The 63,837-nt window shown below is 32.5% G+C and overlaps 2 protein-coding genes across 2 annotated transcripts; one reads left to right on the top strand and one right to left on the bottom strand.

Annotated features, from left to right (window-relative positions):
- Positions 1 to 15,735: 15,735 nt before the first annotated feature.
- On the bottom strand, positions 15,736 to 35,627 carry LOC133195873 (isoleucine--tRNA ligase, cytoplasmic-like). Its single transcript, XM_061331842.1, has 29 exons — positions 35,514 to 35,627; positions 31,009 to 31,145; positions 30,604 to 30,760; positions 30,266 to 30,385; positions 29,935 to 30,154; positions 29,424 to 29,552; positions 28,993 to 29,080; positions 28,676 to 28,736; positions 28,224 to 28,322; positions 27,653 to 27,775; positions 27,322 to 27,413; positions 26,980 to 27,078; positions 26,624 to 26,750; positions 26,252 to 26,325; positions 25,752 to 25,946; positions 25,320 to 25,406; positions 25,081 to 25,164; positions 23,208 to 23,352; positions 22,767 to 22,887; positions 22,352 to 22,443; positions 21,166 to 21,243; positions 19,655 to 19,776; positions 19,039 to 19,327; positions 18,601 to 18,789; positions 18,086 to 18,181; positions 17,712 to 17,879; positions 17,130 to 17,366; positions 16,527 to 16,808; positions 15,736 to 16,111 (listed from the first exon to the last, which is right to left on the bottom strand). The coding sequence occupies exons 2-29, from the start codon at positions 31,128 to 31,130 to the stop codon at positions 15,977 to 15,979; spliced, it is 3,831 nt and encodes a 1,276-aa protein (XP_061187826.1). The 5' UTR covers positions 31,131 to 31,145; positions 35,514 to 35,627; the 3' UTR covers positions 15,736 to 15,976.
- Positions 35,628 to 42,048: 6,421 nt separating this feature from the next.
- Positions 42,049 to 45,915, top strand: LOC133194778 (protein kish-B-like). The gene is made up of 3 exons (XM_061330688.1): positions 42,049 to 42,159; positions 42,349 to 42,480; positions 44,007 to 45,915. Exons 1-3 carry the CDS (start codon positions 42,150 to 42,152, stop codon positions 44,087 to 44,089), a joined length of 225 nt encoding a protein of 74 aa, XP_061186672.1. The 5' UTR covers positions 42,049 to 42,149; the 3' UTR covers positions 44,090 to 45,915.
- The last annotated feature ends 17,922 nt before the right edge of the window (positions 45,916 to 63,837 follow it).

The raw sequence follows: 63,837 nt of genomic DNA, 5'->3' as shown, positions 1-63,837 counted from the left end.
TCTTTAAAAACAAAACAAAACAAACAAACAAACTAACTAACTTGTCCTTCTAGAAATCTGAAAATTCCACATAGTGCATAACAATCTTTTTTTTTTTTTTTTTTTTTTTTTTTTTTTTTTTTTTTTTTTTTTTTGTCTTGACACTTCAATACTTAGAACCAATGTAGCTTTGTTGGTAAAGATGTTGGAATAAATATACAGTGTCTTTGCGTTGGCGGTTCGAATATAACTATGTGAAGTAAAAACAACTAAAAATAATTAAGAGTGTTTAAATCAAAGACCCTGTGACATATATTGTTAAATTTAACTCATTATGTGATTTTTCTACAAAGCTGTAAAAGGACAGGAGTCAAAATTGTCTATAGAAATTATAATAAGTGCTAATTTTTATAAGATGTATATATATATATATATATATATATATATATATAGAAAGCACATTTTACAACAACTCTTAAACTAACATAACTGTCCTAAGTGAAGAAATATTAATATAGAAAGCACAAAGAAATTCACTTTTATAAGGATACACACTTTCGCCCCAGCCCGGGGTTGAACTCTCGACCTACGGAATCTGTCTCCTAGCAGTACAGGAACAGCGCGCTAGACCGCTCGGCTATCTAGGCAAGTCAAAAAACTTGCTTTCGATGCCGATGGAATTCTCGCGGCGCTGCTCTATACTACACGGTCATTGAGAATGGAAGTGAGATACAGTTATTTCGACATTAGTTTTATTAGAGGATCGTTACCAATACACGTTGTAATGAAATTAATTTTTATTTATAAAGCACATTTTACAACAACTCTTAAACTAACATAACTGCCCTAAGTGAAGAAATATTAATATAATATGCCCATGCCGGCCGCTAACCCCTCCCCCCCCCCCCTTTGTTTCCTTGTCAAACTCAAACTTTGTAGGCATATCTGGACTAAAGGGATTAGATACGGTTCAATATACACAGTTTTTACCTGTGCACGTGTGAAGACAATACTTGATCGAAATTTTCAATGTTTTAGAGTAAATAACGAAAGTGTAGAAAGACGTCCGTCTAGGAGACTATGGCAAGAAATGTACAGTGTTTCTTTAAAAAAAAAACTTGGATGAACACGCATGCACGGACTAAGCATTTTTTTTAAGATTAAACTGGGCTTTGTGTGTATATTCCAGATAACATATTTTACCTACAGGTTTCAGTGAATAAAGCAAATGAAATGGGAAAATGCTTTAAATAAAAATTAATTCTGACATATATGATTTGTTTTTTGATTACGTGTATTAAACTGAAAATTCCATGCGAAAATGTGGCGATCAAACTTTTTGACAGTATGTTATATTGGCGATAACATCTTGAGTTGGTCAGAAGAGTGTAAACCAACACACATTATTTAATATATATATCGTCTTTATTTATTTTTTTTCTAGTGGTCGAGAGGCGTTTACATTTTAACATGTCCGCTTTCAAATTGACAATTTAGTTCGTAATTTTTTTTTTTTGAAATTTTGTTATTGTTGTTGTTGCTAAGTCTGTAATCATTTCTCCCTAAAATTATTACTTACATGAATAAAAAATGATTTTAAGGGCTTGGTTTCTGAAAATAGCACAGAATCCGTATGCATTTTTCAATGTTTCTTTGTTTCCAAGAACGTTCATAGAGACAAGAATAGGGTAGATAAAAGCTATAGAAATAAACGATAGGGTATTCAATTCACTTTTATTTATTATAAATTGTACACGAAAATATTACGATGCTGTATTTAATATGAAAAAAAAAATGTTAGTCAAGCACAACCCGATCATGCATAGCGAATAAGGAATCGCATCACACTCTGTCGAGTTGTTTTGAAGTCGTAACTAGTTTTGAGTAGTTTCCTTATATTAACAGATGTAAGTCCAGATGCATGGTACTTAATAATAATATTTTGAATCTCTATGGGTTATTTTCCGTCCTTCTTTAACAGGCGCTGTGTCGAAAGAAACAGAAGAAAACTACTTACTGTATTGGTCATTGCAAGATTCGGAATGCTTTCTGGGCGTGGCTTGCATAATTATTTCAAAAATTATTCATGAACGGTACGGTTCGCTTTCTGCACGGTACGGTTCGCTTCTTGCACGGAACGGTTCGTTTTGTGTACGGTATGGTTCGCTTTGTGCCACGGTACGGTACGCTTCTTGCACGGTACGGTACGCTTCTTGCACGGAACGGTACGGTTCGTTTCTGAGGTGTAGTAGCACGTTTTAGGGTCTGTATATATATATATATATATATATATATATATATATATATATATATATATATATATATAAGCACTAAAAACCAACAACACTGTATATCCTAAGTGTCGGATCTACTAAGTAGATACAAGGTCACGGATGGAAATTTATATAAAGCACTAAAAATGACCAACGACACGAACAATAATAATTGTCAAATTTTCGGGACAACCTGTCCCTTCCTCAGGACAAAGAAAAAAGTTAAGAAGTCATAAAAACAAAGGAAATAGAGAAGCAAAAACAACTAGCACTACTACTAAACTACCAAACACTAAATATTTACAGTGTTACATGTTTAATTTGGAGTTTATAAACAGTTGTGAACAAAGAAATCCGGAGCGCTATGAATTGCGTCCGGTCTATCGGGTGTACTCTGGTGAAGTGTGATTTACATAATTGAACGAATTAATTATCGCTAATTAATTACGGCCAACAGTAAATCGTACATTGTCTTATTCTCTCAAAATAGCGTAACTCTACATGATAAAAAGAAGTTAAAGAAAGATAATATGGAAGGACAATTTTGAAATATGAATTTGGATATATTATAAATTTGGAAATCGGAAAAAAGAAATAAACAAAAATGTGAGCTGTAAATATTTGGGTAGGTTGTTCCAGGATTACTAATACGAATTAACGGTAAAGTTTACACTATATAGAGAGAATGAACTTGTTTGTTACAATTCGGGATTGGGTCTAGTTCACGTTCATCCTGGTGAAGTCATTAAGTTTGTTAATACCATTAGGGCGGAATGACTTCAGCCTGTGCATCCAGTATATGAGTAATAATACGTAAATAGAAATCAACATGTGTTTGAATTGTATTAATTATTAAGAAAAAAGTAACAATATTAGAAAGCATAAGCGTTTCGATACTTACAGCTTGGCTTCCTTTTCCAGTGCAAGTTCATAGACTTCAGTTATTGGGATAAAAGTGTTCTGATTAGAATATTAATTGAGCAAGTATAAAAAAAAATACATTCATGTTAAGTGAACTCGAAATTTTAAATCAACTGCATTCCTATCGTCTTGCAACCTTTCTCTACTGGGCTACCATTTATAATCCAAGGATACGGAGGATTGATTTTACGGTCTGACAAAAAGCCTACGTCGTGGTTTTATATGTGCCTTTTCGGTACATTTGGCTGTAATTAAATTCAAATAAACTTGATGCCTTGCAACTCATTTTCTTATCCCTTTTCAACACAACACTCCACTTTTTTATGTTTTTAAATATATTTAATAATAATAAACTTTAATGTCTCATATATTACCTAGATGCTCTTTAACCTTTTGAACAAAACAACCGAGGTTTTATGTTGTTTCTTGTAATTTCAACAGAAAGAAGAACAAATTTAATGCTTGAATTTGATTACTTATATTAAAACGCTGATATGGAAATTTAACAATTCAACAATAGAGTGAGACAGGGACAAAATGAATAAGAAATCAAATCTTACAAATATTTATTCCATAAATGTGAAATAACAATGTGCTACAGCAGGTCTGCCAAAGAATTTACTGTGAAAAGAACTGAAGTAAAAAAAAAGAATTTTGTAAAGTAGAGAAAAACATTACGATTACCTTTAACGTTTTTGATGTAAAAAATAATGTATTTGACATTACAGATCAATTAAACAAACTTGTTGTAATAGGTAATTTTAACATGTACATTCAAGGGTCTGTAGCCGGACACAAAAACATGCTGATTGGAAGTTTATGTTGACAATATGAACTTGAGTTTTTGCTTAGATTATAGACCTGGATTCCATGCATCAAAGCCAGCTTATAACTTACTCCAACAACACTCACGTTAGATGCACAATGGACGAAATGAATAAAAAAGGTTAAATTAAAGAACAGTTTCAGTGTATCGATCAGAAAAAAATAACAAATTAAAAAGAATTAGCATCCCCTGACGACTGATCACACCTTCCGTAAGTCCTATGTATTGATCAGGAAGACGGAACATTCCGTTTTGATAGATATATTTGCTGATAAGATCATAATAAGGACCATAGAATTTACGAAATGCTGACTTTAAACGAGGTTACTGAAATCCCTGTAACATCAACTTATCTGTCAGAAACCTGCCTCTCATTAAAACTTGATCAAACTCAGAGCATGCTCTTGAGTATCGAATACATGTACTTTGGGAGACGTAAACACAAGATGCAGGTGCTTTCGTAATATTACTCACAACTTCAGAGTACCTGTCTGTGGAATCAGAATGCTTTTAACATATTAATTTTGTTGATGACCAATCACAAGATATGAATATTTCCGAGTTCCATTTTAATTGAGGAAGCTGTTGTCTATGGTATCAATTGCTCGTAAGGAATGGCTTACACGTATATAGTTTAGAAAAGTCGTTCGTTTTGATGTTACTGACTTTTGAAAAGTTTGGTGATTTTAAATTTTCTAAACGTTCTTCGATTTTTTTGAGAATCCACATCTGACTTAAACTGATCGGTATATGTATCTGATGAATGGCTAATTAAATTACCGTTTTTATACATTCAACTTTAGGTTAACATAATTTTGAAAATTCATAATTTTCAAAATTATGTACACTATCCCTTAATAAAAATATACGTAAATCCAGAAGCACTAGTTAAATAAACTTTATAGGCTATTGCAGGTAAGTCGACATTTTTAATGGTTTGACTATCGTTATTTTCAGTAGCACATGACTATGATTATTTTTTTTACAATGGCAAGATTAAATGAGACCAAAACGAACTGAATAAGACTTCAAATCATACAATTTATGTGACCTAGCAATTTGTCGAGTCAATCTGGCATATAAAATCATACGTGCAAAAGAACAGCTTTATAAAAAATGCACTTTATTTAGAGCATGAAATTAACGAATTTGAGATGATTTTATTTGGGTTACAGAGAATAAACTCTTTAAATGTGAAATAAAAAAAGTAAGAAGAATAAAAAGAAATTCAAAAAGTAAAATCGTTATTTATTAGAATAAATATGATTACAATTCAGAATTATGATTAAAATAAAATATCTATAGTTGGTTTATTCTTTAACTTTCTGAAACTTTAATGGGATTGTGCACATTACACATGGTTGCGAAAGCTATCGAAATGATAGGAGCCTTTATGCTTCAAGCCGAATTGACTTTTTAAGCGTCTTTATGCCCTCCATTTATCTTATGCCAGGTCACTGACGCATTTTCTATAAAATACAGGCTGATACCAGTTCCATCTTGGATCCGCGGCAATTAAATTTCACATTGAACACGTGGAAGTAACTTGGTTTTATCCTGTTATTTGATGGACTTTTTTTCAAATGATAATCCTCTACCTTCCCCATTATACACGCACGGTCCTAATTTTCTTTTATTTAATTACCATTACCTTTTGCGAAATTTTGTAAATGCCATCTCCAAATTTTGAACTGTATTAGATTTTGTGCGAATTTTTTTTTATATGCCATCTTAATTTTTACACCGTTTGGGTTTTCGTATCACCCTTGCCTTTGTTGTTGCATATATCTTAACTAGTGATCTCTCATCTTTTAGATGATTTAATAGATACATAAATCTTCTGTAATCTTACAAGGTGTTTTACCAAACATGTCCCGACTTTGCGGTTTCAATAAAAATTTAGACAGTATTAATGTACGGATTTTTTTGCAAAAATGTAAAGTACATGACCAAATAATTTTATCAATATGAAAGTTAAGTATTGCTGAATATTTTATTTCTAAGACAGCATTTTTTTTAGTTTAGACATCAGCAGCAGTTTTCAATTTAATGTCATGAAAAATCTGTTTCTTAGAAAGATGGTTCTCATATGAGTACTATTTTTTCAAAAAATGCACTTATATTGGTGATTTGGTTGTTTTCTGTTTGCATGGTTTAGTTCAAAAAAGTCTACAGAGATCCATTTATGGAGAAAAAAAAGGACCGGGCTTTTAACTTCAATGAAAAAAAAAATAATGACGTTATTTCATATTGTTTATATCACAATTATATTGGCAGAATATGTACTTTTAAATAATTATAATTTTTTAAATATTTTAATATTGTGCAAAAATATAGACATCTGAAGTTGGGACATTGAAACACCTTGCATCTTACTTAAGCAGGGAGATAAAATGCTACATGTACCTGAGTGATATTATAGTAGATGCTCATTAGGTCTAATTTTGTTTGTCTGAGATCTCCCGTATTTTCATTTGTTTATTTTTTTTTATCTTCATCATTTATTTCTTTAGTTAAGAAGAGGTTTCTGACCTCCTCAAATTTAATCCGATTTATTAAACTCAAATTAATTTAAAATAACCATTATTGGAAAATATCAACCGATATGTAATATTTCTTGCATTTCTTTTTTTAACTTTGATTATTTGAGAAGATGGTCAGCTTTTAAAACCATTAATGGAACGTTTTTCATAAGTAATCACATGGAGAATGTTTCTGAAAAATCACTACAGCTGCTGAAAAACATTCAGGCGTTCCTTTCATTAAAGGGAAAAGCAAAAAGGACAATGACTTTATAAGCTCTTTAAATCCACGTAGATGAAAGAGTGGAACGGTCACTGAAGAAAAAATAACTTAACCTCTTTAGTAAGAGCTTTTCATTTATATACCAATAAGGAGACGGGCGAACAAGGTGTGCAAAATGCCAATGGTTTTAAATTACTATGTTTATTAAAGTCATATTCTGCATTGTATTTAAAGTTCTTATCATTGAGAGGTATGAAATTATGACCAAAAAAAAATTTTTTCTGTAGAAAATCTTTCGGCAAAAATCATTATGTGGTTTTTAAAAAAAAGTGGTACATGTATTCTTGGGGTTCGAACCTGAGCAATCATTTTTCCCCTCGGGACTAATACGCTAGTCACTAAGCTATAGGTGCGCCATACCGGTAATAGGAAATAACGGCATTTAAATCATGTTTGTGATATGAAACTTGTGACGGTATTTATTGCCGTTCTGTACATGTATATTGTCGTCGGCGACAATATGTCCCTACCCTCACTGCACGCTAATCACTAAGCTATAGGTGGGCCATAGGAAATCGGCATTCAAATCATGTTTGTGATATGAGCTTTAGATAAAAGATACTACAAAGTCTGACACATCTGTTTCATATTTGGATATTTTACTTGAAAAAGACGTTAATGGTAATCTAACCAACCAAGCTTTATGATAAACGTAATTACTTTAACTTTTCAATCGTCAACTTTACTTATGCAGCAATATACCTTTATCACCTGCATACGGGTTTTATATCTCTCAGTTGATTCGATACGCAAGAGCATACTCTACGTATGCACAATTTCTAAAAAGAAGTAAATTATTGACAAACAAGTTGATGAAACAAGAATATCAGCAGTCTCGTTTAAAGTCATCAGTTCGTAAGTTATATGGTCGATACAATGTCCTTGTCGGCAAATACAATTTATCATTGAGTCAAATGCTGGCTGACGTTTTTCATACTAATTGTTAGGCTATTATTTACACACTGAATTGTCGACGGATTTTTCCGTTATTTCCCGATCATGACAAGGAGCACACGGCGGGTGTGACCGGTCGGCAGGGGATGCTCACTCCTCCATGGCAGCTGATCCCACCTCTGATGTTTGGGGGTCCGTGTTTGCTCTGCACCTATTTTGTAATGTTTAATGGAATTTTGAGCTTGATTACTGTTCGTTATCTCCATATATTTCATGATCTTTGTGACGGTACATATTGTCGTCCGTCGGTACATATTGTCGCCGCCGACAATTTGTACCGAGACGAGCCTTTTTTCCTCCTGCATAATGGACGACAAAATGAATAGTCGCGCATAGGCTACAGTATATACTGTTAGTACATGTACATACTGTTGTCGATATATTGTGTTGAGAAATATTTACTAAGGTCATGAGGAGAGAGAGAGAGAGAGATTGACACACACATACGGAGAGAGAGACAGACAAAAAGGATAGACAAAGTGTATGGCAGATAAATAAGTAAACAATTAAGTTGTATTTATTTAGCATTACTCGCAATTCTTGAGGGAGAAAAGGTTTTAGTCAGAGAGTTGTGTTCAGGATTGATGTACACCACTATTATATGCCAAGATACCACGATAATTCTTGATACTGAGTATATCTGATAAATTAGCATATTCTTTTATTCTCGTAATATAATCTGAAATTGAATGTTATTTTTTTTTTTTTTTTTGTTCAGTAGTAATGATTATCAGGAAAGTATTTTTGCGTTATTCTTATACAGTATACAAAATAAATGGAGTTGGGGTCAACATTTTTAGCTCACCTGAGCTGAAAGCTCAAATAAGCTTTTCTGATCACATTTTGTCTGTCGTCCGTCTGACCGTCCGTCTGTAAATTTTTCACATTTTCAGCTTCTTCTCAAGAACTACTGGCCAATTTCAACAAAACTTGCCATAGACCATCCGTACATAAATGGGATTCATTTTTTTTTCAAATAAAGGGTCAAGAGAAAGTAATGAAGAATTAGTAAAAATGAAGTGACATTTTTTTAAAAATCTTCCCAAGAACCACTATGCCAGAAAAGTTGAAACTTATGTGAAAGCTTCATTATAAACTGTAGATTTTATTTTATTCAGACTGACCCCCGGGGGAAGGGTGGGACTACAATAGATGATCAAAGGTTTACATGGGAATATATAGGAAAAAATCTTTCAAAATCTTTCTTCTTCTCAAGAACTACTGGGCCAGAATAGTTGATACTCATGTGAAGGCTCATTACATAGTGTACATTCAAGTTTGTTCAAATCATGACCCCTGGGGTAGGGTGGGGTTACAATGGGGGATCAAAGTTTTACATAGGAATAAATAGGAAATATCTTTAAAAATCTTCTTATCAAGAACAAAAAGCCAGGACTAGTCATTGATATTGAATCATCCTCAGGTAGTGTAGATTCAAGTGTCTTCAAATCATGACTCCGGGTCTAGGGTACGGGCCATGATGGGCGATCAGTTTTTCAAAGGAAAATTCTTTAAAATTTTCTTCTCAAGAACAACAAAGCAATGACCAGTAATATTTTTATGGAAGCATCGACATGTGACATGTACCGTAGGTCGACAATATGTGCAGAGGTAGGTACACATTGTCGACAATATGAACAGGACGGTAATATGTACCGTCACAATCGTGCTGCATGATTTCGCACACGAGACACATCAGTGTGATTTACACTCTATACCAATTACACTCACAAAACTACAAATAATCTTTAAGCAACAGTATCTGTGGGGGCAGTATGTGCAGTGAAAGTAGGTAACATAATATCACCAGCGACAATATGTACATGTGTAACTTTTCAGCAGGCGACAATATGCACCGATGGACGACAATTTGTGCAGTGAGGGTAGGTACACATTGTCCCCGACGATAATTAATATGTACAAAACTATGGCACGCCGATTGCTTCAAAATTATTTTCTGCACAACGATCACGATTTTATACACGAGCTTGATGAAAAATATACACGAGTAAAATAAAAATGCACGTATCGGTAAAAATTTCACATAGTTTGAAAGATTTTAACACAAACATAACGAAAAATACACGAATCCGAAATTTTTTACACGATTAAGGGGTATAAAATACACAAACGTAAAATCAAAAACTGCACGAGCAGAGGAAACTAAAAATTACACAAACAATTTTACTGCGCATATCATTATTATGCACATAGAATATTCATTGTGTTCTTGGTTTTCTGTACTCTTTATCTCTTTATGAATGCTGGATGTATCGATAGAAAATGGCGTTGACGATGTATGCATGTTTGTTTGCTTCTTTATTTCTTTGCTAAAACTCGATCCGATTTCTAGCTAATGCCAATCGAACGAATGAAATGTTTTCTTGTGAACTGTGTGAAAAAATTTAAAAGTTGTTCAGAGATATAATATTTTTCTTATATTGACCGAGATCCTAGCAAAATATGGAGGTATTATATGATGCCGGGCATAAATTGTGACAAGAAAGGAATCGCATGTTTGTGTTATAATGCGGGGGGGGGGGGGGGGGGAGTACCATTGCATATGATGCACTCGACTCCGAACTGAAAGTAATACGCTCTATGGCTTTATAAAATTCTCTAACTTATAGATACAACTTTAACGGAAAGTACTTGTATAAAATAAAATTAACACATGCGTAATAAAACGATTAATAAAGTGGATTCTTTATGAAAATGATGGCAGAATTATAGCTGATTATAATCATTAAATTGTAGAATTGTTTTGGTACTTCTCATATGTACTAATTATGAATTCATTTGGGCTATTTTTTTTTTTATTTAGGAATAGGAAATTATTCAGTTGGCTGGATATATTTTTTATTTTCAAAAAGATTAAAAAGTGTGGATTACCTGACCTTAGATATAAACAGTATGTTTTTAAAGTCAAACAAAAAATATTTTATTTCTAATTATACATGTATCTTTACTTGTAAAATATGAGGATATCAATTTTGGTTGGATATCTGTAGCCTACACTGTTATGAATTCTTTCCATGATATCGCATATTTTCAGTCATAAACTACTCAATAAAAAACAAAACATTCCTAAGGGTAAGCATTACCGTCATTCGTAATGGCAATTACTTGATAAATGTTTTCACTTTTTATAAAAAGGACCAGATAAAGGGAAAATATGTATACTCTATGTGCTTTATGTACATGCGGTTTTGTGTTTTGTTACTTAAAGTTTGTCCAAATGAAATAACAAAACTCTACTCAAATAATCCTGGCACCGGTAAAACATATCATTAGTGGCGGATCTGGTTCGTGGATTGATTGAGTCGCAACATCCCAATCTATGTATTTATTAAAGTTTCAAATCGTTGGAACATAATGACACATCAGAAATTTTAAAACATAGTGAATTACTAAATACATCTACGTACAATGTTACAAATAAAAAAAAAATGGGAATATGGATATTATAATAAATAGAAAGAACACAGCACGTGTTTTATCACTCTTGAAAAATGCAAATAAATCATGTTCTTTATGGATCTCGAGGTTTGACAAATATTTTCCAAGACAACAAATTTTCTTTACATTTCGAATTCGTATGCATAAAATTTTAATTATTTTCCGAACGCTAAGTTTTTGTAATAAACTTTTTTACCCAAATCTATAGTCATTATAAAAAGAACATGACTGTATAATTATAAAATGAAAATAATCGTCAATAACATTCAAGGAACATATTTGATACAAGATCCACTTTTTAAAAGACTATTCATGTGCATATCTAACGTTTTTGAAAATTCAGATTATGAGTTAAAAAGCCTAATCTATGCAATTTGTATTTTGTACGTATACATGTACAAGTAATTAAAAAGTTTGCTTTATAGCAATATTGTACATGTGTATCAATGGCATCAACCAGGTCTTGTTTTACTTCGAGCATGACTACGAATAAATATAAGAAAACATATGATGAATATAAACCTCAAGAAATCTTTGTTTTATTACCGTGTGCAAATTTATTAGTGTCAAAATCTGCATTGAAAATAAATATGCATGTGTAGCCAAGTCCCAGCTAATTAAGTTCATCTTGTATGTCTTCTTGAATTTGATCTTACAATATCGTTACAGTTCAGTTGAATTGCAATCCTGATTTTGTTAGCTAAAGACTATTTTATGTACCCTTAAATTCTTAGAAAATATTTCAGGCACGTAGCATCAGGAGGGGTCTACCCCCCCCCCCCCACTTTTGTTCCAAACATAACCTACTTCTATTGTAAATTTCCACTGAAAAGCTGGTTGCCCCCCTCCCTTTGTTGTAGGATAGTTTAAATCAAAGTAATTTGGTATTATAATGTGTTTCGAAAATCAAGTGGAAGGTGGAACCCCTCTTCCCCACGAAATAGGATTTTCAAGTTTGGACACTTTACCCTATTTTTTTTTTTGCTTGTCAAGGTTTTTTCAGGTAGGTTGTCAAAAAAAAATCTGACTGACCCTCCCCCCCCCCCACGCTTTCAAAAACGATATTACGTGCCTCTATTTTATAATTTTAAATTTTCTTACCTCCTTTATATGCATTTAACTATTCAATGTAGACTACCGCCGATACATTAAAAACAGCATAAATTAAACTTTAATTCACATAAGTAAAACGACTTTATATTTTTTCTACATTTTCATGGAGTTTTATGAAATCACCACACATGCTCAAAAGTTAAGACTACGTGTACTTTGTTACATACATATATCAAAAAGCGAGATATGCGTTTCAATAATAAAATTTAAGTTGCACAATTATTTGCTTGATTTTCTTTACTGTTGACTGCCAAAAAGTTTTCAATTCCACAACCCAGATGATCGCAACATTGCTTCAAAATTTTTGTATGAATTGCATGCTAGTAATATAATCTTTAATCAAAAGGTATTATTGGTGTGTCAAATAGCTGTAAATCGATTAGCGTACAGGTGTCGTTCGTTCCAGAACCAGCAGGGAGGGATCTCTGTATGAAAAGGTCACGCATGCACATCCTTGATTATTACCAAAAGTACACTCAGTGGGTGGTGGTGGAGAAGAGTTTGATTTGTTATTAACTCTCCTGTATTATATCACATGTTTTTATTTATTTTTATTTAGGCCTGTATGTCATTGTTTTAAACTTTCAAAAGAAATTGTTATATAGAAGAATGACATACTTTAAAAAATCCAACAATTAAACACACAACTGGTAATATGCATCCCCCTTTTTTACGTTATCTATACAAGTACTGGTATTCTGTGTAGAATGTTTTTATTCGGGGTTGTTCATATACTACAAGTTTAAGATTGTGTGCCTGTCATTTTATCTATATGTATAATATACGGTGTACATATTCTTGAGAGTCTAGCGGAATTTTAAAAGAATCTTTTTAAAAAGAGATTACTAACACGTTACTCCTCCTTTTGTTATTATAGTATGTTTCAAGCATCCAAGCCACATTGAATTGTTCTCTAATGAATATTAATGAAATGTGCGCAATGAGGATGCGTAGCATATTATTGTATATATTGTATATATATTGTATTCTCACTCGTGCAGTTTTCGTTTTTACGTTTGTGTAATTTCCTCACTATATCGTGTAAATATTTTGTTGATTGTGCAGTTTTTCTATAGTTTGTGTAAATTTCAATAACTTCGTGTATATTTTCCTCACTTTGTGTAAGTTTTTACTTACTCGTGTAATTTTTGTTTTAGGTCGTGCAGAAAATAATTTTGAAGCAATCGGCGTGCCATACAAGACGACAATATGTACCGTCACAACCCTTGACTAAATGGACTTCAAATATTCCTCGGAAAGATACAAATGTTGTCATAAAACTGTATTTTTAAGGTATAGTGAGTCTTTGCTGTTTTTGTTAACCGAAGAGTGTATATTTTTACGCATGTTTTGAGTATAATCTTTCAAACATAGGTAATCAAAGATTACAGAGCTCATCTCAACGAATGTTATCTTAAAGTACGACAAAGTCCCATACTAAATTATTAATCTAGTAGTGTACATGCCTAGATTCAACATTTATGCAATTTTGGTCTGATAGGACTTGCTGTTACTTGAGAATGGACTTGTTCTAAAAATTTAAATAAGTCACTTATCAAGAATTAAGTCAAATCCAGTATCAGAGTGTACATCCCTTTATGCATCATCCAAGCAAGTTTGGTCTAGGTAGGGCTTGAAGTCACACTGGAATGAGTCATCTACTCTATGTACCACTATCTACTATCTACTAAAAATTTAATCTTTTTACTCATCTGGAAAATGTACGTCAAACCCAGCATCTGAAGCAACTCTAGCAGTGTACATCCCTTGATGCATCATCCATGCAAGTTTGGTTCAGATATGCCTTAAAGTTTCTGCAAGTTGGTAATGGACCTGCTCCAAAACTTTTAACCTAGTCACTTATCTGGAAATTGTAGGTTAAATCTAGCAACTATGGTAGTGTGCATCCCTTAATGCATCATTCATGCAAGTTTGGTTCAGATAGGCCTTATATATCCTTGGTATTGGACATGCTCCAAAAACTCTAGCCTGGTCACTCATTCAGAAAATGTAGGCCAAATCCCACATCCAAAGCAACTCTTGTAGTCTGCATCAATAAATGTATCTTCAATGCCAAGCTGCTTAGCGTAGGGCTTATTGTCACTTTAGAATTGACCGTCACGGTAGCTTATTCGGTAGAGCGCTCGCTCAGTGATCGGAAGGTCGTTGGTTCGAGCCCCCGCCGCGACTAACCTAAGTCGATGACATTAGGTAGCAACTGTTCCTTTGCCAAGCGCTCGGCTCTTTGAAGTGAAAGTTGCGGGTCCTTCGGATGAGACCTTAAAAACCGAGGCCCCGTATCACGGCAGGCGTTCGCACGATAAAGATCCCTCACTGCTCAATGGCCGTGAGTGCCAAGTAAAGGTTTAAATTTGAAGCCCTTCACAGGTATATGATGACGTCTCTATATGAGTGAAAAATTCTCGAACGGGACGTAAACAACATACAATCAATCAACCACTTTAGAATTAACCTGCTCCAAAACATACATGGTGAGCGCAATGTTGCCCAAATTTCGTCAAAGTATAGCAGATGTAAAACAGTTGTAATTTCAACATATTCAAGGGAGAATTTTGGGCAAGCCTCAGCTTGGGGTAAACTTTTTGGAAAAAAAAAGGTATAAAACACCGTCCGTTTTCTTCAGTGTGCACGGGTATTTACGTCATTGACCTCATGTTCGGGCTAGCGCAATATTCCGGACCAACAAAGTGGGCATTTTTATTAACCTTCAACAAATCCAATGTAATTTTTCACAAGTAGTGTACCACACAGATAACAAAATATGGATTAAGTGTAAAATAATTCAATTTTGAATTAATAAGATGTTAGACGGGTTCGAAAAGGGGGCCACGGTATTCAGTTTAAATGGAAACATCCTTTAGATTAATTAATTAAAGATACTGTAGTAGGCAATCTGTATTCGGTACTAGTGGCAGTCAACAGTTGGCAATGACAGCACACAGATGGCACTGACAGACAGCAAGTTGGCAGTGGCAGATTCAATAAATAATTTTACAATTACTTCTTGGTACAATATGAATCAAACCTGACTTAGTGTCTAATGATGTCATGTCTCTAGCCTAATGAAAGGCTTCATTCAGCACCGAGTCAGCAAAACAGGGGTCCTGTTCATTACTTCAATTTCTAGTACTACTTTTTAACATTAGCCACATAGATTCAAATTGAATGGCAGGAAAACCAACAAATACTATTGAACGGAGCAAAATATCTTCATTTTCTAAATTTTTTACTTTGAGAGACTCTGTCTTATTGCTTATAATGATCGTTTTAGACATCAAAATGACATGTCTTTGTCAGAGCATTGTTCTATTATAAGCTCAGTCTTAAATGCATCAATTAAGGATGAAGGCAGAAAAAACACAAAAAAAGAAAAACACTCATATACTATACTTTTTTCCTTCATTGTTTCACGTACGAAAACCATTTCAATGCATCAGATAAGGCCATAATGTGAAAAAAATTACATTAATCATTCCATTAATCAGATTATCATTCTTAGCAATGAGAATAGTATATTACAATTAATTTCACAGTCTGCAATAATTTTAGGTTAAAAATAAATAATGCACAGTAATTTCATCTCCTGTCACTGTCAATAATTAAACATCTAGCTATCTGACCATCGTTACACTAAAAGTTGTAGTGTTGAGCCATGTAGATCTGTAATATTCTTTGTATTATCAGCAGTTACAGCTCCTGCCTTATCCTTTGTCCGACTTAACACTGCATTCTTGCCATTCAGACTATACACAGCTGCTGTCTATAATAAACAAAGAAATATTTAATTATTCATTTCAGATATTGTATACAGGGTTATTTTTTGCCCCATTTCATTCTCGCCCTTTCACACTTGAAAACAATTTTGCCCAGTTTCATATTCACACACACACACTTGTGTTAAAGAGATAAAACTTTTTTTTTTAATTTGCCCCATTTTAAATTCGCCCTCTTGCGAGGAAGGTGAAAGGGTTCAAAATAAATGAGGGTGAAAATCTCCCTGTATACAGGGTTAAACAAGAACCCTTAAAAAATATAAACTGATCTCAAAAGAATTTACAAATACATGTACATGTATTACACAAAAATAACTTTATTTGACGTGTGTAAGTTTGTATTCAATTATTGTATTTTTAATGTTTGAAAGAGCACAAGTCCCCCAGTGCTGTCTCTAATACCTGTTCAAGTAACTGTTCAAAACTCAGTTTATTTCCCCTGGGATTTTCTAAGAACAGTGTCCCCTTTTTATTGCCTCCTTTTGTATATTCCACGTTCACAAAATGACAGACAGGTGTTGCCATGGCTGTGTAGTTTACTCCTTGTGCCCCTGCCATGGGGGTCATGTATAATGTTAGACCTGCCAACATTTCAGGTTTTGTGGTGGCTGGTAGTTCATTTTTCAGTCCAGAGTCTGTGTATAGCAGGACTCGTCTTCCTCTTACTCCAAATACTGCTTTGATCTATTGATTCAATGAAAACAAGGATAATTATACATAACTACATGAAAATTGTATGTGTGTTTTAGGACTATGATAATATCCAAATGATGAAAAAATAGATACTTTACTGTATATGAAAAAATAAGCTACTAAATTTTATGTAATTTTAGGTCTTAATTTTGTAAATTTAAAACAAAGGAAAATTCACATCATGGCAAAATATCCTCATGTTAAGGATTATGTGCAATAAACATACCGAAGGCACTTAAACACACACAGAATACCCGAGACTATAAATACACAATCAATTTCTTTGATCTAGCTTGGACTTTCATTCCCTACCTGATCAGTCAGCTGTTGAAGATCCGTAACCACATTTCCTGAGGGGTTTTCCAGCAGGACGGTGGCCTGGTTACCCTCTACTCCCTCCTGTGAAGGCATCCCCACCAGGACGGCATTAACAAATCTACAGAATGGAGCTGCCTTTGCTGGGGCAGGAGGAAGAAAGCTTACAGTCTCACTAGGACCACTGGACTCATCCTGTCTTACAATGGCCATCTCCAGTTTATCTTTTTTCACCTACAGAAAATATTGAAGTGGATGAATAATTCAGATTTTACAATATAACACAGGAATGATTAATGGGTACATTCACGTATTTGTATACTTTGATTCTTATACATGTACCCAGTTTACATGTATGCTGTGTATCCTTTATAAATAACATAACACCTTGAATCTTTATGTCAAATATGATTATTTTTATGCATTTGAAACCTATAGTCATGCTCTATGTTTTTTTACAAGCCTGGAAGATATAACTTAAATCAAAGTTTGCCAAAACAGACAGCCTAACAAAATTTTAAAACAGAATTCTATTGATTCAACCAAACATAAACATCATGATACTACTGAATCACTCACATTCATGGACTCCTGGAGGAAGACGGTTTCTGACGGTGGGACAGGGAAAGGTAAGAATGGCTGCTTAATGGCGTTACAGATGTAATCACTGAATTCCTGGATTATCTTATCCAGATTCTCAGATGCCTTGTAATACACTGTAATCTTATCTGATGGAACTAAACCTCCCTTAAAAAGACAGAATTCATACAATTTACAGGAGACAAATAAATTTTTATTTTTAACTTCATTACAGTTTGTTAGTGCTTATGTTCTTTTGATATTAACATGTAGTTCATCTAATAGTATGAATAAATCAATGATTCAAAAACAATAACAGCAGATGAATTTTTATATTTGTTAAAAAAAACAAATGCAATAAATTTCCTTCTGACCTTTTGTCGTAGTTTCTGGACTCTGTTGATGACCTCTCTAGCTACCCCCTCATCCAGCATACTTTGATCTGGCACTATATCCAGCAATACCAACACCTGGAGAAGAAATAGTTAAACAATTAAACAACACCTACCAATTTACAAAACCAACTACAAGTAGAAGATTTTGATTATTACGACACAGAAATAACATTTAATATTTTCTCAACAAAAATTCAATGTCAAATAAAATACATGTATCATTTACATTAAGGTGACAAACAGGAATTTTACACACTTTACTGATAAGAATAGTTAGTACATGTACAATGTACATGTATAAATACAGCTATAGGGAACCATGAACTAATATATTACAATGCCCCCCAAAAAAGTAATTTTACTTTAAATTTTACTGATTTAAATGTAAAAGACCAGATATACATGTACTAATTCAGATCAAGAAAATCCAATCTTTCCACTCTTAATTTTCAATTCAAAAGTTGAATAAAAGATACATGTATAAGGTTCTTTACCTCTTTATCAGAATGGGCATCATATGAACTCTTTGCTCCTTCCTTTGTGCTGTCAAACTTGTACATCAACTTGAGGTCTCCCTCAACCAACTCATGACCAGCAACATTTATCTTTCCTGTCATTTGGAACTCTTCAAGCTGACCATCTGTTAGTTCCTTTACAGCTTTAGAAATAGTCTTCACAGCTCCCTAAATTAAACAAAGTATCAAAATATCTATACATTGTATACCAAAAATAAATGAACATTGGATTTCTCTTTTAAGATTTATGAATGAAAAATATTGGATTCTCTTGACTTACCGGTATTTAAACATTTTCTTTTTCATGAAATTCATACTTTCTACATATCACTTCACTGACAGTTTGTAAAAAATTCCAGCAGTAATATTTTCAGCACAAAAGTTAATTAAAAGGTTAATAAAAATACCATGTCCAACCTTCAACTTTGCTCCTAATGTCTTAAAATCTGCCTCTGCTACTAGATGTGCTCCATAACTGGACTTGTCCTGGGTGACCTTGACCTCTTTGACATTCAGCTCCTCCATGATGTATGACTGGAGGGACTTGATGTCATTTAAGGCCTCTGGGTCGCGGTGAATGGCTACCACCTCTTTGAGAGGGTACTTAAGGGGTAATGTGTTCCTCTCCCGTGTAACCCGCCCCAGTTCTATGACAGACTGCATGCGAGCAACTGCAGTCTCTATGTTTGTATCAATGAAATCTTCCCTAAAATTAATAGAAAAATTATTTTTCAAAGTAAGAAATGTATACTTAGTCTTACTTAGTCCTCCTCATGCATTACTGCACGTAAGGTTTTGAAAAAGATCTGATATGACAAGGAAAATGTTAACCATCAGAGTGAAAGCAATACTTCAACAAATGCTATTTTTTTTCCTGAAGGCAAATAGCCACACAAGTGAATTAGTGTTCACTATGCCAATGATACTAAATGATTAAGACATACTTAAACATGTGATAATAGTGATACTATGCCAGTGATACTAAATCATTAAGACATACTTAAGCATGTAATAATTATGTGACAATGCTCACCGGTAAGATGGAATCATTAGGAAGTGAACACTGCGTATGTCCTGAGTTCCCACTGACTCTGGGTCAATCAGTTTCCTTAGGTTCTGGAACATGTGCTCTGTTATGTAGGGAATCATAGGAGCCTGGAATAGATTTAAACTAATTACAGTTGAACTTCAGGATCTTGAACACTGAAATCTCTAATACCATGGATATGCTAGTGATTTGAAAGGCCCAACCAATTATTCTTCAAGTATTTTACCCTTGCTTTCTCAACTCCTTGGATATCTTAAACTTTTTTCTTGGCCCCATTAAGTTTGAGATAACAAGGTTTGCATACAGTGTATTTGATAATCAGGGCTCGACATTAACACTTGTCCGCTTGTCCGGTACCGGTGAAAAAAAATTACGGACAAGTGAATATTGCTGGGCACTTGTCCGATTGGACAAGTGCATTTTAATGTAAAGAAGTTTCTAAATAATAAAAAGAACGACTCTTGAAAGTTAACAGGTAGTTTCAAGACGGAAGCCCTACATAAAAACCGGACTTCGATTCACATTTGATCAGGATTGAAGTTCACTAATTGCATACTTCTGAAAAGGCATGGAACTTATGAACTTAACAAAGTTTGGATTCTATTTGATGTTGACAGGTTAACTTGTTGTTGTTAGATAAAATTTTGTTTTATGTGTTTGTTGTATTTATCAAAAACATCACGAATAAATCAAGCACATGTCATGTGTAATCATGGTAAGGACTGGTAATGGACTTTATTTTAGTTTTCAACAGTGTTTGAAATAACTGTGCGCCCGACCGCCCGAGACGCACAAATTTTGCAGTGGGCGAACAAATTTGCATGTACTGACGCCCGGATGGACATGTTAAAATTTTCGATAATTAAAATTCATATATTTGATATTTAAAATCTTTTTCATATCAAGTAATAGTATCGGTATCAAAATTTAACAAGCCAATAGGAAGAATTCATCAGTCTATAGATTCTGGTTTGAAGTTATGGTGACCTGGTTCCAGTCACATTATCGTTAAAAAACAAATTTATACAAGACAATTTTTTTCTCGGGCAAGTAGATCTTTGGCAGAGCTGACAACTTTTACTAGCAGTCAGTCCTGCATGTCTGTCTAATTTTACAGTGAGTTTCAAACACTGGTTTTCAAGTTGACAGTATTACATCTTTATTGAAAAATTTTCGGACAATTAAAGTTGAAGTTCGGACAAGTAAATGTCTTGGTCACTTGTCCGAATAAACAAGTAGGGAAAAAAGTTAATGTCGAGCCCTGATAATTATTTAATACTCTAAAATCATATCTAATTTTGGGAAAATTTTAAAGATTATATGTAAGATGATTTACAATACATGTACATTTGCACCTGTCCATTTACATGTACATCATTTTCCAATATGGAATTGAAAATCTCTTTGAACATATTGGAATGAAATATTCGTGAAGCTGATTTTCAGCATCTGATATTCCGATGAGAAATTCTGTAAACACACTGCACAAAACTCACCATAAGCCTGATCATGGTCATCAGAACAGAGAAAAGGGTTTCCAAGGCCTCCCTACAGTCATCTGGGCCACCCTCTCCCTGTAGGAGAAAAAAGTACAGTACAGGTGACTCTCGATCTCTCGAAGTTCAAGGGACCGCAAGAAAAGTTCGAGAGATCGAGGGGTTTGAGAGATAGAAAGTGAATAAAATCCGGAATTTTCAGTTCTGATCATCATTGTTCTACTATTATAGAAACCGGAAAAATATGTTGATAAAGTCGTTGCACGTTTTCATTCGTGTTTTACAGTTAATTCACTTGATTTCAACAACAATGATCGCATTATGAATAAATAAAACGATTTCTTCAAGTTTCAATATTTATTTGTTCTCATTCCATGATTACATGAAACCTGAATAGTAATTGTCGGTGTGGCTATCCCCCGGGCTCGATTGGGTCCTTCCCCAGATTTCTTGTAATCGGTATTCAATACTGCCCAAGTCTTGATCTAGGATTTCTTGTGTAATGTTTGCCATACGGGGATTATGTAGACTCTAATGAAAGTTCATAATCTACGGAAAATTATTGACACGTCTCTAAATTACTGTTTAAAAATTATATATCGTCTCGCTGTCGAGTCAAAATAAGTTGTGAAGCGATAAGTTTATAATTTACCAATTATACCCATTCAATATTTATATCAACACTCGGACGACTAACAGGCGTAGTGTCATCTATGTAAACACCCAATTAACACCTCCGTGCCAGCCTGGGCTGTTCACTGTTTTCCAGGTAAGTCCAAGCTGCATTAATTTCACGCTTGATTGGCGTGTATACACGCGCAATCAAAACTTCGAGAGATAGAGAGCAAAAAACAATGAAATGTGTGTAACGGGACCCAGGTCTTGGTTCGAGAGATAGAGAACTTCGAGAGATAGGAAGTTCGAGAGATCGGGAGTAAATTTGCTTAGTTATATAGAGAAAAAAAACGGGACCGGAGGTTCACTTCGAGAGATCGAGAACTTCGAGAGATCGAAGTTCGAGCCATCGAGAGTCACCTGTATGTACATGTATAAATCAAAGAGTGCTTCCTAAAAACTACAGTAAACTAAGTCTCGTTAAGAAATTTGTTTTTTTTTCTTTTTAATTTTGTTTTCTCTATTATTTATTCTAATAACACATTTAAATTTCACAAAAGTTTTCTTTTACCTTTAGCCTCTTTCTGTTCATTCTGACGTACCAGTTGGTAAGCTGGTCTACAAACTTGACAAGTCTGGGCATTACAGTGTACAGGCGATAGGCTAAGAATAAAAATAATAGCTAAAAATACTCATTCTTCAGTATACATGTAAAACAAAATCATGTTCTTATGATATAAATGAAATTATATTATACTTTTAAAATAGTTCTAGATATTTTACCATTCTAAAACAGAATTACAGATTTATGCTTCAGTTTTTAATAGAGAAATCAACATGTAAATCAATATCAAACCACAGCAATCAAAATACATATACACAGTAGCAGGTCTACATACATGTACATGTACCTATTATTGAAGCACTGCCTTTGATGAGGAATATCCAAGAACAATTTCAAGAAGATATACTTATCATTAATATACCTTGCATTTCCACCCGGACAAACTTGATGAGTGATTGAGCTAGTGACATGATCCACCGGTCCTTATAGTTTGCTCTTTTAGTGATCTTGTTCTCATTGTACAGAAATTCTAATCCCTCCTCCTGAAAAATAATATAAATACTAATATTTCATTGTAGAAAAAGGTGAAGTACTGTATTTAAAAAAATAGTGATTTTCAATTTTCAGTCATTTTGCTGAATACAAATGAACTAAAAGTATATGGCGGTCCAACAGTAATCAGAAAGCCAAAAATTTGAATGCTTTACCTTCCAGACAATAATTATAAGGAACTGAATTTTGACACAAAATTTTGCCTTAACAACTTGAAAATTTCGATCGATCAACCAGTTTTTATCATAAACATTGTATAAAGCTATAAGAACATCTCATACTATGAATTCCTTTAATCGGGTGTACTTACAGTCTGATATCTGTCAACATTCTGCATGAAGAACCTGTAAGCATTGTACCAAGGCAAGAAAACGTCCTTAAGCACTCGTTCTACTCCTTCTTCTTTAAACTTCAGACCCTCGGCCTTCACAGCTGGAGAGTTACACAAGTAGAGTCTGAAATAGGAAAGCAAAGAATTACTTCTTAGATGAGCAATAATGAAAATCTAGAGTAATATCACACAAACACCAAAATGTTTCACAAAAGTGTAAAGGTGTCAGGTACATGGATATGAAGAGGCATACAGCACTAATTCATGCTTGGAACAACTAGAAATCTGACCAGTCAGCAAGGGCCCCACCAAGGGGTAGAAATATAAGGATGCAGATTAGGGGATGAGAATTTTACTTGATTACAAAGAATTAAAAATATATAAAGAAGAATATGCAACAGCAACTGTACTTAAAAAATTTCAAGATAATTCCTAAATATCCAACAACCTGTAAATAGTACCCTTGTATTTACATAAGGCAGTAAAAAAACATCATATCTATAACAAATATTACCCAGGCTTGACTTTAACTTCAAAACAAACATCAGTTGCAGACAAAGGTGTTAATTAATCTTAAAGTGACAGAAAGATAACCCTCTAAAATTTTCAGCAACCAGCAAGTTTATCAATTCCAGGGGATTAATTATACTGCTCTCTCAACCTTTTCTTCTAAGTTTACAATAAGAACTTTTTCAGCATTGATAGAATGAGGTTATTATCTGAATACCAGTTAAAACAAATAGTATTCTTGAATTTACATAAGGCAGAAAAAATTAAAGAAAAAAGAAAAAGAAAAAAAAAATAATAATAAAAACTAGATACTCGTTGCGAGCAACGAGAGGTCTTCTGTCTGAATAACCATCCAAATATTATCAAAAAATATTCAAATTAAAACAAAAAAGTTGAAAAATACGACTTTTTATATTCGCTTCCCGTAGCAACCGGAAGTAATTATGACACACGAAAAAGTGATTCCGCACATTTAAAAGCCAGCATCTATCATCTCTAACAAGTCTTCAGTTCATATCTTTTACCATTTTTGAAAAAAAGGGGCGACAAAATTTCATTTTAAAATCAGAAAAATGTCCATAACTTGGAAAAGGAAGCGAATTTTTCAAAACTTTTTTCAAGTGTAACAACGACATTTTACAGCGCATTATCACTAAAAGTTTGATGAAAATCCACTGAATAGTTCTCAAGATATTTTGTGCACAAAATTCATCGAAAAAAATCTATTTTTAAAACTACTTCCAGTGGAAATATTTAAAATCAATTACATATAACATATTTCGATAAGCATCTCTATTATCCCTACTGAAATCATAGAAAAATATTGAGAAACAAAAAAGTTGAAAAAAAATGATTTTTTAATTCGCTTCCAGTAGCGACCGGAAGTAATAACGACGCACAAAAAGGAGATTCCGCATATCTAAAAGACATGCCATATACTCTCTAACAAGTCTCCAGTTCATAACTTTTACCATTTTTGAAAAAAAAGGGCGACAAAATTTCATTTTAAAATCAGAAAAATGTCCATAACTTGGAACCGGAAGTGAATCAACCCTAAAAAAAGTTATTAGAAAAAAACAGAAAATTTGTGGACAGAAAAATGACAGATGGACAGACAGACAGACAGAGTGTTTACTATAGGGCACCCGCAAATCCTTGCGGGGCCCTAATTAATCCATGATCTACAGATGTACTTATATTTCATATTGGCTAAATAAGTACACCTGCAGTTTAATACTTTGACTTTTTTAAACAAACATATGCTTTATAACATACATGTATACCTCTTTTTCAATGAAAAAGAGAATACTAGAGTCCCTAACATTTCCCATTTAAATCTTACCTGAGTGCATCAGCACCATATTTGTGGACAATCAGCATTGGATCTGGGTAATTCTTCAGTCTTTTGCTCATCTTATTTCCATCCCTGAATTTTACAATGTTCATATCAGTACAAGAATATATATTTTTTAAAAAGTATATATTTTTCGTCATCTACTTTTACAATGTTTTTAATTTAATTATATGTATGTGCAATGTATCCCAGAGTTTTTGGGACTTTTATCCTATAAGTTGACTTACTCAGCCAACACTATTCCGTTAACAATGAGATTCTTGAATGGCGGCTTCCCAAACAGAAGAGTGGAGAGAACAAGCAAGGTATAGAACCTAGAAAAGAGAAAAAATAGTTTTTAGGGAATTTGAAAATTTAAAAAAAAAACTGTTGTTGCAGTAAATAACCTCGTTTCAACATAATAATGTTATTGTTTCCATATTACGTAAAAACATGCTTACAGCGAACATGCTAATAACAAATAGATGCTTACAGTGAAGTGATTTTCATTCCCCATGGCTTCAAAATATATCACGAATTTAAAAGATATAACGAATCACTTTTATAACGCGGCAAAATTGTCCATCCCTGGCACTTTGTTATAAGCGTGTTTCACCTAATTTACAAAGTACATGTATATTAAACTGCAAGATGCATGAAAACTGAATATAACTGATTACCATCCCCTGGTCTGGTCTATTCCTTCAGCAATAAAGTCAGCAGGAAATGCATCATCAAACTCCTTCTTTCTCTCAAACGGATAATGTACTTGGGCGTAGGGCATGCTCCCACTCTCAAACCAGCAGTCAAACACTTCAGGGGTGCGTCTCAAAACTCCTTTTCCCAGCTTTGATGGAATGGTGATATCATCCACTCTGAGATTAAATTTTTATTGTGTTTGAATCAGATCACATGAATTTTTATGTTTAAATTCTCAGATACCATCTACATATATAAATTTTACTTCAATTAATGTTCAGGTTAATTTTTATTCTCATAAAACAAAATATAATTCATTTTTTTCCATTTCCTTTCAATCGGAATGAATCACTGTTCTAACTTTTCACAAGAGTTAACACTTGTTCTCTATAGATGGTAATCTTTAACTAATCATTGATATTGCTTGATTAGAGTGTCCACAGTTTATTTATGTCATTAATTGAATGCTGAAATCCCTTACGATTCTCTGTGGAGGTCCTTGACTTCGACACCCGACAACTTCTTCAGTTCTTCCACAGACCCAACACACACAACCTGGAATTCACATAACAAAATATATCATAGTTCTTTAAAAAAAAAATGTACAAAGGAACAATGAAATGATTTATTTTTGACTTCTGAGCATTTAAAAATCCTCTTACCATTTTTTTTTGAAAAAGGTATCTTTACCAGTAACGGTTTTGCCTAATTATTGAGTCTTTAAAACCGGCTATCAGAAGAATTTTCATGCCATAAATTAACTGTCCTGACAAATCACTGATTTTTTTAAAGTTTCTAACTGAAGATTAAAAAAAAAAGAAAAAAAGAAAAGAAATTCTGTATTGATTCGTACCTCCTCCCCATCCTCACTGATCCAGAGGGGCATAGGTGTCCCCCAGTACCTGTTACGTGATATCGCCCAATCACGGGCTTCTCGCAGCCAATTAGCAAACCTCTTTTCCTTCACGAAGTCTGGCACCCTTAAAAATAAGGAAATAATATTTCTTCTTCTTAATTTATTTTAATCCTTCAAATCAGGAATAAAACTACCTTATTAAAATTTCTGAATCATCATTTGTTGTACAAACCAGTCCAACTAAAGAATGATCATTTCACTAATCCACAAAGTAGTAAAGTCATATTGTATACAAGTTAGTAAGTATTTTCATTTCAGTGAAAAATAGAAAGGTCATAAACATGATAAACTACCAGTAGGTTTTCTGGTTGTTTTCTAGTAGTTGTGTTGTTGCCTGTTCTACTCTCACAAACCAGCTGGGCACAGCTTTGTAGATCAATGGAGTCTCTGACCTGATTAAACAAATTCAGAGTTCATGCTTGTATATTACACATTACATTAAACATAACTAAAGTATTTAATTTCAAATCTACAAGTATAAAAGTTATTTCAAATTAGTAATTATGACAAGCAGTTCATATTAAGAGGTACAATTTAAATTTAAAACACAGAGGACATCAAATTCATCTTTCTAAAAAATGAATTCCAAAAAGTATAAAGAAACAAAGTCAATATCTGAGTAAATATAAACTTACCTCCAACAAAATGGATAGCTATGCTTAAATGTGGACTGATGCACTAAACGTGCCCTCTGCTTCAGGTTTTTCACTATTGCTTTGTCTGCATCCTACAACACAAGAACAACAAGCTTCAAATTAAAGTCTTTGACCATTTTGATACATGTATAGGTATTTACAATTTCAAGCAAAATTTATGAACTTGCAATCAGTGCATCTCATGAAGTAATAAGAAATCATGCAGATAAAGGAATAAAATACAATCATGTACATGTATATAAATTCAAGGTTTTACTCTTTATAATTACATTAGTAAAGTTTATAATTATATAAAATAAAAGTAATCAACCTTGACATATTGGCCTTTGAAATCTGTGACCTCCTCTGTGAACTTTCCTGATGCATCAACAGGACAGATGATTTTCATGTCTCGGGTGATGACACCATATCTCATACACACGCGATAATCATCCTAGAGGACAAAATAGCATTAAAAAAAAAAAACTTAAGAAAAAAAGTCTAAATATGTTTGTTATACACCATTTCATTAGTAATTCCTATGGTTCTATTTATATAACCTTTCACCTCTACAGGTAACTTTGATATTTGTAAGAAATTTGACTTTCAGTAAATAAAACATAGTGTCTGTTTCATATTTCAATAGCTCTGACCAAAATTGCAACTGTGGACATACAGGCACACAAAAACAGAAGCTTAAAATTAATCTAAATAACAATGTACCCTCTGAACAATTACAATAACCCTTATAAGTTTTCAAATAATGTACAATGGATATCAATATAATTTATTTACTATACCCTACTTATTGGTTCATTGTTAATAAAGTTCCATTAAATGGTATTTACTTTTGTTTTTGGACAGAATAATTTTAAATATATGTATGACACAGATAAAGGTACCTCTCCAAAGTATGGTGATTGATGGACAACACCTGTACCACTCTCAGCTGTAACGTAGTCATCCATAAGAATGCGAAAGGCGTCAGTCTTCTCTCTCATCTACAATGAAATCACTTTTCTAAAACTCAAATCATAATTAATTCCAGTAAATAAATATTCTTTACCTCAAAATAATTTACTGTATATAGGGAAACTTTCACACCCATTTTATTTTTAATTCTTTTGCTCTCATCAAAAGTGGGCAAATTTAAAATGCAGGCAAAGAAAACAGCATTATCTCTGTTACATAATGCTCTGTGTCTAGGCAAATTTAAAATGGGGCAAAATTATTTGAAAAGTGAAAGAGGACAAAAATTACATGGTGCAAAAATAAAATTGTATACAGTATTACATATTGATACTATCAAGATTGAATCTTCACAGAAAATATATGCAATGGAATGTAGACTTACATATTTAAAGTATGGGAAAATTGGTTCATATCTTTTGCCTTCCAGTGTCTTTCCTTTAAATCTGTGAAAATAATGATGTGTTAATATACTGACTTTTCAAATTATTTTAAGCTGCCTAATTCTTTAACATGGATAACAGGAACACATGTCCAGACTAACAAATACACAACTGCTACCTCTATGAGTCTCTTTCCAAAAATAAATGCTTGTAAAGCTAAGACAAAACAGCTCTTCATTAAATTTTTCAGCACAAGTGTTCTCTTTTACTTTCTAAACTGTAGATCTAGCTGTCACATTTTTACTGATATATATCTTACTTTTCCAAGACTGTATATTCATCTTCTTTCTTGAACAAAGCATCCAGTCTAGCTTCCATCATAATGTACACCTTCCCTGTGGCATTATCTGTGAAAAAAACCATGAAATTATCAGTTAGATACTTAACCCTATCCTTGGAAAAAGATGGACATATATGACATGCATTAAGGAGGATGTCAATTTAGTATTCACACTAAGAGCAAACAACTTATACATTTGTCTATAACAGCAAATGCACTGCATTGAGAATGTATAGTGCAATTTCTAAATACGATACTTGAGGAGCACAGCCTTGATGACAAAATTTCACAATTTTGCTAGAATGTTCACTCTCAATATAATACATGTATAATTCTTGTCTCCTCTATATATCCATGATGAAAAAGGATTTCTAATAGTAAATTTGTGCTTTCATTCCCATTGCATGTACCTTTCACTCTTACATAAACCATTTCTGGATTCACACATACAGCCAAGTTGCTGGGCAATGTCCAAGGTGTTGTTGTCCAGGCAATAACAGCAACATTGGGCTCATCAAGAAGGGGAAAGTTTACAATAACTTTAAAATAAAATTTAATTGTTAAAACAGAATTTACAGAATTTGTATATAAAAAGTTGTTTTTTTTTAATCAGATAACAAATTCAGTTTCAGTACACTTGGTGTCAAATACATGCATGCAGAGTTCTTTCAACTTTGCTTTTTGTTACTGTAAAATCACTTATTTTCATGGGGTCAAATTTTCATGGTTTGAGGAAAAAACATTGGTTTGAGAGGATTTGATTTTGTGGTTGAAATGGAAGCATGGTAATGTTGTATGAAAATTTAACATTTCGTGGAGGACATGAATTCGTTGGTCTCTTCATACTATGAAAAGAACGAGAAAAATTAAACCTCCATGAAAATGAGAGATTTCATAGTCTTTAATAGTTGCTATAAATACCTGCTGGATCCACCACATCCTTGTAATTCTGTCCGGACTCAAAGTTTGACAAAGGGGTGTTGCAGGCAGTGGAAAAGGGCATGACCTTTGACCCTTTATAAACTAGTCCCCTGTTGTACAGCTCCTTAAACACCCACCAAATACTCTCCATAAATGTAGGATACATTGTTTTGTAGTCATTCTCAAAGTCAATCCAGCGTCCAAGGCGGGTAACAATCTCCTGCAATGACCATCAAAGTACAGTATACTGGTACCAATTTGTTGTACGGGGAGGGGGGGGGGGTTGCATATATCTAGCTTGTTTTTTTTTATATATTTGATTATATCTCACCTCCCACTCCGCAGAATACCTCATGACAATTTTGCGACATTCAGCATTGTAAGCTGCTATTCCCATTTTCTCCACATCTTCTGGCCCCTTGATCCCTAATGTTTTGTCAATCTCGTATTCCTATGAATTATACACATGATACAGAAAGAAATTAAGCATTCCAACATTTAAAAGAGTATTACTATAACAAAAAAAAACATAAAAGAAAAGTAAAAGATCAATGCTATGAGAAGAACATGTACATATGTACCCAAAAAATCACAACTACATATCATGATATAAAATCAAAAATTATTTTTAATATCAATTAAAGTCTGGAGTTAAGGATAAATACTTACCACTGGGAGACCATGACAATCCCATCCAAACCTTCTCTCCACATGGAAACCCGTCTGGTGAGCCCAGCGGGTAACTACGTCCTTTATTGTTCCTGCTAGGATGTGTCCATAATGAGGCAGTCCAGTGGCAAATGGTGGTCCATCATAAAATGTGTACCTGTAATAATTATTTTTTCATCAATTGTCTGTGCTAAAAAGGATCAATTTTATTTGGAAATAAAAACTATATCTAAGTTCAGTTAAGAACCCTGGGTTTCAAATCAAATTAGAAGTTGAAGTACCCAGAGCTTTGAACATAATTTTGTTTCTGAATATGACTTCTCGGATAAAAGTTCTCCTAAGTCCCCACAGAGGGTGTATATAAAAATTAAATCTTGATTTTAACAAGTATTTTATTTCACTAACCTTGGTTTCCCTTTTGACTGCTTTAATGATGTACGAAAGGCATCAATCTCTTTCCAGTACTTAAGGACTTTTTCCTCCTCATCTGGAAAACTTATATTTGTGGAAGGTACAGGCTGTGCCATTTCAGGTATTTGTCACTACAAAAAATAAATTAGTAGTTATTGCTCATAAATTCCTCAATGTGCTTTTGTAGCAGGAAGGGAGATATGTGAAGGAACCAGCTACGATTCACACCCAGCGCCCCCTGAACTCTAGACAATGTTCTACCAACTGAACTACATGCAGGGTAGACCCTAAAACCCGAGGACCGGGGAATTTCCCCGGCAATAATGATGTAGTCCCCCTGCTACTCTGGTATTCCCCCTCATCACCCTGATAAGGAAGGAACCCGGCATAATCCTGTTATTAGCATCACGATGCTAATAATTATTGACGTTTTTTAACGTAACGTCAGAAGCGTTAAAAGTTGTTAAATATAAATATTTAATGATCTTAAATGGTTGAAAATAAAATTTAGATAAAAATAAATAATAAACTTGTAATCGCGATGCTAATAACAGGAGTATATATAGAGAGACGAGACATTCTTACATACCTGTAAATTAAACTTATTAGCATCGCGATGCCAATAACAGGAGTATATATATAGAGACAAGACACATTTATATACCTCAAGACTTATTAGCATCGCGATGCCAATAACAGGAGTATATATAGAGAGACGAGACACATTTATATACCTGTAACTTATTAGCATCGCGATGCCAATAACAGGAGTATATATAGAGAGACGACATTCACATTTATATACCTGTAACTTATTAGCATCGCGATGCTAATAACAGGAGTATATATAGAGAGACTAAACACATTTATATACCTGTAAACTTATTAGCATCGCGATGCTAATAACAGGAGTATATATAGAGAGACGACGTTTCCAAATATCAAGATTATAAGCTCCACACAGGGAAGTATTCCCGGGAAAAGGGTTTCTTTGGGGGATTTCATCAGAAGAAATGGGGCTTGGAGTTTTTGGGGGGTATCGCTCAAAAAATGGCACATCTTACTAAGTTAAAATGCCCAAAACTTATTAGCATCGTGATGCTAATAACAGGAGTATATATAGAGAGACGAGAAACATTTATATACCTGTAAACTTATTAGCATCGCGATGCCAATAACAGGAGTATATATATAGAGACGAGACACATTTATATACCTCAAAACTTATTAGCATCGCGATGCCAATAACAGGAGTATATATATAGAGAGACTAAACACATTTATATACCTGTAAACTTATTAGCATCGCGATGCTAATAACAGGAGTATGAAAAGAGGGACGACGTTTCCAAATATCAAGATTATAAGCTCCACACAGGGAAGTATTCCCGGGAAAAGGGTTTCTTTGGGGGATTTCATCAGAAAAAGTGGGGCTTGGAGTTTTTGGGGGGGTATCACTCTAAAATGGCACATCTTACTAAGTTAAAATGCCCAGAACTTATTAGCATCGCGATGCTAATAACAGGAGTACATATAGAGAGACGACATTCACATAAATACCTCAAAACGTATTAGCATCGCGATGCTATTAACAGGAGTATATATATAGAGGGACGACGTTTCCAAATATCAAGATTATAAGCTCCACACAGGGAAGTATTCCCGGGAAAAGGGTTTCTTTGGGGGATTTCATCAGAAGAAATGGGGCTTGGAGTTTTTGGGGGGTATCGCTCTAAAAATGGCACATCTTACTAAGTTAAAATGCCCAAAACTTATTAGCGTCGCGATGCTAATAACAGGAGTATATATAGAGAGACGAGACACATTTACATATATGTAAACTTATTAGCATCGCGATGCCAATAACAGGAGTATATATAGAGAGACGAGACACATTTATATACCTTAAAACTTATTAGCATCGCGATGCTAATAACAGGAGTATATATATAGAGAGACGACGTTTCCAAATATCAAGATTATAAGCTCCTCAAAGGGAAGTATTCCTGGGAAAAGGGTTTCTTTGGGGGATTTCATCAGAAAAAATGGGGCTTGGATTTTTTGGGGGTATCACTCTAAAAATGACACATCTTACTAAGTTAAAATGTCCAAAACTTATAAGCATCGCGATGCTAATAACAGGAGTATATATAGAGAGACGAGACACATTTATATACCTGTAAACTTATTAGCACCGCGATGCCAATAACAGGAGTATATATAGAGAGACGAGACACATTTATATACCTCAAAACTTATTAGAATCGCGATTCTAATACTAGGAGTATTATACACAGAGAGAATTTTACAAAATAAAGATATGATGAAGGAAAAAAAATTATGTTTCTCTTGTAGTGAATTAAGTATTTTTAAAAACATGTAGTAGAGCATCATGATTAGCGACTCATTCAATTCAATGTCTTCTATAAAAGGTAGTGTTCGGGACTTCTTTACAGTGTCAGGTCACTAACAAAGGCCTTTTATTCCTCACCTGTTCTGGAATACATTCAAATCCGTGCAGAAATCAAATAATGGAAATAACGACCATTGATATTAAACGGATTAAACGAGAATACTACTCAAAAACTGTAAAAGTACATATTACCTGTATTATGTAATAAATTGTAATTTTATGAACTTTAAATACGCTTCCCTTTTAATATAAGGAAAGAAAACATGACTTTTACGTTACTTCTATTGCCTTAAAAAGCTTAATTAGAATAAGTACACTTATTCCGTTTCTAAACAACAGCAATATGTGGCAAAAGATCCCCCTTTCCATATTAAGAAAATTATGTAAATGTGCATTTACTGTTAATCTTAATGCATTGCAATTATTCCGTTAAATTAATTATGGAGAAAATTCTTTTTTGCCTATAACGGGTTAAAAGGTGTATTCCTTCAATACAAATAAAGTTATACCTCGCAGAGAAAGAAATAATAGATAAATTAATAAAGGAATAAATGTTACATTCTACCATTATTATAGGACAATCAGTCCCCTTTTTCAATTTTTTTCTCTCATATTTTGTAACAGAATAAAGTACATCTTTTAAATTCACACCACTTTACATAAAAACATTTACTCCGTTAAAAATTTACTTCGGAAATAGAAAAGAAATTATACATTAATTATTGAATAAATGGAACATTCCAGCAATTATCAGCACAATCCCCTACCTCCTCCCTCCTTTTTTCTCAAATTCTTTAACGAATAAAGTGCATCTTATGAATTCATACAATTTTTCATCAATACATTTATTCCGTTATAAATATACCTCGGATATAGAAAAGAATTAGACACTAATTATTGAATAAATGGAACATTCCAGCAATTACTAGCACAATCCCCTACCTCCTCCCTCCTTTTTTCAAATTCTTTAACGGAATAAAGTGCATCTTATGAATTCATACAATTCTTCATCAATACATTTATTCCGTTATAAATTTACCTCGGAGAGAATAAAATTTATGCATTGTTACCTTCCAGCAATTATTAGGACAATCATACACCCTCCTTTCATTTTTAAATTTATTTATAACGGAATAAAGTACATCTTTTGAATTCATACCATTTTTCATCAATAGTTTTATTCCGAGTATAAATTTTTTGTCAGAAAAAATAATTTATACAATAATTACGGAATAAATGGTACATTACAATAATTATTAGCACAATCAAGATACCATCTCTACTTTTCATATCCCCCCAATTTATTTATAACGGAATAAAGTAATTCTTCCCATTTTCAATCAATACATTTATTCCGTTATAAATTTACTTCGGAGAGAAAAAAATATATACGTAAGGTACTAGTGCATGGAAACGGAAGCGAACAATATTAAACTTTGTTATATTTAAAAATGTTTATACCGTGCCTTACAATCGAGTCATACATCATCTAAAACTTCTTTGAATCATGTTACAATTATTGAAAAGTTTTATGATATATATATATATATATATATATATATATATACCAACCACTTAGTCACAAGTCAGTTGCCATTCAAAATAAGGTAATTTCTAAAAAAAATCACATAGGCCTATAACGGAATAAATGCAATTGGAATTTAAAGAAAAAACATTATAGTATATTATATCATATTATAAATTTTTTTAACGCCAATAACGTCAATAACGTCAAATAACAGGATAATGCCAGGAACCCTAGACCCCCTCCTACTTTTTTTAATGTCCCCTGCTATTTTATGAATGTCAGACACCTCGGCCCAACGACACCTCGGCCTTAACCCTGTACATGTATGACTTTATCCGAATATAATGAAGGTGTTATACACAATCTAAGAATAATTAACTTAGGATATTAAAATAAAATTTAAAAAAAAAACAAATAAAAATGATCAAAGTGAAAGTAAATGCTTTAGGGATAAATGCCTTTAATGTCACTGCTGTGACCATTGTCAGATACGGATACACGGAAACATTACCTTTTTCAAACTTTTAAAAAGTCTGATTATTTTTACAGAATACAAACCTGATAATTCTTAGAATTTTACGAAAAATAGACCATCGCAAAGCCAGACAACTGAAGAATACTTTCACAAATGTTGCATCAGTTCGTACCGGTAAAAAACATGTGTACCGGAAGTTTTTAAGTTATAAACTAAAACCATCATTGTAGACAGTTTTTTTCCGGATATAAAGATTTTTAAATCTTACAATATGAACAAACATATAGTACAAGATATCTTGCGCAAACTTAGCTATGTTCAATTTTTTTTCTTTGATATGCTTGAATTTATTTTCATTTGTAGTTATATGTATACAGTATATAATTTCATTAAATTGCGAAATTGTAAAGGATATGACTGCACTTTAAGGACATACGAAAATTGCGACAAATTAAACTTTGAAAACAAGAATTTTTCTTTTAATTGCAGGAATGGTCAACATCTAATCTACAACTTTACGTAATTACATTAAATAAAAGTGTGTATTTACGAAGTACGAAGCTGTTATCAAAGGCAGGGGTTATCACAATTTCTTGAATCTCCTGTGGCGGATCCAGTAATTTCATAACGGGGGGGGGGGGGGGGGGCAGTAGAAGGCAGGGGGGTATGGGGGCTGCATTGAAGCCCCTAGAGGGTCCTGGGTAAAGCCCTGGTGCTGACGAATTCTAACAAATAAGAGGTGTTTTCCCTTGATTTTAGGATAATACAACAAATTTTTTTAAAAAAATCAAACGGGGGGGGGGGGGCGCACGCCGTACGATAACGAGGACGCCCACTTTTTCACTGATTTTATACATAGTAAGCACATGTTTGTCTATTGTTCTTCGTTTAACAGTAGTTGTATATTTGCATTAATAATGTTGTGTCAAAAGGAGATTAATATAGACAAACATGCGCTCATGGTTTAAAAGAGAAAAAAAATCTGCTTCTTCTTACATTTGCTCTCTCTGTTGTAACCAAGGGCAATGGCATATTGAATATTATAATTCACCACGTGATTTCTTACCTCAGGTAACTCTGTGAATACTAAATTCCGTCACGTGACTTGTAAGATAGCATGTTTTGTGCTAAATAGGACACTGTTCTCGAACACGTTGAATTGTCAGGCATCGATTTAAATATTACGTGCTCATATTGTTAATTTCGTTTTGAAACCTTGGTAAATAGTGTACTTGTGCCATACAGGATAAAGAGAGAGATGGGAAAAAGTGATCACGTATATTTTTAAACATGTCATTGTTATTTATCTAGTCTATTTTTAGAGCCATTCTTACAATGTTAATTAGCCCCATGCACCTCTCATGCATACCTAATTAAGGGCGGATAAGTGTAAATTCTCTGTATTTGGAAAGCTGTAGGGACAAAAAAACAAAGAATTATTTGAATGTATTACAGTCTAAAATCATTTTAACATTTAAATTTGGTGCCAAATTGACAGAATTCTTTAGTAAACATACAAAAGTGAAATAAGGTTAAGATATAAAATTAAAAAAAAAAAAAAAAAGAAAAAAAGAAAAAAATGAAAAAAAAATTGCTGGCTCTGATGAGAGAAAATCCATTATAGTAGATATCATCACAACATTTTGTTTCATGAGAAACATGCCTTTTTGGATAATTCCCCACACTTTTTAGTGGTTTTAGCAATAAAATTCAATTTAAATACAAGAAGAAGAAAAACAAAACTCATTTTTCAACTTTAAGACCCCTTGCCATATGGACACATGAATCCATAGCAACCAAATAATTATTAATTTAACCTTGAAGGATGAGGGCTAATGTATATGTTTGAACTTTCAAGAAAATTCATGATCATACCTCATGCCATTTAAAGTGCTTAAAGAGAATGGCTCTTAAATTTTATTTAAATAAAACTATTTCCATATATACATGTATATGATGTACATGTAGATATTATCATCGCAAATTAGTTATAATAAATATTTGATAGTCGTCTGCCAATAATATACACGTGTTTTTGTCCCAATCATATACCGGCCGGGCCTCAAATGATATTTCACATGCATGGAAACGTTTACAAAAATATCACGAATTTCAAGGGAGGCAAAAAATTTGCTATAGCTTTGACCTATATCACACTTTGAAAATTTTTGTTTTAATTTCTTTTTAAGTGCCTTTCTCATGAGGTTTGTTTAAATAAAGTTCATTCATAAATTCTTTCAAAACCACTTTAAACTTATGGTACATGAGAACAAAGTAAAATATTACAGAGTAAACAAATTCTAGTCAGCAGTACAAGAACATGTAATACTAGTATATTATTAGAAAATTAAACCCATAGGCGTCGGAACCGGGGGGGGGGGGCTAAGTCCCCCCCCCCCCCATTTTTTGCAAAGATAGACATAATATAGGCATTGAAAATGGGAGCATAGCCCCCCAAAAGTGTTTTTGTTGGTTTAGCCCCCCCCCCCACTTTCATTTTGCTTCCGACGCCTATGTAACTTTATATATCAATTTTATCATCTGATCAGAAGTGCACATTATATAATTGTAATCTTGTAATCTATTTAAACAACGTTTGCTTGGTCTATATGTATATTCTGTTAGAAGTATAGGGTATATATATATATATATATATATATATATATATATATATATATATATATATATATATATATATATATATATATATATATATATATATATATATATATATATATATATATATGTGTGTGTGTGTGTGTGTGTGTGTGTGTGTGTGTGTGTGTGAGGGAGGGTGTGTGTGTGTGTGTGTGTGTGTGACCTATATGATTGCATCATGCATGTACACAGGAATGAGATTTCAAGGTCAACATATAGACGCCTTTAAACGTTTTGAATGATCATTTCAGACCTTGGACATTACATCCTATTTAAAATATATAAAATTTACATTGTATATCCAATACACACCGTGAATTTATTATAGTAAGTATTATTTCTTTAAATAAATTCCTTCCTTGTTATATTTTTTGAACCCCCCCCCCCTCCCCACACACACAAACAACTTGGGAAGAAAGTAAAAAAAATGAAATAGCAATATAAGTTAAGTCTAAATTGAACTAAGTAGTTTTATATCGTGTGGTGTTGGTTAAAATAAAACAGTTCTGTCACAATTAGATTTGCTAAGAATGATACTGAATTTATACTTGTAAGACTTTTTTTTTGGTAAAATGCGATCGAAATAAATCTATATAAATAACTTTACTTATATATTTTTTCTTTCGTTCAGATTTAGATTATATGATATATTCCTTTTATATAATAATTGTATAAGGCACTGAAACATGAAATTCAAAAAGACAAGCGCGGTCACTTACGTTTTCTGCTGTTTCTGTTCTGTTTACTTTGTCGACACAGATTTTATAATCGTTTAGTGTGTGCAAGCAAAACTTTTAAATGAAAATTTAAAATACCAGAATTGTCATGCACGCATGCATATGATCGATCTATTTTGCAGGACAACGATCAATTTACAAAATTCTCTGAAGTGTTTGCAAAAATGGATCAGAGGGGATCGCTCCCGAAGTTTAAAAAATATTTATTAAAAAAAATGATGTACCAACCACTATAGATGTATTCTCAGATAAATATGAAAAATCACAATAAAGAACAAAGCCATTTCTGCAGAGATGAAGTATCGGGAGGGGGAGGGGTGCTGGATCCCCATTTTTTCCAAAGGAAACTCTGTTCATTGTTAATTCAATGTGGATATTTTCACTTAACAGTCCGTTGCCCACTTGTTTTATGTCGAAAAGAGATAGGACCCTCACCCAAACCTCTCCATGCACACACACACATGCAGTGTCACACATACCAAATAACTTTAAGATTTTTTTTGGTTTTGTTTTGTTTTTGTTTTTTATTTTGTTTGTTTGTTTTGTCGTTTTGTTGTTCGTCTGTCTATCTGTGAATTTATCATAAGTAATTGTCCCCAGATTTCTTCCATTAATTTTTATGGTGCTATCCATTTTTGGAATACTTTTATTTGTTAACATAGAAAGTTAAAAAAAAAAGGTGCTTTGCACTGAATTGCATGTCAGATGAATTTGATGAATGTTTGAAACATACAGGTATATGGAGTAGACAGTAAATTCATGTGATCATATTATTTTATTTGATTCTTTTCACTATATTATTTGCTTTTAATGCTTGAGTGACAATTTTTTTTATTGCTGGCAATCTTTTGATTTAATTTTTTTTCTTTTATGAAAGCATTAACATCAGATAATCAACGGTTTATAAACTTAATTCTAGTTTTAGTTTCATAATTTACAATAGTACACTTTGCATGTTTGCTTTTATAAAGGCTTCTGTTTGTCCACAAAAACTTTAACATTGACCATAACTATTGATTGGTTAAAGATATGGCTTTCATTTTTTCACATGTGTATTTCTTGTGACAAAACCTTTCTTTGTGTACCATCATATTTGACCTTTTGACCTTGACTTAAGAGTTGGACCTACTTTTGAGAAACTTTAACCTTGGCCATAACTTTTGAACATTTGGTGCAAGGGCTTTCATACTTCACATGCGTAATTTTTGTGACAAGTCCTTCTTTTGGTTACCAACGACTCTGACCCTTTGACCTTGACCTAGGAGTTTGACCTAGATTTCAGAAACTTTATTCTTGGTCATATCTTTTGAACGGTTGGTGCTAGCGCTTTCATATTTCACATGTGTATTTCTTGTGAGATGGCCTTTCCTTAGCCACGCACCATTAATTTTGACCATTTGACCTTGATGTTTGACTTACCTTTGAAATTTTTTTAACCTTTTCCATATCTTTTTAATGGTTGCTGCTAGAGCTTTCATATTTCACAGGTATATTCCTCGGGAAAAAAGAACTCACTTTGGGTACCAATATATTTGGTTTGCATTTGAGAAAGTTTAAAGTTTAACCTTCTCTATAAGTTGCCATACGGGGGCATCAGTGTTTTACAAACACATCTTTTTTTTTTCTTTTTTTTTTTTGCGTTCGGACAGTTAGCATTATTTTTTTTCTCCTTGTTAAAAGTTTTTTTCAAGCAGTTGTTTTCTGGCTTCACATTTTTTGGGGGGTTTGGGGGGGGGGGGAGGGTACTATTACTTCTTTAAAAAGAAAAGGAAAAAAATGAAGAATATCTCAGAATATAAACATGATTGCATTTATCTCTATTATAAATAGGTTTATCCCATGTTTACCCCTTTATCCCGTGGATATGACTCATTGGATAATTTTTTCATAATCCACAGTTGTGACGTCACAATGGTTTTTGCGTTAGCGCGATGAAGTAAAATAAAGTGGAGTCCTATATAAAACAGTGTAAAACATTGGTTGTGAAGTATTAAACATGGGATAAAAAGAATCTCCCATGATTTGTAGTTGGATATGACTTTTATCCAACTCGTTGTGTGTTTTTATCCCCTCGCCACGGCTCGGGGATAAAAAACACACAACTCGTTGGATAAAAATCATATCCAACTACAAATCATGGGAGATCCTATATATATCCTTTTCATGGTGGTGAATATTAATCCCGTGTAATGAATTGAATGACAATGAATGGCATGGGAATGAATGGGAAGTACCACGGCACGAAAATTCTGGACAGAGATTTATTTATTTATTTATTTATTTATTTTTTAATTTTAGAAAGAACTATAGTAATTGAAGATAATTTCTCTTTATACATGTACATTGGTCAGAAAAAAGAAAAGATTGAATATATACTTCCAGAGATTTACCCGATTACTTTTCAAATAATTCATTGTAATTAAAATGACGAGAAATCCATATGATTTGTTCATATATGTAACGTGAATCATTCAATCTCAATGTATGAACATTAACTCGTGGACACGCAAAATTTTACTTGTTCGTGGGAGGTGTAACTTCGTGGGTTAATCGTTTATGCGGTAGATTCAATGAATCAATATGCTTACAAAGTAAACGTTCGTGGGGATGTAAATTCGTGGGTGAGGGTGACCCACGAAATTCACGATCATTGCCCCCCCCCCCCCCCACGAACAATGATGTTTCCTCAGTATTACATCAGAAAACAAATTTTGGACTCAAAGTACGGTGAAACAATGCATAAAGTATAATGCATGAATTCGTGTAATTAGGAAAAGGTTCCAGAATAACTTTGAAAAGAATCCAGAATGCATTTTACATAAAGATGTGTTGCTTTTTCCAAACCGTCTCTCTTCAGCAACACTCATTCCAACAGCTTCGAAGAGATGGCTTTGACTAGACAAGCTTTAGTTAATTTCATAAAAAGATTGTTTGCCTGTTTATTTTTATTTATTTATTATTTTTATTTATTTATTTATTTATTTATTTATTTATTTATTTATTTATTTATTTATTTATTTATTTATTTATTTATTTATTTATTTATTCATTTATTTATTTATTCATTCATTCATTCATTTATTTATTCTTTTATTTATCTATTTATTTTTAGAAAGTTAAACTGACACAGTACTAACTCCCTTTCTAATCAATATGATAATTCTTGTCTCTGTATTTCTCAACCGGAATATATTTATTTGTACCGCTCAGTTCTAATTTTAGCGAAATAGTTTTATTTCCGCTTTGAGAAAATGCCACGGTAGAGTTTGTTGATTGTGTCCGAATCTGCATACCACTTTATTTGTAGGGTTCTGACAACTCAAAATGACAAACGGTAAGCTGAAAAATATAATAAATCTGAACATCAGTTATCGTTGTCATTTAATTATAGAAAAAAAATCACTCAGAAATTAGGCAATTTATAAAGATTCAAGTGTGGAATAAAAGGAAGCGAAAATAGATCAGTGTTTGTCCGTGTCATTTTATGTTAATGATATAATCACTAATTTGGTATTTGTTTTAGCATATTCATTTGAGGGAATCATTGTGTTCAGCATGTTGGTTATTTGTACCTGTGCATATATGAGAAGAGTTCCCCGACTGAAGAAGTGGTTTTTATCAGAGAAAAAGGGTTTTCTTGGAGTGTTTTATAAAGGTAAATGAAGGAAGATTAAAGGTGTTTAAAAGCAATAATGCTTTCAAATAAAGTTTAAAACTTCAAATAAAACAAATAAATGTTATAAGTCCCTGTGCACCTTAATAATAATAACCTGCTAGCCTTTAGATAAATTTTTCTATCGTTAAAATGATAAATGTCCTATGGACGAATTCGGGTGGTTACATCCCGATTACTTGTTCGCCCCGCGTGTTTTTGACACGAACAGTTTCAACAGTTAAAATACATTAATTTTTATTTTTCGTCTACAAGGTTTTTTTTTTTTATCGACCACCTATATTTTAATCATTTAAATAGTTTTAATTATTGCTTATTTAATTTGGATTTGGAGAAACGTTCATTGTTTAGACAGTGCATATTTGATCATGGTGCATTTGAAGTATATGATTATTTTTTATGGAAAACTGTTCAAATTTAAAACAAAATCAAACTTATCAACATCCTTGCTCCATGATGGTAGATAAAAATGTTAGAAACCATCTAATTCTTTACTATTGACTGCATGTTGACGTTAACCGCAGTGTGTACACTTGTACTCAGGTACTAACCTGTAGGGATAAATATAAGAGTAGGTCTAAACCACTTGGGTCGTAACCACGCGGGTCAAACACAGAATCGGAACGTAACCACCCGACACCCTACGGACCTGGGTTAACAATAGAATGCATACCATGTATTGGAATGTAGCAAAGCAAACATGGGCGAGAGCTCTAAGTCAGTTCATTAACTATGAAAAACCTGGAGAGTTCTGAAATCTGACTGTCAATATGGCATGTAAATTTGAAGTGAGTAAAAAAAAAATGTTGAGAAAAAGTGTTGAATTCTTCCATTATTTGGATTAAGTTCTGGTGAAAGGTATCCACTATTGCAAAAAGGTTTGTTATGAAGTGAATAATTTGATAGTTATTTTCAATGCAACTTCATTTTTTCATTTTATTTTCTCCAAAATCGTTCAGAGCAATTCTGCAATTTTCTGCTACATTGTGAGTATGGGAGGCATTCTAACTGTGGTGACAGCCTGTCCCAAGACACAGTTAGATTATTCTAACTAGCTTGCCTTACAAGGAGTAGGGGTGGTAGATTGCATCATTGTTCTCTCACAAAAATAATGAGACAGCAGCAGATTGAAGTATTTAGTCTGAGTGTGATATTTAGAATGTTTTTTTTTTTTCTAAATTATTTTAAAATCAGTACTTTCTGAAAAAAATCTTCTCGACTTTTGATTTTTGGTCTATGTTTCACCCCATTTCATTGTTAATCTGAAAAAGAGTTCTTTTTCTAAGTTTACTTGAGGGAATTTTTGTACCAGATGCTGCACACACACAATTACTTAAATGCGTACCAGCTATTCTGAGCCTAGTATGATGCTTAATCATATTGATGAAACAAACTAAGAGGATTTAGTAGACCTGAATGTTTTTAGAAAGCTCTGACCATAATGATTATTTCGTTTTTAAAAGAATTGTTGATTTTTTTATTTAAATTTCTAATTAATTCTCTTTCAGCATCTGTGATTGGTACTAGACTTCATGTTCCAGTGGCTTTGACTTGCATATTAATGGCATTCTATATTCTGTTTCTGAGGTGATAAGAATTTACCAAGTGAAGAAATGTGATTTATGTATACGTATTTAAAAAAAAAATAGTGTGAAGAACAATGATGATTGTAACAGATGAGGGTACAACCAGGAATTTGGTACACAGTATTTTTGCTGTGATAACAATATTTTGCTTTGTTTTGTAAAAATTATGTCGTAATTTGCCTTGTAGTTATTTATATACATGTATGTACATTCAGTATGACTGTGTTACATTACAAAACAAAATACAATATTTGACAGAAACAAACAAAAACAAATGCATACACTTCAGGAATAAATTTAATTGATAAGGATTCAAATATCTTAATGAAATTGAGTGCAAATTCATTTTTCTTTTTAATGTAGTAAAATTCATATTTGAGAACAGTCATTTAACTCTTGTTAAGAGAGTAGAGTACCTTATAGTATAAAATTTCAATGACTGATCAATGGAAACAACAGAACGTTTTCAGTGAAATCTAGTGTTGCTACAGGAAGCAAACTGATAAAAGTTATAAACCTGTAAAACCTATCAAATGTTTGACATGCACTGGTTCAAGACAAATTTTGTACCAGATTAGACAGGATATCAGATTACACAGTGTAAAAGAATATGGAAAATGGGACTGAAAATAAACACAGAGTTGACAGTGGAATGGATTGCACACTAGGCATTTGGCTACACAGTTTTTACTGTATAAATTATTTTAATAATAATTCATCCCCCCCCCCCCCTAAAAAAAAGCAGAAAATTTAGGGAAAGAATCTGATCTTTAGAGTAATCATTTTGTTCAATCATCTGTATCTTTCAAATTTTGCAATTGTATATAATTCATGTATTCATATGCACCAGGACATATCGCACACTATTTATGTACATAGCAGAATTGCAATGTAAATAGTAGAATATTGCTTATCAATTGGAATGGAAGAAAGTTAACTGTCAACCAGATATATGTATTTGTGAATGTGGATAGTATGTACCCAATGTTACTAGATAAACATCACCACTCAGCTGTCAACAGCAAGAAAACTTATGAACCGTATATATTTTTTTGATTTTAAAATCTCTGTACTTGTTATTTATTGATTTTGAATGTAAAATATTTTAATTGAAATCATTCAGAATTTTGTGTTCAACCATGAACAGGGAATGAAGCAGTGGAAATGCCTTTGGCTTATAATGTATGTAGAAATGGTCAAATATGTTAAATTCTGTGAAAATATTCTATTTCAAAGAGGATTATAGCATCCTGTATAATTTTTACATTAATATTAATATTTCAAAGAAAATTTTGTTATGAATGGTTTAATTTTCCACTTCTGGTCATGTTTGACAATGAGCATTTTTCTTGGCCTCCCCTCCCCCCTAGCTCCCATGTTCATTGTGTTAACTCCTTAAATTTTTGTGCTTTAACAACTTGTATACATGTATTTAAATTTCATTACTTGGCTTTCTAAAATCAAGTACTATTACCTGTATATACATTTGTGTTCGTCGAATATCAATTGAAAATGTTTGATACACCATCATTTCAAGGTGGGGGGGGGGGGGGGGGCATAAAAGGAAAGCCATTAGAGCACTGTATAGTGGAGACCACTATATATTGTAGATAGAGAAATCTCCCTTCCCTTTGTTTAATAGGAAAGATACTGAAAATTATATACTAGTATTTATTATTTTCTTTGTTACCTACATAATGAAAATTTTTTTTTGAAATGAAATCTACTCTTATCTTGCATACATTGTAATTTGTTCAGCTTACTCAATATACATTTTTTTTGTTTTATGTTATTGATATCTTTCCATATTTATGTCCAAGTACTGATTAATAATGGAACACTTTGAATTACGATTTTGACAATGTAATAAATAAATTAAACTTCAAATATATTAACTTCTTGTTTTTTTTTTTAAATTGTAAACATGATTAGCTGTTATTGTTTTATATTTTGAATATAAAACCATAACACTACTGTTCTGCGGCTAAAACATGATAAAGTTGCCAGGATGGTAAACTCCTAAATATGTCATACATTTTTTTAGAATCTGTAATGGAAGGGAAACATAGAGGCATTATTTTTTTTTTATAGTTTCTGTAAAATTGTAATCAAGTACATGTATGATTATACACAGGCAGCTGAAAAACATGCTTGCATACATGTATATAGGAAAGGTTCACTTTGAATTGGTCGACTTGCAGGACAAAAAATTACTTGGTGAGGACTCATGATCAGTAATCATTAAAACCATTATCACATATGAACAGTGATCGATCTCAAGAAACCTAAAAACAATGCAAATCTCTGAACAGAGAAAAATACCAAACTCTGGAAATTCCAAAAGTTAGATCAGGTGCCTGGGAGTCAGTATCTCTTGTCGATCAGGCACACCCGCCGTGAGCCCTATGTATTAATCAGGTAGACGGAATGATCCCTAGTCAAATTTAGTATCGAAACAAAGACATAACAATTGGCATGAAATGTATCAGTCAAGTTTGACCCAGTGAGAGGTTTTATTTGCTAACAGGGTTACTATAACGACCATAGAATTTACGAAATGTTGACTTTCAACTAGGCTTTTGAAATTCCTGTAACATCAACTTATTTTTCAGTAAATTGCTTCGGTCTAAAATTTGAACAAATTTAGAGAATGCTCTAGTATCGAATAAGAAAGAGACATAAACACCTAGTTTCTTCCTAATAATATAAAAATAAGTTGGCTGATAAACATGAATAAAGGAGCACAATTAGTGTTCATCGGAATTGGGTAAACAAAAAGGTATGAAAGACATCATACAGCATTTGACTTAACGAAAGATTACAAGTAATTGCAAACAAGGTCATTGGGTCGACCACAGAATTAGTGAAATAAAGTTGAAATCATCATATCTGATAAAGTTTAGATATTATCAATGTCTTTCTCTGTTAAAACATCCTAATATATAAAAAGATGTGTCAGACTCTGTGGTGTCTTTTATTTCAAGTTCAATGGATAAATCGAATCAACGTAAGAATGAACTGAAAATGTTAATTTAAAGGGGAAAGAGGTCGTCGATATATTTAAATGTGGAACATGTAAAGTTTTTGGAATAAATTCTGCATCATTTGAATACAAAAAAGTCTGCTTATGACAGGGAACAATTAGTACCTACGAGAATACAAACATATTATTGGAAGACCTGGTTTTCAAATCCTACCTAGATTTTGTTGATGAAAAACTCCAGCGTCCTTTCATATCAATCTCGAAGTACTTGTGTAAAGAATCAGAATGTTTTATAGCTAAAAAAAAGTTTGCAGATGACCAACGGCAAGGGATTCAAATTTACGAGTTCCATTTCATTGAGAAAGCAGTTTTTTTTTATGATTTCAAAAAGTTTGGTCTTTAATTTATCATTGGAATGGCTGTAAAAAGTGTTGAAAAGTGAAACGTTTTGATGCTATTGATTTTGGTAAAATTTTGTGATTTCAAATTTTTTAAGTATAAACATTTGAGTAACACACTTCTCAAATGTGTTGTTTCACAGTGCTGCTGAAGTTTCTTCTTCACTGTCGTTGAAATTTTCGTAAGGAAAGAGGCTTGCTAGAATATACTTGCTTGATCCCGTTATATAAGGGTTTTTATGAAGTTTTGGAATCCAATATACATAAGTATGGTAATTCAAATTCAGATTTGTTTGTTGGGAATATATAAGATATTTAAAACCGATATATAAATTTGAAGAATTTCCTTCTTAGAATGGGAACTAAACAACTAAACGTATAAATTGGATTACCTCTTGTTATATCCAAGTTCCTCTAGAATTAAAATACAGTTAAAAAAAATGATCCTTACAAACAAATACTGTTGTTATCTGCTTTGTCAGCAAAGGCCAGTACATATTGAACTCGATAATTCACTAGAATCTTCTGAATTATTAAATACAGAAAGCTAGAAGATTCTCATATTGCCAATCGTTTTATACAAGATTTTTACGTCCATTATACTTACTTATACTTTTAACCCATTCTGACAATTTGTCAATGTCATCTTCTTTATATTTAACCCATCCTCCGGCATAATCTACCACAGAGTTCATAGTATTTTTAAAATTCGGTCGCCAATTAAAAGATCCGGGTTTCCTCAAATTCTTAAAATGAGTGATTAAAGGTCCTCCTCGTATTAAGGGGCTTAGGGGCAATATCATCAATCCTTCTGTTTTCAAATTTTCAGAAGTGAAAAAGACTTAGATACTAGATAACTTGATCACTACGTACTGGTCCTATCTGATAAAGCAAGTAACACCATTGTCTATGTTTGTAAGGCTCATTATTTTAATTGTATTTTAGAGGAACTTGGATTTAATTCATCTTATGCTTGATATGTCAGTTTTAAATATTTTTAATATTCCCAACAATAAAATTTAATTTGAGTTACTCATGTACCATACCTATACTTGACTCTTCAACTACATAAAAAATCCTTACAAATATACAAAACGGGTTCCAGAAAATGTTCTATCAAGCCTCTTTCTTTACTCCTCATTAGAATACTAACAGCAGTGAAGGAAAAACTTCGGGAGTACTGTATAATAATAAATTCAAGAGGTGATTTAAATCAGATGTGGATACTTAGAAACTCCAAGGACCTTTTAAAATATTTGAAATCGCAGTATTCCTAAATTCGATAGCATTAAAACGTACGACTTTTCAATAATTTATACAACACTTGCCCCACGATAAAGTCCAGGCTTTTTGACATAGTCAGTTGCTTTTTCAATAAAAATGAAACTCGTTAATTTACTTACATTGTCATTGTTCATTTGCAAAACTATTTTGTTAAAAAACATTCTGGTTGTACATACAAGTACTCCGAAGTTGATATCAAAAAGATGCTTAAGTATCTGATTGACAATATCTAAGTAGTTTTTGGAGATCAAGTCTTCTAGCAATGATCTGTCGGAATTCCCATGGGTACAGATTGCGTCCCGTTACTAGCAGACCTATTTTTATTCATATAAAGAATTAATTCAAAAACCTCTACATAAAAAAAGAAGACGTCTCTTTGCTGTGGCCTTCAATTCAACATTCAGATATATCGAGGAAATTTATTAATATTCATTCCTACGTTGATTCGATATATCTCTTGAACTTGAAATAAAGGATACAGAATCTGAAACATCTGCCTTATATGTGGATATTTTACTATAGAAAAAGACGTTAATGTTAGCCTTACAACAAAACTTTATGATAAAAGTGATGACTTCAGCTTTTCTATAGTCAATATACCATTTTCACCTGAACATGGTTTTTATATCTCCCAGCTGATTCGATACGCAAGAGTACTCTCTACAGATGCATGGACAATTTCTAAAATGAGGCAGTCTATTAACAAACAATTGATAAAACAAGAATATAAAAAGTCTCATTGAACGTCAACATTTTGCAAAGTAAAGGTCGATACAATGACTTTGTCAGCAAATACAATCTAGCTATCATGACAGGTACATAGGGGATGCTTACTCCTCCATGGCACTTGATCCCACTTCTGATGTTTTATAGGTCCGTGTTTGCTCTGCTCCAATTTGTATTGTTTCAATGGACTTTTGAGCTTGATTACTGTACGTTATTGTACCTTATCTTCATATTTCTTTATGAATTGATGAGACGCACACAGGTTTATTTATTGCTTTCATGAATTTAATCAATACACGCATTAATTCATTCGTTTAGCTAAAGAATGGGTTGGAAATACTATTGTAGCCTAAAAACTCTTAGTTCTGATTTCTTGATTTTTTTTCTGATTTATAGTTAACAATATCTTTTATAAAAAAAAAAAATACCTGTCACAATTTTTTAAAAAGAGTAACAATTCAGTTAAAAGATCATTCTTTAAATTATAGATTTATTGAATTGAAAAAATGATCTCACATAGAGTTCATGCGCGCATTACCTGAATATCAATAATTCATTTGGAAATACCAGCAATTCAATTATTGCACACAATTTTATTTAGTTTCATTTCTTATTTATGATGAAATATGGAGATAACAAACAGTAATCAAGCTCAAAAGTCAAAAGAAACAATACAAGTTTGGAGCAAAGCAAACTCGGACCTCAAAAAACATCAAAGGTGGGATTAGTTAACATGGAGGAGTAAAGCAATTGAGTTAATTCACACAATGATTCAAAACTGAAGATATCTTTAATAATTGGAAGATATCTTTAATTGCTCAAATGAACTGATGATATCTTAAAATAATTAAACATATAATTTTTTTGAATTACTTTTAATTTGGCACTGGGTTTTAATTTCTTGAAGATAATGAAAATAGAATAGCGTTTTCACTTATAACTGCTCAAAGGAGCTAACATTGCTTATTTTGTGATTTCATTTTCTAATTTTACCATGTACATGTTTAGTTGGATAAATATAGCACCTAAAAACAATTTATTGACAGAAAAAATAGAGGAGGAGCATAAACACAATTATCAAACTGACTATGTAAGAGGATTTGTATCAAATACTAAAGTTTACAATTCAAATTATTTACATGAACAAGTGCTTGTCATATACAAATCAGATGATTCAAATTCAGTGTAAATGCGGACATGTGCTTGTTTATTTAATTTATCAGTTAAATTCTATTTGTAATAGAGATTGTTCTTTCTCACGTATCCGTATAAGCATACGTACCCGTATACGTATCGAGGTGCGAGAGGCATCTCGATCCCGATGTCTAAACTATTTACTATAATTTCCATCGTTATTTATTTGGTTTTAAAGCCCCATTCATTTAAAAATAGCATATGGTATTTTTTCTGATAAAAATGTATTAAGCTGCTGTAAAAGTCTGTCATTTTGCTGGAAAGTTTTTTAGATAATGATATTCAATAAATTTGTATTTGTTTTCATTATATTGTTTAAAACTTTAATTGCAATTTCGTTTAAAAACATTTGTCGGGACCCCCCTCTCTCCCTCTTAACATCAGAACATTTTATTGATTGATTCTGTAATTTACATTAGATGGCATAAAAGTTAACAACACCCCCCCCCCCCCCACACACACACACACACACTCACACACACACACTAAAATGCAAAAGACATTGATATCCACACAATCAATAAAACCGTGTAGCGGTTTTCTAAAGATAATTCGCTTCCAGACCCTTACCAGTATATGCTTAAAAATGCCAGTTCACCCCCCCCCCCCCCCCGGAACACACACAAACTTTCATAGCGTCTGTTGACTTTCTTCATTCTTTTTTTCAATGAACTATATACCTGTATGTCTCCTGTTCCCAGTTGAAATTGCTACTTTCGTGCCTATTCTCATACGGCTTGATTTTGCTTTATATTTTGTCCTTTCAGCAGTATTAACTTGAAAAGACTTCATGGCGACAAAAATAGGTAATGAAATGAAAATACAATTATTAAATTTGATTTTTCCTTTTAGTTCTCTTGTCGTACATGTGTATTATAATTCATGGTTTGATATAGAAACTGTTTCAGAATAGGGTATTCATTATCTTAACTCTCTTTTTATAAGAAAGAAAAGAAACATTAGGCTAAAAAATGCCAAAACAATAGATTTATCTATTTCTTCTATGCTACCTTGTCCATCCAGCTTATTTTTTATTTATTTATTTTTTTATTTTTATTTATTTATTTATGCATTTTGGCCCAGATCGGGACGAGTGTGAGTCAATTCAACACGCAGTTTATAGAATTGAAGAGAAGAGGCTGCTTCAACGTAGCAGAGAAATAAAAAACACAGAATAAAGGATAAAATTTATACAAAACATTTAATTGATAAAATATCAGCATTTTTTCAGAGTTTTGATCCCGCTTGTACACAAAGAGTTACAGTCATCTTAATTTCAATAAATAAATCATTAAGTAAACTTTAGTCAATATTTAAATAAAGTAATGTATAAGACATAAAAAAATTTTCTCCGTTTATCTCCTTTTATCGACAATTGTTAATTCATCCCCGACAAAAAATGCGTGTAATTGCATCACTTTCGGAAATGGTAGTCCTTTCTCAAGCACTCTGGGATTTCGGATACGGCTATCACCTAACAATTTAGGGAATTTAGAGTCTTCAAACCACCCCAGAAGTGCCAGCTTTCCAAAGCTTTTCTGCAGAACTATGTCCATCAAATATAATCAAATGATATACAGAATGTTGATAATGATAAAAAAGAAAATGAGAAAGTGAGGATGGAAATCTTAAGTGCCCCCCCCCCCCCCCCCGCACACTCACAGAGTATGCAGTATGGTCAAATTAATCTTTCACAGTTAATGTATCCGTAATTATTTTTGTGGAAAAGAGGAATTCAATATTCTTACCCCCTCCCCCCCCCCCCCCACACACACACATACCCAGAAATAGGTTTTTTAAGAGTTTGAGTAATTTCTACACCTTTTTATTGTCAAAGTTTTGCTAAGGTGACTTGTCATTTTTTTGGTTTCTCCCTGCCTCGGCCCAGCTTCCCCCTTCTCTCCTTTGTTAATCAATTTTAAGTGTCTGCTTGATGTAGACAAACTTATACTCATCTAGAATGTTTGACCTCTGACACCTCGTACAGTTAAACTTTGTTAACTCAAATCCTTGGATATATCGAAGTTTGAATTGGTCCAATCAAGTTTGAGATAACGAGCGTTGACTGTATGCATTATGGGGAATATGTCTTGTACTGGTAAAGGTTACTTCGAGAATGAAACAATTATACATCCTGATATTGAGAGAGAGAGAGAGAGAGAGAGAGAGAGAGAGAGAGAGAGAAGGGGGATGAGTCCCTTTTTGAACCTTTTTTATTTTTAAACAATTTAATAAAAATATACATATATTTTTTACTAATTTTATTTTTTAAAAATCCTTCCATAAAATGATAGGTGTGAACAGCAACTTTATACGTTTCATCAGAAATATTATTTTCCAATGAATGAGGATAAAATCAAACAAGAAACGATGGAAATGTTACCCAACGGTTAAATCATCGGGATCGAGATGCCTCTCATACCTCGATACGTATGCGGATACGGATACGTATACGGATACGTCAGATAGAACAATCTCTAATTCGATTAAACAAATTTAAACATTATATATATATATATACTTTTTTCATGATAAGTTTTCCTGTACACCTACATATGTACCTACGGTATTCGTTTTACAAAACATCAACTTAGGGAAAGGTTGGCTTTCCATAATCCTTTTTTTTTTCTAAAATTGGCACTAAAACGATGAGGTGGAACCCTACTATGGGGGACAATCTACTTTCAGTAGTATAGTGAAGGGAAAGCAACCACTTTTCTAGGGAGATAATCTACTATGGGGAAAAACTTCTATACAATGCGGGTTAAGTGTTAACTGAGCCCTGAAGAAAATATTGTGAAAACTCAAGCAGATTTGCTTTGCCTTTTTGTTCAACTTCTTTGTGAAAAAATATTATAATGTTGTCTTTCTCTTTGAATTTCTCCGAAAAAGTTGAATTCCGAATCGCCTAACACTGGATGATCATTCACTACTTAAATGTCTGGAATTGTCACTGCTAATTTTATAAATTTTAGAACATGTCATGGTTAGAATATTTTTCCAAAATAATTGTCATATAGAATGCGAAGCGCAATACCGGTATCTTTTCCGTAGTTAATTTCGTAAAAATAAAATCAAAGCCTAGCGGTTAATATAACATATATCTCATTTAACAATTAGGTTAATTGTTTTGTTTTTCTTATTAAGTAATACCATGTTAAGTGATGGGTAATGAGACGATACTAAATTTGGTTTCAAATATTTTAAATCAGTATATTGTTACAGACAAAATCGTTCTTATGCAGATTAAAATTTTGACAATATCCTGTTCTAATGAATTGAAGTAATAATATTTAATTGATCTCAAATTCATTATGATCCATCATTCCATATAACTTAGTGCCGTGTGCACAGCGGAACAATGTAATATAAAGGCCATTTATTTCACTGCATAACACCAGTTCGAAAAGTGCAACAGGACTGTTCTTATATCTTGGTGTCAATAAAGCAGGGAACTATTTTCTGTCAACAAAACAGAAAACAGAATGTGTAAGTAATTAGATTATAAGTTTTAATATGTAAAAAAAAATTACACACTTTAAAATTTTTAAACTTAATTTAATAATAATAAATTTAAAGTGAAAAGACCATACTTCATTGATATATGTTACCTCTTTGGTTCTTTGGGAAAGTAAAAATGAGAAGAGGTATTTCAGGTTTTTATAGTTATACAAACACTGGACAGGTACTATCAATGTAAATTTAGCAAATTTATATAATATACATGCACAAGTAATACATCTTCTATATGCCAATTTATGCTGTAGAGCAGTTTACAGTGCAAATTATACTTATTATTATTAAATTTCTTTTTGTTATTGGTAAATGAGGGGAAGAGGGTCTTTGGCAGTAAAACAAAGAGATCCAATAGGTAATGTAAGATCCTTTCCTAGGGAGTCTCAAAACGTCTCACACCCCTTAAGGTATGTCACTCGTCAGCTATATTGAGAAAAGTTTGTTCACGTCCTCTAACTTAAAAGTATTCATTACAATTCAATTTTTATAATATATTTAAATTAAACAATGCAAATTATATAATATTCAATTAAAAAAAACTACTTACAAATTCGTAAAAAACAAAAAACAAAAAAAAAAACAGTATTTATGAGAGGGGAGGGGCTTTTTCATGTAGTGGAAGTATATTTAGAAGAAAATTCTTCATATCTTCATATCTACATATTTGTTTAATTTAATATCTTCGAACTTATGTCCTACATATTTTTACTCAGAATTTTTTTTTTTATTATATTCTAGGGAAATTAATATAGATTATATAGATTTCAATTAATATTTTAAAAAGAATAACACATTCAGGCAGAAAAATTCGTAAAATTGAAGATATATTGAAGAATTAAGATAAAATGTGCAAAGTGGGTTGTGTGTGTGTGTGTGTGTGTGTGTGTGAGGGAGGGTGTGTGTGTGTGTGTGCTGAAAATCGCATACTCAGTATCTTGACCTGTCCAATATCTCAAAATGTACATCACTGGGCCCAACTTTTTCTTTCATTTTTTATACACAGGAAACTTTCAAACAATCACCACTGAAGTCATAAAAATCTCGATAGAAGAAAATAGTTTATTGCTTGTTTGGATTTTTAATACCCCAAATATAATATTTTCTAGTGTAAAAAAGTCACACAATAATTTACGAGCATTAATTTGTAGGATATTTTCAATAATAAATATTATTCAAAGTATTTTATATCAAATAAGATTATATTAATTGTCGTGATTACATCAAAATATGATAAAGATTAAAGTGTTCAACATAAAAATTACTATTTAAGTGCAAAATGGTCAAATTAAGCGTACCCTTACTTAGTAAGATGAACACTGACCCCCAGTTTTCTTTGCGACTTTGAGACATGCTATATGAGTAGTTGTAAAGTATACTTTTCAAAAACATGAAAAATTCTTTGATATAACTCATGTCAGGAGTGACATACCTTAATTAAAGATTTATTTTTTCTTGGTGCAAAACTGGGAAGTTAAGAACTTATTAGCTTAATACTGTGCAAGCAAATTACTTCTGAGACAAAATATCAATGAGTTTGCTTCCTGCAAGAGTCCGCCGAAAGATGGCTGAAATATTGCCGACTCGGCGTTAAACAATAATCAATCAATCAATCAATCCTGCAAGAGAGGCCAAAGTCAGACAATCCTACAGGCTCGTACCCTTGATAGAAACGGAAAGCTGCATTTTGTATTTACTAAGTATATATATGGTCTCCGACGGCGCCGAAGCAGGGATGTCCGCACACTTGCAGAGCACTACTAGTAGGAAACAAGTCCCTCGCTAGCAGAGAATTCCATATACAAGCGCACTTCCACAAAGAACAGACAGGGATGTCCGCACACTTGATCCTGAAGAGTGACAAGCAGGGATGACCGCACATTTGTCACAAGAGATACCAAGTTCAGAGCATGGGGAGTCTGTTCACTCTGGCAGAAATAAGCAGAGATAACCGCATTTAGTTATTGCCTAAGCACAGTTCAAGACAAGCAGCGAAATCCGCCACTTACTTGTATTTTTGACTATATATCCGCAGTAAATATCTGATTCGTAATCTGTTATTATTATTATTAACAAAACTTAAAAAAAAAACTAGTTACATCCGAAACAGTTAATTTATTAGACATTTTTTTTATTACAGAATCATGTAATATTCTTTACTGAACACTTTAATTTGCACTCGCTCTACATGAAATTTCACAAACAAGAAATTATATGTATTCAACAGTTTGTACTTGAATAAATTAAATTAATGCAAAACATGGATATATTCGTATATCCTTTCTACACAATATTAAAGAAGAATAATCAATTGCATCATAATGTTGAATATATGAATGTGCAATAGAAAAAAGATGTTTATTTTCAGCAACCCCAAGGATAAAGTATTGGAGTAAACAATATGAACTTTACCTAATCTCAAAAAACCTACTGAAAATTTCTTTCCTGGTCTCAATATAATTAGGACACCCTCTACATGTATCTTCCCACAAAAGTATAAATGACTAGACATGGCATCTTCTTCCAAAATTGAAATAAGACTGAGCTACTTTTTCGTTTTCTTAGTTTTTTCGCATGTCAAATATAATATCACATTGAAAGTATCTCAATAATAACATACATAAAAGCCAAAATAGCTAAAAATGTAGGTTTCACTTTTTAAAAAAATAGCTAATCAAAACCATGTCTCAAAGGTCTTGTTACATGTCAATATTATCTCAAATTCTTAAGGTAGAACCTATGTCAGAAAAGTCATTGTCACAGGATTTTCAAACTTTTAAAAATGAGTAATCAGCACCTGCTTTGTCATCAATTAAAGAACATGACATAATTCTTTGTTAATAAATTTAGTGCAGTCGTGCAATTTAGAATGATAATTATTCACTGCGACAATAACCTTCCGCCATTTTTAGGTCATAAGGAGAACATAGAAAATCACAAAAATACTTCTTCAACCATCTTCGTTTATAGACTTTATTAACTGAACAATAGCTAGAAATATTATTAAAATCTTTTTTTCTAAAGCTAAAACCTTATTCTGCATTCTAAAGCATTGATATGATTAAATATGATTAATAAATTAGTATGGTCCAAGGGCACGATATTGATTATGTTTGATTAAGAAAAGCACTGTATTGACTTCCAAGTTTGCAGAAATTTCGAAGTCATGTCTCCTGTGTCTAATTCGTAGGTGAACTGGATGCTGATGTATTCAAGTTGCTGCTAATTCCACTATGTTTCCTAGCACCCTGTACAAGTGCGGTTGATTTTACTGAGGAATGGAAACATATACTGAAGCAATATTCTCATATTTGCGACAATGAAAGTATTTGTGATAAAAATCTTTTTTCCAACACCATTCTAGAAGAAAATACAAAACCAAACATATCAATGACATGTCCAAAGTGTAGCTGTGACGGTTTATGTTTTATAACTGGAAACTGTTGTTTGGATATTGCATTCAGTACGTGCGTGCAGACATCGTTTGGTTTAGAGTGGTCCGATGAAATGCTCCATATGAAAAATTACTGTCCACCAGGTGCAGAGAAGCAACTTATTGAAAAATGCCAAACTGCAAATGCAAATGAAAATATGCTTAAGAGAAATCCTGTTACTTCAAAATCAACCAATATCACTTATAGTAATATTTACTGTGCCAGATGTAACAATGATTCCAATGTTTTACCGTGGCTCATTGATACAAATTGCGTTATCCAACTGGATGCTTTCACTTCTCAAGATGAATTATGGAACTACATTCTGAAGGAGCATATATCTTTTAACTATACCCCTTCAGCGGAAATGGTGAAGAATTTCGGAGAACCTAGAAAGTGCCATTCTAATCTTATCAACCGGTGTAATATCACAGGTGTGGCTCGTAAGTTTAATTACAACATTGAAAAAGCCTGCAGCACTTTATATCAGCCGATTGGATTCTTCCAGAATCTTTTTTGCCTATTGTGTAACGTTAGAGATGAGACCTTTGACCCACCAATATCTACGTGCAATTCTACAGGAAGGGTGAAAAATTTTGATGATGATTTACGGAATAGGTGTCTAAATGAAACTTTGGATTTGTTGTTGTATCCATATAAAAATAGGTACTGTGAAGAATGCAATTTGATGCAAACAAAACGCGGAGACATTCAGTTGACCGACGCTGAAATATCAGTTCATGTCTACAACAGACCAGTTCGAAAATACTTTAATTTGAAACTACCAACACAGGTTTATTTATCAGAAATAACAGTAAGGGCAATTGATTACTCAGAAGATCCCACCATAAACAAAATTCTGTCGAAAATTAAATTTGGATTTCTCGACAGTCCTCAGATAGTTCTAGGGAACAATGATTTCGGCTTGATTAAGAAGAAGAGATGGTGTCGTAAAGCAAAGAAGTATTTTTTTCCTGATAACAAAACCCTGAAAGAGATCTTTTATGAACCTCCTTGCTCGTGTAACTCTAACTGTAGTAAATTAAACAGTTGTTGTAAAGTCGATGGAAGCATACAGAAGCCAGTCAAGACGTGGGGATGTGTGCCGGCATCTTTGCCACGATCCAATGATTTTCACTCAACTTCATTTTTTATGATTAGTAAATGTCCTAACAAATACAAGAATATTGTCATAAAGAGTCTTTGTGAATCAGACAAATACACTGATGATCTAAGTTTCATTCCAGTTACAGATGATCGTACATTTAAGTCCTATAAGAATTATTTTTGCTTCCTTTGTTCTTCTTCGAATACAACCAGTGTTACTGAACAAATGCACATCATTCCGTGGCAGATTTACATCGAATGTCCAAACATCTTCAACTTCAAACACGAAGTAAAGTTTGAGTCTATAATACAAAGAGCCATATCAAAAAAATGTTATATGAATGTCCATCCATATCCGTCATTTTCACCACCAAATTGTGAATTTCCAGGAACAGACAATTTGTATTGTTCACTTTGTGAAAGATCTGAAAAAGCTATTGAAAATTGTCCGCATATCAAGCCTAGGGATCCAGATTATCGTTCGATATTCTCAGTATTAGAAAAAGATAAATCAGATGAAAACAATCCAAGGAGCCAATGTACAGCTAATGAAATATTTGATAACTACAAGGTAAGATCTTCCTTCTTTAAAATTCTCTAAAATGTAAAATCGTTGCAGGACAAAGTCAGAATTTTACTTCCTCGGTCATCTTTATTGTAGTACAAAATGTAAAATATAATTATATTCCATTAGTTTTAACATGTTTTTGAATACTAGATTTTATTTTTAGAGTTGTCTTTATCATCTTTGCAGGGAAAATGTCGCAGTCTCTTTTGTTCTTCCGGAAAGCAGCTTGTGAATGGAGAATGTATTCATTTTTTCTTATCCTTCACGTCTAAAATATACAATATTGCATTTACTGCCAGATATAACAGTAGTGTAGGTCAAAAGAAAATAGGTATTGACATGTTAATCAAATCGATAACTTCCTTTTTCAGAGATCAAATGTTTACTGATACAAATGTGAGACTTACGGTCTTAGAATATCATTTTCGCTTGGACAGGGAATGCCAAAAGATAATGACATTTTCAGAATCACACCCATTAATATTTACAGTGTTTATGAAAATGCACATTAAAAGCATTTATTTTAAAAAACCAGAGCATGTAGATCGAAATCTCATTGAAAAAAGACTCTATGAAGCTACTTTAAAAACAGGATCAATTGGAAACGTTTTCTTCGAATATTTCGAAGACGTAAAAGGATGGTTTTTGAATAACTTAGAGAAGGTTTCACCATTGCATTCATATTGCAATAAGCGATTTCAGTTACAAGACAAAAATTACAATGTTATTGACACTAGTCTTGACATTACAAAGCTTCTATTTTGTCCGCAGATATCACTCTCAATAATGGAATTCACTTTTTCAAACGACGGACTTCAAATTTTTGTACCTATTTTAAATAGGACATTCTATTACAGTCAGTTCTATATTGCTGAGGACAATACAGTTCGGATTTGTGCCAGTGATTACAAGTCTAATGATGTTCCCTCCTTTCTTCGTATATCTACTTTAAATCTGCTTCAAATACTAACAATCATTTCAACAAGTTTTTCTCTCGTTTCGCTTGTTGTAACATTTACTGTGTACTGCTTTCTCAAAAGCCTGCGTACCATACCTGGCCAAAATTTGATGTGCTTTGTATTTTCACTCTTTTTTGCGCAACTGTTTTTACTTATTAAGGGTCTTTTCACTCATGATAATGTGGCTTGTGCAACTGTTGGTATCATAACCTATTACTTCTGGCTTTCGACATTTACATGTGCCACTTCTTGTTGCTGTCACATGTTCCGTGTGTTTGCTTGTAATGCCCAGTTCAACAATAAAAACCCATGTAATCGTACCATCCTAGCTTACATCTCATATACATATCTGGTCCCTCTGGTATTTATCTCTATTAGTGTTGGATATCACATGAGTCTTTCTTCTTCCTACTTGGCTGGATTTGGTGGAAGCATGTGTTTTATAGACGGAATGAGAAACAAATTATTCATTTTTATCATTCCAATTTCTGTCTTTTGCTTTGTTAACTTCGTTTTGTTCTCAGTAACTTTTTATAAAATTCACAGATCTCCTGAAATTGAAAACGGTCCCTCTCGAAATTATCTTTCCATTTATTTAAAGCTGTTTCTGCTCACAGGGATAACATGGGTGTTTCAGATAATTGATGGACTTTTTGATATCTCCCCATTTTCGTATTTAGTAACTGTGCTTAATGGATCACAGGGGCTATATGTAATGATTTCATTTGTATTTAATGAAAGGGTCAAACGTATGTTTCAAGAAATGTTTGTGCCCGATAAAATGAGGCATGGAAAACCAAGTGTAAGGAGCTCAAATTGCACAAGGGAAATACCGATGTAAACCTCAGGAATTGAATCTTAGCTTCTTTTAGTAAATTAAAAAGTCTAAATATTAAAAAAAAAGGTACCGATGAGGAGGGCTGGTATGCTTTGAACAAACTTGAATCTACTCTATCTAAGGATGCTTTTGAATTAATATGGCTTGAACTAATATAATTAATAATCGCTTTGCTGTTCTTATGAAGAAATTTTTTATTGATATATCCTTTACATTTCTGTGTATAAATAAGATCGCCTGATATGGATCCTCTATACTACTGGGAGTCATGATTTGAACAAATCATGTGCTTTGATTTTATCATTTCCAATCATGGCTATACTGTCCTTGAGGATAAGATCTTTAAAGATTTCTTCTATGTATTCCTATGTAAAGCTTTGATCATCTATTGTGGCCCAATCCTACCCCTGGAGGTCATGATTCGAACAAACTTGATTCTACACTACCTTAGGATGCTTCAGTTTAAAGTATGACCAATCATGGCTTTGCTGTTCTCGAGAAGGTTTTTAAAGATTTTCTTAATGTATTCCTACGTAAAATTTTGATCGCCCATTGTGGACCGACCCTATCCCCGGGGGTCATGATTTGAACAAATTTTAATCTACACTTCCTCACGATGATTCCACATAAGTTTCATATTTTCTAATACAATGGTTCTTGAGAAGATTTTTAAATGATGCCATTAATTTTTTACGAATTCGTAATTATCTCCCCTTGGAAGAAACGTGGCCCTTCATGTGAACAAATTTGAATTTCCTTTACCCAAGGATCTGTTTTTTCTGTTGTTGTTTTTTTTTTTTTTTTTTTTTTTTTTTTTTTTTTTTTACATAAACATCATGTTTTTTTTTTTTATTATTATTTTGTTATTAAATTTATCTTTTTTTCAAAAAATAAAATGAATAAAGTGAACCTAAAAATGCTCGACAAATCCTGGACTGGGTTCCTCCCTATTGAAAGTCTGTAATCAGATCGATTACGCCACGGCTACTTATAAGACATATACCTCATCGGTACCTGTCGTTTTTTAAAGAAATGATTCGAGAAATATCTTCATCATAGAGAATACTATAAATTTTAAATAATTTTATAATAATAAAAAAAAATTCCATTTACTGAGTATGTCATCATTTGATTCCAATAATTAAGTAAGAAAATTTACAATATTAAGTAATTTCCGGAAGAGGCATGAATAATCAATTCTGTCTCTGCTTCTACTCCAAGAAATTCACCAAAAACTAACCACATTAGATGGACATAAAAACAATGCAGAATATATGTTAGAGCCGGAAAATTAAAAAAAAGTTCAAAAGTTCTTCCTTGTTTAAAAGCAATTTCACCAATATCCACAATTTTGTTTACGTTTGACTGATTGATTTATTTAAAAATTTATGATAACGACTTTAATAAGCTTGTGAAAATATCACGGACTTAGCGATTTTAAGAAAAAAGAGCTAAATCTTTTTCAATTTGTCAAATTCTAATATTAAAATTGGATTATTAGATTTGATGATTTTAATAATTTTCTTTTTCTAAATTTATTTTTGTGTAACGAATTAAAAATTCTTGTATTTTATGAGTTTATAGTTGAATTTTAACATTAAACGTGTATATAATTATATTAAGATAATTATGTTTTTACTGTCTATTATCACAATTTAAAATTTTATTAATCAATTTTCACATAATTTAACACCAAGCCACTACCGGTTCAATGTAATAATTTCTACCTGAATAGTCTTATCACAATACAAATTAAAGAAACACATTTAAAAATATGAATATTTTTTAATTGTTAAGAAATAGTTACTTATATACATGTTTAAATGAAAAGCCGATAAAGAATTCTTGAATCACTTCTGTAATTTAATTGAAAGGTCAATTATAAGACAACGGTAAGGGCATGGAAATGTCCCTGAAAGATAACTGAAATGTGTCCACTTAATTGTGACTGAATTGTGGCTGAAAATTAACGAAAAGATCACCGAAATGTTTCTGCCGTTCAACGACTCAATTGCCATTGAAAAGTCACTGAAAGTTGCTATTCAGATTTAACTGAAAGGTATTTTCTCTCTGTTTTAAAAAAGTACTTTAGCTTATTCTATTCTATTATTTCTATAAATGTACAATCAGAAAGTTCAATTAAGTATTTACATTCCAAGTTTCTTTTCTTTAATTCTACTAATTTCAATTAACAAAATGAATTAAAATCTCTCAAATTCAATTCATATAGCGACGAAACACAAACCCTATAAAGAAACATTTTAAGAAAATCTTATTAGTTTTTAGCATATAAAGAAATCTGGGCAAGATAAATGAAACAAATGTTAATTTCTATAGATGTTAAAAAAATTACAGGAACCTTCATACCCGGTCATGTACATTTTAACTCTCCTGGAAGAATAAAGTAATCATATCATAACACTGTATAGAAGTGTGCTTCAAATACTATTGCTGATTTAAATTATATTTTTTTTTCGCACAAGATCCCACATGTATTGTTATTGTATTGTATTGTTGTTGTTGTATTGTTGTAAATTAAAAGGAGTATGAAAAGTTGTATCATCATAGTACGTAAGAAGCCAAACGGCAACAAGATAAGACATATCGTTTGTATAAACTAGTTCTGAAGAAATATTTCATATGCACAATAGAAAGCATACATGTCTTTGTAATTCAGAGATCAGAAGAGCATCTTGTTCAAGTTTTAGCAATGATTCATTTCTTTCAGAAATAGAAAACTGTAGATATA

Source organism: Saccostrea echinata, unplaced genomic scaffold, assembly GCF_033153115.1.
Source record: "Saccostrea echinata isolate AGI-Se365-2 ecotype Australia unplaced genomic scaffold, CSIRO_AGI_Sech_v1 ptg000029l, whole genome shotgun sequence".
NCBI classification, from domain to species: Eukaryota; Metazoa; Mollusca; class Bivalvia; order Ostreida; family Ostreidae; genus Saccostrea; species Saccostrea echinata.
This window is presented reverse-complemented; position numbering and strand designations above follow the sequence as displayed.

Coding starts and splice junctions, on each gene's coding strand:
- LOC133195873 (XM_061331842.1), bottom strand. CDS start 31,130: ATGGCACAGCCTGTACCTTCCACAAATATAAGTTTTCCAGATGAGGAG. Junction 30,761..31,008: donor CAGTCAAAAGGGAAACCAAG/GTTAGTGAAATA, acceptor TAATTATTACAG/GTACACATTTTATGATGGAC. Junction 16,809..17,129: donor TTCAACAGCTGACTGATCAG/GTAGGGAATGAA, acceptor TTGAATCAATAG/ATCAAAGCAGTATTTGGAGT.
- LOC133194778 (XM_061330688.1), top strand. Junction 42,481..44,006: donor TCTTGGAGTGTTTTATAAAG/GTAAATGAAGGA, acceptor ATTCTCTTTCAG/CATCTGTGATTGGTACTAGA.